At 34.6% G+C, this 64,234-nt stretch overlaps 2 long non-coding RNA genes and 2 pseudogenes across 2 annotated transcripts in view; 3 read left to right on the top strand and 1 right to left on the bottom strand.

Annotated features, from left to right (window-relative positions):
* LOC132915769 (uncharacterized) overlaps nucleotides 1-3,423 on the top strand; it is a 10,450-nt gene extending 7,027 nt beyond the window's left edge. The window contains exons 3-4 of the long non-coding RNA XR_009659952.1: nucleotides 1,892-2,714; nucleotides 2,798-3,423. This is a non-coding gene — a long non-coding RNA (uncharacterized LOC132915769). The remainder of the gene's footprint in view (nucleotides 1-1,891; nucleotides 2,715-2,797) is intronic.
* Nucleotides 3,424-6,862: 3,439 nt separating this feature from the next.
* On the top strand, nucleotides 6,863-32,283 carry LOC132915752 (uncharacterized; annotated as a pseudogene).
* Nucleotides 31,926-34,898, bottom strand: LOC132915767 (putative serine protease K12H4.7; annotated as a pseudogene).
* Nucleotides 34,899-36,529: 1,631 nt separating this feature from the next.
* On the top strand, nucleotides 36,530-38,290 carry LOC132915770 (uncharacterized). The gene is made up of 3 exons (XR_009659953.1): nucleotides 36,530-36,668; nucleotides 37,147-37,238; nucleotides 37,822-38,290. It is a non-coding gene; the product is annotated as an uncharacterized LOC132915770 (long non-coding RNA).
* Nucleotides 38,291-64,234: the final 25,944 nt, after the last annotated feature.

The raw sequence follows: 64,234 nt of genomic DNA on the forward strand, positions 1-64,234 counted from the left end.
TTTGTATTCGCGAGCTCAGCTTAGAATAATCCTTCCAGGCTTGCCTTTCCTGGGCGAGGTCCTCGTCGTCTAATTCGTCTAATTCATGTTGGCAGGATTGAAATCTCTGCCAAGCATCCTGAAGCTGGGATTGAAGTACACTCACAGGCGTGTTGTGTGATGCGGTGGGTTGATCATAATCCTTGATGCTTTCCCTTAGATGCTCGAGGGCAATTTCAAATTGCTTATCGCGCTTTTTTCTGATGTTATTGGCTTTGGCGCTGGTCGGCATTATTATTGACGTATTTCAAATCGTAACTTCTTACCTTTTGTTTTATGACGTCCAAGCGTGGAATGGCGGTGGGATCACGTGGCACTGTATGTTCACCGTTTGGAACACCTTTCGCTGGCACGTGGATCCGGCTCGAAGGACCAATGTTTGTTCGTCCAGTCGCGGGGAGACGAGTCTCCGTTAGGAGCGTCAACGGGAGTCGTAAATTCCCGTTACGATCTGATGATCGACACCACGAGCAGGGCGATCCCCTGATTTCAGTTACGACAATAGGGGTGGTTAATTGAAATAACTGTGGTCTCCAGTTATCTGTTTTTATTTATTTCGCCACTTTTCACAACACTTGGAACGTATATATAAATATGTTATAATGGATATCGGTTAACGCGATGAATCCCGATATCGTGTGAAACTATTAGACTAGCTTGCCGAATGAATGCAAGAACCGTCCGACGTATGTTGACGCGAAGAATCGAATGTCTCGTTCGCGTGAATTGAAGTTACTACTTAGTGCCTCGATGGCTAGAATTATACTTGAATGACTTGCCGAATGTTAGATTGCGACTTTGCGATACTTCTCAATGAGTTCGTTGGACCGAGCGATCGTGGTAGACGTGTTGATTGACTTGACGACGGAGATGAACTAACTTGATCGTGACGATGCTGTGTCGGAGGTGAGCTAAGGAAGGGTGTGTCTAACCCACGGAGTCATCTGATTTGTTGATGACAGTTTTTGGTTGGAGAAGTGAGGGTAATAGAAATTGTTTCTATTGGTTAGTAAGACTATCGATGGACTAGGAAGGGTATTAGACACCCTCGATGGAAAGTTGGGAGTAGGAGGCATCGCACGTGTGAACACTTAGCGTTCACGTGTTTTCCAGATGCTAACCAGAAACCTTGGAAAACGCTTTCGCGGAAAAGTCCTTGTTTGCAATTAAAGACTTTCGCCAGATTTTTCTGTGATTTATAGTCGGGCTGCGAGTGTTTTCAAGAGTACGCGATAAGGATGTGCGGACATCTGGCTGCCATCCGTCCGCGATGTGAGGTCCGGCCCAGGTAGAGAGTCGGGCGACGTAACAATTGTCTTTGTTAAAAATTTATTTCTATGCTAATGGAGATACACAGTGTGTTTCAGAATAAGTAGGAAATATTTTAGGAGTAGCTTCTGCATATATAAACAATAGAAAGACTTTATATAAATATATCTTACTTGAGTTTGTTTTCGAGTTATAGTGGATTTAATTTTTATTCTTTTATTTTGTATACTACATTATATACTGCTTTTCATAAAAGGTATTTGAGATGGTATTTTTATATTCCAATGCAAGCTTGCAGATATCTTACCAATGACTGTCTTACCATGTTTAAATATCCAGATGTAGTCTGTATTTGCTGGAAACTTGAGAAACACAATACTTGTCTACGGAAAGAAATATGAATTGCAAAAGAAAAACCGTTATAATTTGAAAAGAAAGTCAAATAGGACATATCCTCATATGAACTTTTTATGGTTTAGGTATACAGAAGCCACTCCCAAAATATTTCCTACTTATTCTGAGACACTCTGTACAATGAAAGATCAGAACACTATTAATTAAAATGACCTCTTTGGGTTAATAGGAAATGAAGGCAATGCTCTATACTGCTGGAGAAGAAGCACCGTCAGCTGAAAGTGTTGTTCGTGATATTTCGATCGATAGAAAGTTCTGATCAAACGCAAATTTTGCGTATCATGGGTGAAGAAGAAAATGGTGTACTCAATAGAGGTAAACGTAAAGTTGGTGGTAAACGACAAGCTACTAGTAAAGAAGACAAACGGGCATTGCTGAAAGAAGAAACAGTTGATATAGATATATCAAATGCCAGCTAAAAATAGTTCAATTGTTTTATTATCAGAACCTACGCAAAGCAATATTATTCCAAATTTAATGTAATTTTTATATAGGCAATAGTTTGCCAGAAAAAGTGCAGGTCGTACTTTATGAACAATTAATATTTCCTTTGTGCATCAAAATTGAAGATTGTGAGGCTGAACTGAACAAGTGCCTTGTATATATCCTGTTTATTAAACTATGAATTTAATAACTTAGTGTAAAGATATAGAAGGGATTCGGAAATTCAAATAGTTCACTTTGTTCAACACACAACAGTTATACACATATGTTATACTCTGAAGACCTCGTAAACCTACTCGCACGCTCGCTTGTTGTCAACCGACTCTTCCAGATGCTTCTTAACGACGGCTACAAGAGCTGCTTCAGGAGCTGCGGATTTTAATGCTAAAGTCTGGGATGCAATTAAAGGAGAAGAAATTCATTCGTTTCAACACAAACATATTGTAAAGTCTGTCAACTTCAGCATTGATTCTAATTATTTGTGCACAAGTTCTAATGAGAAACTTGTGCGAATTTATGATCTTAACAAACCAGATGCAGCACCACAGGTAGATATTATCGTGTATCTATAATTATATTTTATAAAGATATAATATTTAGTACTGTTTTATTTAATCATTAACATCAACAGGTATTCTCGGGTCATAAAATTGGCATCAGGCATGTTACGTTTTTCAATAATGATACTGCATTAATTACCTGTGGCGATGACAAAACATTGAGAGTTTGGGACAGAAAGAGTGGTCAAGAAGTAAGAAGGTTAGATTTTCCAGCAATTCCAAATTCTATGGAAGTGTCAAGAGATGGGAACATTATTACCACAACTCACTCCAACATAGTCACTTTTTGGAATAGCAGAGAGTATGTCCATTTCTTTCTGTTTTACCATAACGCGTACAGCATATCTTAAAATATAAAATAAATGAAGTCAGCAAAACAAGTTCAAGGTCAGTGTGTAATGTACCTGCTTGTACACCTGTTGGTACAGACACATTAATATCCTGAACATGGATTTTCTACAGAACCTCCAAGTTAACCTTGTCCCACTAGGAAGTACTTTCCAGTGTATATTTTACATTTTAATAGATTGTATATCTTTTATTCATGTTTGCTCTCCAAAATACTAGAAAAAGCAATATACGCCCGACTAAAACCAATAATAGAGAAGGAAAAACTAATACCAGACCATCAATTTGGATTCAGAAATAAACACTCCGCCATAGAAGAAATGCACAGGCTTGTCAACGAAATAATACACACAATATAAAACAAACAATATTGTACAGCCCTATTCATGGACATAGAGAAAGCATTCGACAAAATAAACCACGAAAGCCTAATTCAAACAATCAAGAAACAATTCCCGGAAAAAATATACCAAATAATAAAATCATACATAAGCAACAGAACCTTCACAGTAAAAATCAAGGACGCACACTCCGAAGCCAAAGACATCAAAGCAGGTGTTCCACAAGGAAGCGTCCTAGGACCCATACTATACACACTATACACGGCCAACATTCCAGCAACTACCAATAGCAAAATACTGACATTCGCGGACGACACAGCCGTGCTAGTCAGGCACACTAACCCTGTAACAGCAGCCACAATACTACAAGAGCACATCACAAAAATAGAAAAGTGGCTACAGGACAAACAAATCAAAGCTAACCCTGACAAATGCAACCACATTACATTCACATTGAGAAAACAGATAACACCAAACATCTTCCTGAACGGCACGCAAATAACACAAACAAGGCAAGTCAAATACCTTGGACTTCACATAGATACACACTTCACATGGAAACAGCACATCAAATCAATAATAGACAAGATACAGATAGCAAGGAGACAAATGCACTGGCTAACAAGCCGAAAATCCAAACTAAGCACAGAAAACAAACTGTAAATATACAAAATAATCATAAAGCCAATCTGGACATACGGAATTCCACTATGGGGAACAGCAGCAATGAGCCACATAAATAAAATAGAAACAATCCAAGCCAAAATCCTTAGAACAATGGTAAACGCTCCGTGGTACGTTAGAAACGAGGACATAAGGAAAGACCTCGGAATATCAACGGTCAAGGAGGAGATTACCAGATTCGTAACAAGATACAGAACAAGAATATAAACACACCCGAACCAGCTGGCAGCTGAAACGTGCAACACAACAAACATCGCAAGAAGACTAAAAAGGAAACACCCAATAGACCTCATAAAAGTATAACTTAGAAAAAACGAAGCTGGCACCCCGCTGGGGGTAGCCGCCCACATGCTATATTATTTTTTATTTATATTTTTTTTTCTTCACCAATAAGATATAACACTTTACCAAATGTCCGCAAGGACAAATTGTAAAATAACCAAAATAAAATAAAAAAAAAAAAAAGAAAAAAGACTGACTCGAGATGCTACAACGGACTGTTTTAGCGCTGGTTAGGAAGGTACTTCTACCGAGGGTCTAGTCCCTTTGGAAGGGCCTTTTTAGTTATTGTTTCAACAGACGTGGCATGCAGGGTGTTCGATCTATCTGGTTACTGAGCGAATGGTTTCCTTGAGTGTGTGACACATGCAACGTGCATGGAATGCTGTGTTCTCCTTCGCTGTTCTAAAAAAGAGATATATTTTAAATAGAGATCGCTTTATACATGTAACGCATACATGTAACACCGTTTGACTTGTATAGATCATGCGCGGTAAATATTTTTAAGAGTTTTGACTGAAACTTATTTGGATTAGATTTAAATTTATTTTTTGTTACGATACCGGAGAACGTAAGAACACTTTCTCGTAGAAACAAGGAAATATTGAGTAACATTAATTGAAAGATCTGAGAGAAAGATCTTCTAGGTATATAGGTATTATCTTTTCACCGACTTTCCCTTTTTTCATTTTTTAAGCAGATTCAGATATGTATGCAATTTAATATTATCACGTATAAGTATCAATCACCTACTAATCTATGTATCACAACTCACTAATCAATTCACTTACGAAACCTCCATACTAATAATAATTTTCTAATTATAAAACCTGCTTATTCCGCGTTTTTATAACGTTATGTCTTCTTTTTAATTATTTAATTTTTTGTGTTTGTTCCAACATTTTTTCTAATATATATAAAGCACTTTGATAACAATCTAATTTTTTTAATTTCCTGTTTTGTTTGATTGTTCAATTTATTTGATTTCCTGGAAAAAAAAGTTACACTTTTGCATTAGAAATCACTTCCTGTTAAATCTGCTACAGACTGTTTAGAACCGAAAGTTAGGAAAATAAATTAAAAGGCTAAAATTAAAGTTTTAAGTTATAGTTTTGCTTATCCAAAACTTATTATCTGCGTATATAATGCTTATAGAAATTCTATAAGTTATTAGCTCTGGAAAACGTAATAGGAAATTTTATTAACGATATTTTATTTTATCTATTAATTTCTAATTATCTGTTTATCATACAATTTTATCAGTTTTACGGATTCAGCACCTTAACGCACCCGTTTATTTTAATAAAAGTATGAGAGATCGTCCGCGAAAAAATGTTTGATACATATTTTTTTTATTAATAACATGCAAAACATCTTAAAAACCAGAAGATACAAGAATAAATTTCCTTTAAATCTCATATTGTCGAATAAGGATCCAAAAATTTTAAAAACAAAATTCTCCAAGCAATCATTTATATATGTAATTATATATGTAATATGAATTATTCAGATAATTTTTCTAAATGTTAATCCACTTTCGCATAAATTTTTGTATGTGGACGTGTATTTTTCGAATGTGCCATATTGTAGACTTTTACTGCTGTAGATAGATACTGCTCACCTGTAAAATACTTTAGTCGCAACCTGTATACAAATAAATCAGGAACAAAATAAAAATACAAGTAAAATATTTAGCAGATAATATAAATATAAATTTATATTCATAAAGTTCGAGAAAGATTTCAGAACAAATTTTCTTATTTTTATTACATTACATTTTATCTGATTCACACTAAATTCAGCAATCGTCTTCAAAAATAAGTGACATACGTGTGTAAGGACCCTAATTTCAACGCTATTTAATATACTATACAAATTAATTCAAATGATTATTAATATTAAGAATATTGTATATAATTATAAATAAATAAAAATAATTATATTATTTCATAAATACCCAATTATACTAACACATAAATAAATGAGCACATAAACATGTAAATAAATATATATTAAACAAATTCAAAGAAGCGGAAACTAAACTATCGCTGCAACGATGCATCGTTAGAAACGCGATTTTTAATATCGCAGAATGACTCGAGAAATTTCTCCGGCTGGATACTTTTTTATGTAAACAAGAAATTGTCGCCATTTCGAAGACGATTACAAGGGACAAAGCGTGGAAAGCATGTAATTGGAGTTGGTGGTGGCTATGAACTCGGCGACGACTTGACCATCTGGTCACACCTGAAATGTTTTCCAGGTCGGAAGATGTAGTCCTTACCTAGCAGCGGATTATTGCAGATGATTTTATCCGTTCAAATGCAATTGCCGCGACAGGATAGCAATTTGAGACGCCAGTGAAAGCCTAGATCGATGCGAACTGCATTCTACTAGATTGTTTCTGAAGTATCCTCTTCAGTAATGTAATATAACACATTTTATTATCTTAATATCAGGGTATTCTTCTTCCGTCTTTGATCGATGGAAGCTTGTGAGTAGAATCGAGTTTATCGATAGAAATAAAGAGGGTTATTTTCTGTATATTCGTTCTTGTCGATTCTAGTCTTTTATTTATTGTATCGTGCATTACTACAATGTAGTTGTTTCAAAACTTGAAATTTCATGAGATCATTTTCTTCCACATTTAGATAAAGGCAAATTTGTCTCGTCGGTGGAAATAATTGTTCTTCGTATTATGGAAGTTTCAATTTGAGGGCATTAGACTCTATCTAACGATTTTGCCAATTTATGATTTTAAATCACTGTAATAAAAAACTGTGTTTTAATGGAATACTAATATAGGAATACTAATATTTACAAGAAAAGGAAATCGGGCGTTTTATTTAAATTGAATTAAAATACTGATAGGATACTAATATATTAATATATAGCTATCGTCATATTTTTTGCTTCTCAAATCACTTTCTCTTTCGTTAGTAATTACAATATTCGTATTTAATTACGATTACCACACTCACAGATATTAAATTTAGGTACTTTTAATTAGCAATAATCGAGCATACAAATAAATTAATAATTTAACATTATTACCCAAGTGACTGAAAAAATACATCAATTTCTATAACAATGTTAAAAAAATTACTTAAATAACAATAAAAGTAATACATAAAATAAGTCTAAAAGTATGCAAAGTGCATTAATAAAAAAGTTCCGCTAATCTACATTTTCGAAAAAGCTGATATTTCAATGAAAAACTTAATGAAAAATATCAATAACTCACTGAAGATATTATTATACACAAATAACGGTGCTTTTAAATTGTCGAGAAATACAATTTCTGAATCACTTTCTATCACTCGAAAGATATCAAGTTCAAATTTTTCACACGTTCTATGATTGCAGGTGATGGTATACCCGGAACAATTGTTGTTCGTGTGGGAAACAATCGGCCGGACTTGGGAACGAATCCAATTTGCAATCGTTTCACCGGTCCCCTCGAAGAAGGGCAACCTCTTTTTTTACCCTGTAATCCGCCTATGCCTGGAACTTTCGTTTCCGTACACTTGGAAGCAAATACACCGGCACTAGTTCCAGTGCAACTTTCATTGTGCGAGTCCTTCGTGTACACTGATCAGGTACGATCAATTTGCTCTACCTGTTTCAAACAAATAAAATTATCCAAGTATCATAAATAGCTTTGTTGTAAGTTATATAATCTATACAATATATACAATATGCAAAAGATATACAAAAACTACGTATAATGCTTGTTATAATATTTAGCAGGTGCAACAAATCTCCACGTAAGTTCAATTTTTTAAATTGTGTTTATAAAAATATAAACTTTCACGAAACTTCCCCTTAGTTACCTTCATAAATTTTGAATCCATGAATGTGAATTATGTTTACTACAGAAGGGACTAATTAATGTGAATTTCAATTGTTAAAAATGGATAATCAAGTTTTAAAAAATATCACATTTCAAAAGACTCTTTATATATACCTTATTTATCATTTCTTATATATATTTTGATAATGTAATTCATTTTGTAGATATAATCAGTATTTTAACACTTTCTACTAATTAAAATATACCAGGGTTATTAGAAAAACTTGAGTTTTAGGGTTTTTATACTGACTTTTACACCGATTATTCTTTTCTCATGTGTATATTCTTCTTTATGTAAGGTTTTTCCTTTTTATAATTTAAAGAAACGTGATTACTTTTTTATATAGGCTCTACCCATCGAGAGGTGTCCACAATTTAGAGATCAGCCACCAGGTTCGACAGCAACCTACAATGGAAAATGTTACATATTCTACAATCGCCAACCGATGATATTCCGAGAAGCATTGGCATTCTGTCGTGCACGAGGTGGTACTTTAGTGGATGAAAGTAATCCTGCGTTACAAGGGTTTATTTCGTGGGAACTATGGAGGAGGCACAGGTACCGAATTCATTAATTGTCCACCTCTACGCTTCGCTATCTACTTTCAACTCTTTTCTGTAACATATAACTAGTTCAATTTAATCAAAATCAGACTGATCTATCTAGTTCGTTACAATAGACAATTTATTATATCTAATACTAATAGCAACTTTCATCAAACTGTTATTTTCATATTTAATAGTTAATAAAAATGCTACAGGAAAGGTACAGATATTATTCTATACGGTAGTAATAAAATTTTAAAATAAACACTTTAGCTTCAAAACAAGTCAATTTTCCTATTGTACCATTTGTACCTTGTAATTTGAAATTACTTCTATTACTACCATGAAATAAACTAAACCTACCTTCTGACGTAAATTGTTTACAGTGGCGAGTATAAAAATAGGATAACTTGTACTCATAAATACAAATAATATTAGAGTGAAAACTTTCGTTTCTATTCTTCTTCTTTTATATAGAATTCAAAAATACATCTCTTGTAAAATATTAAATAAATTTTAATCAATATGTAGCAGTTAAATACGAGCAATAACAAATACAAATAATTAGATTAGAATCTTAGATTCTGATACATAGATAATTTAATAAATTATTATAGAAATAGTTTAAGCGAAAGGTAAATTACCATAAAGAGAGTTATTATCATAAACGAAAAAATGTTCAATGTTCATTGTGTAATAAGTGTGTTTTCAACAAGCATTTCTAAAAAGATATATCTTATCTTTATTAAGGAGTGATACTTCGAGTCAATATTGGATGGGTGCAGTAAGAGATCAAAAGGATCGTACGGTTTGGAGGTGGACAGGAAGCGGCGACGAAGTTTCTGTTTCTTTCTGGAGTCTACCTCAAGGCAGCGAAGAAGACTGCGCCCGATATGATGGTAGTAGAGGATGGCTTTGGTCTGATACTCCTTGCACAGCTCGATTAAATTTCATCTGTCAACACCGTGAGTAACAAGTATTTTCTCATTACTATCGAATTACTATCGAATGTCATCTATATAAATGTCATCTTCATTACTATAGAAATATATATATATATATATACTTAATTCTTCATAGATATCTTAATACGTACATGATGACACATTGCACAAAACAATTAGAGGACCTTTTCTCATATCACTTTGTCTTTTATATTCGCTTCTTGTGTTTGTACATTGTTTTTTAATTACCATTCAAGATCAATTTTTAGAATACATCATGATATCGTACGAATAGCATGTTGATATATTAGGTTTATAGAACTTCTCCGCTTTTATTTACTTGATTGGTGCGATAATATAGTCAATCCGTTTACTTTTTTTTAGCAACGCGTAAAGAATAGAAAGATATTAAATAAAGGGTGAAAAATATTATGCGAGCCTCTCAAAAGCTAAACTGAACAACTTGGCTTATTGTTCATTTCGTAATTTTATTACACAAGTACACGATTAACGTTCAACTCTCAAGACACGAATGATTTCCTTCCATCAGTTCATTTATCGCAAAATGATGACACTAATGATAGTAAATTCTGTGATAGTAGATTTAAAAAATAATGTTTATATCATCATCAACTTGTTGTATTTTAGAATTTATGGAATTGATCAATATGGTTGCTGAAAAGCTTATGTATAAAAAATGAAGTTCTTATCTCTCTCTTCTGAAAAAGATAGATAGAAAAAGATAGAGAAAAGTAAGCAAATGTATGGAATATCATCTTGTTTTTTAAACGTTACTCATATAAAATCAGTCACATAAAATACAAGATTTTTGTAGGTATTCAATCATACATTTACACTCAATTTAAGAGCAGTCCCATATTCCTAACGTTACGAGCAATCTTTAGTATTGAACTAACATTTAAAAACGCATAAATTATATCTAATAAGAAACAGGTACTCAACTACTGGAAGCTTAACATCAGGTACAATATTTTCATGGAAAACAAACAAAGAGTATTCTTTTTATTAATTATTCTCCTTATTAATTAAGAAGCTACTTTGCTTATAAAATTTTTAAAAAATTACATACCCAAGTATCAAACTCTCGACCAATACGTTCGTCATGTGCACAATGTCCGCGCTATTTTTCTCCGTCAGAGTATCGCGAGAGAAGTTATTGGAAAAATAAACGGTGCCAAGTGAGGCAGTGAGAGAGCCTCATGACGTTTCACAGATAAGTCACCTGTCAGATTCGATTCGTACAATTTATTTATCGGATTTTTACAAATGTCTCTATTCTATATTAGATAGATACTATTCCATACTTGGTCAAACAATGTGAGACAACAAGTAAAACCAAGGAATTCTTTGTTTGCTCTTAGAACCACGAGCGTGTGGTCGACCAGAACAGCCTCCGAATTCCACGATGACGGTGACCACAACAACAGATCGGAATTCCGGAAGCGCATATGAAGTTGGCGCGACGGTGGATTACACTTGTAACGCCGGCAGCCTTCTTATAGGACCGTCGACTCGTACATGCCTCGATACTGGCTTCTACAACGAGTTTCCACCGGTGTGCAAAAGTAAGAGAGCAAGAATTAGACACAGAGGCCACTCGGTGAACCATACACGATCGTCCTATCGATGTTAAATTCAACATTCTGCTCGTTTCAGGCATCGAGTGCGGTTATCCAGCGAACATAAAACACGGAGGTTACACACTTATCAACAATACCGTTAGTTATCTCAGTCAGGTGCTTTATTCCTGCGATGAAGGATACGAGATGACTGATGTAATATCGTTTGATACCTGTGTTGAAACGCTTCGCCAACGAGCATTTTGAAGGAAATTGGTAAGAATATTAGTTGGTGTTGGATCCTGATGACATCATCTTTCTGATTGTTTATTGATCCTCTCGTTGCGGCTTGATTTTGTTCCTGATTCTAGAATCGTTTAAATTGGTTTATCATTTTTAGAGATTTATGGTAGAGATTGAAATTAATCTGATTGAAGATAAGCTTTGAATGCGTGCATGATTTTAATATGAGAATTTTTATGTTGCACAACTGACAAATTCCTGTGTCAGTTGCACTGTGTAGTGTTTATTCATGAAAATGAATAAATAGTGTAATAACGTAATGCAATGAATCTTTTCCTTTTTTTCTCCCCATGTTGCGAATCATCTACACAAGCGTTTCATGCGACCGTAAGCGATAAAAGTAAAAAGAAAATCATGGAGTACATTCAGTTTAAGCAGATATAAATATAAATATGTACGCATGTACATTTTCCAAGATACTCATCGATACATTATAATAATATATTATGATCAGATTTTTATACTTTCTCTCTAAGATTTCTAATTTGAGATTAAAACAAAATATTTTCGATTTTTATGAGACATTAAATGCTACAATATTTATTAATGAAACACCGATATAGTAGTAATAAAGCCAAAATGTTGTATAAAACAATTTTATAAAACGGTTTTATAAAAAATAATATAGAAGGATATGTATAACTTATATAAATAGACTTTTCATTTTTAGTTTAACGCTACATAGACATTGTTTACAGCTTATTAATAAATTATAATGGATTAGTAATTTGCAGAAGAAACAATTTGTTCCGATTACAGGTCGTGCAAGACTGACATGCGATATCGATGAGCGCTGGAACGGACCGCCACCACGTTGCGAGCCAATTCTGTACGATCCTCCTGCTCCTGTTCCACATAGTTATATTCAAATCGATGAAGTCGACGAGACCGAGACAGTACCATCGAAAACGAACTTCAGTCGAAGTCTTCTCGTAGGCAGTATCGTTACATACACTTGCGAGAAGGGTTATAGACTTTCTGGCTTCCGACAAATATTATGCTTGCCTACTGGCTTATATGATCATGTCGCACCCACTTGTACGGGTATGTGATTTAATTATTTTTATGGAATAAATACAAATTTAATTATTTCTTTAGAAAGAGAAGCAAGTCATTTTTCGTGATAGTGTTTGCAATCTTCAAATACGAGGATAATTTAATTTCATAATTAATTATTGAATCTTTATTAATGTAAATGATATAATATGAGAATATTCAAAGGTTGTTTTTCAATCCAATTCATGAGATATTTATTTTATACTTGGAACTTAAATTCATTTATGCATATAACTGTTATGCGCGTAGCAACTCAAAGAATTAATAAGTAATTCATAATTGTTTTAATATATACATATATAAATTTCAAAATGAATTCTGATTTACAACAGTATTGTTTTCAACCAAATTCTACTTAACTATTGTGTACCTTCTGTACCTGACTGTTATATGTGTGTGTCCGTGCGTGTGTGTGTATAAAAATAGTATAATACATATACTATTAATATAATATAAATGCTTATATATTAAAATATTATTTTAAACTAAATCACATATAATACGTATGAAATCTGTATTATAATATATCTGCAATAACTGTAGTTGAAATAATTGCAATAATTAATTTCAGTAATTTCAATAACGATATATGTAGATTATCATTTACATTTAATTTTTTGTTGAAATCGCAAACAATAATCTTTTGTCGTATTGACCTCTTAAGGACTCTTGACCTCTTACTCTACAAAATTCAATCAAAAATGTACTCAATTTTTTCGTTATCAATTTAAAACTATATTAATACGCTAATATATCATAATTAGAATTACAAAAAGGCTCTTTTCACTTAAACCAATACAGGAGGTCTAAGATAACTTGGGATAAAAGAAATTTTACATATGATTGGAAACTGGGAATCTATATATTCCTAAGGGATTATGTGAATACATAATAATAATAATCATTAAATTTTCTTTAACAGAACCTATGTGAATGATTAGAATTACAAGAGAATCAACGTCTCCAAAATTCCTTTATTACAGAAGAACCACGTACCACCGTGACTGTGTCTTCCCGAACAACCGTGCGACCAACGAAGAACCAGCAGAACCCGACACACATTCCTACCACCTCGAGTTCGAACCACAACAATCTCGACGACCACAACCACAACCACCTCTGTGCCACCACGAAGAGTGGCTAGCACCGCCGAATTACCCGCGACGGTTCGGGAAACCATAGCAAGGAAACCAAATATTGGTCTTCAGAGACCAGCACCGCCTCCGTCGCCACCTTTGAACGACGACACCAACGATCATCCTCAGGACAATGAAATTTCTGGCAGTGGAGTGGACAATGCTCAGGCTGGCATTGGAACTGGTGTTCCTGAACCTTCTGGACCTTTCAGGGTGGACAACGCCGACCAGTCGAGTAACACTCATCAAGCAAAATTAAATCTAGGCGCGGTGATCGCCTTGGGTGTCTTCGGTGGTTTCGTATTCCTTGCTGCTGTAATCACCACCGTTGTAATACTCATACGCAGGTAAAAGCAAATCACTCACCTAAATCCGCGAATCGCGTGTAGAATGATGGCATTATCGAGTTGTTGTCGGTTCTTTTGATTTCTGTGATTTGGTTGCACCAAAAGTAACGCCTGTTTTGTGATGTCAGATTATATTCATCTTTGTTTTTATTTGTTTGTTACGTTTTGCTCGTTTTCTAGCGCGTTGTTTATTCGTTTCTCATTCGTTGCTGGGAGCAATTTGAGGATTATTTTATTATGAGTAAGGATAATTAATTAAATTAATTAAATAATATTTTTCATATATTTCATAGGTAATTTCAATTCTATATTTTGAAACGAAATAATTTGCGTGTGTTTAAATGGAAATATGAATGTTTGATAGTGTTTTGTTCGTCCAGTCGCGGGGAGACGAGTCTCCGTTAGGAGCGTCAACGGGAGTCGTAAATTCCCGTTACGATCTGATGATCGACACCACGAGCAGGGCGATCCCCTGATTTCAGTTACGACAATAGGGGTGGTTTATTGAAATAACTGTAGTCTCCAGTTATCTATTTTTATTTATTTTGCCACTTTTCACAACACTTGGAACGTATACATAAATATGTTGAAATGGATATCGGTTAACGCGATGAATCCCGATATCGTATGAAATTATTTGACTAGCTTGCCGACTGATTGCAAGAACCGTCCGAATTATGTTGACGCGAAGAATCGAATGTCTCGTTCGCGTGAATTGAAGTACTGCCTCGGTGGCTATAATTGTACTTGAATGACTTGCCGATTGATGAGCAGAGACTTGACTGTCTGCTTGAATGATGAGCAGTGACTTGACTGACTGCTTGATTGTCTTCTTGATAGAAGAGCACCGAGTGACTGATTGTAGAACAGTGAACTAAACTGTTTGAGGAGTAGAAGAGCAGTGACTGACCCATCTCGTCTTGTTTAGGAGGAAAGCTCGGTGTGGGTGTATCCTTGCTGAACTAAGGACGCGGATTCGTTGTTCACACACTTAGGTAGAATAGTGAGGGTAACGATCCGCGATGCCCATTGGTTTTTAGCCAATATTAATACATATAATGCAAGGAGAAAGTCTCCTGCATATTTGGCTCATGGGTGTCCTTGTTCTTGGGAAAAACCCGCCATTAAATGGACACATCTGTTTTTTGGGAAAAACCCGCCATTTAACGGGACACATCTGCTTTCCCCGTAATTAACAAGAGAGTGCAATAAACCTAATGACTGTTCGAATGACCATCCATAAACCGAATAATATTTGTATGAATCGAAAGTAAGTTGAAAAGATTCGGTTTATGGTGGTTCCCTAGGTTACTGCAGGTCAGTTTGATGAGAGATAGGCGTCGGCGGTCAGACCGAAAGGTACGTCGCACTGACCGTCTAGCGCGCCGTAACATACTCCCCCCGTTGAGAGGGTACCGATCAAAAAGATGTGTTTTGTTTGGTGAGGTGGCTCTCGAATTAGACCGCGTTGCTGCTGATTAGGTCGGAGTCATCTGGTGTCGATCTGCTCGGTAGTGGTACCATCCGCTTGATGTTCCGATCTATGGAATTCGTTGCTGTTCGAACGGTAGCCATCCTGATGATGCCGTCTGCGCCGGGATGGACCTTGATGAGTCTGCCCAGTGGCCATTGCATTGGGGGAGCGTTATCGTCTCTGAGGAGGACGATGGTCCCTTCTCGAATGTCGTGACTCCCCTTGCTCCATTTGTTGCGTAGAAACTTGCGGTTGTGATTATCGACTCATGAAGTGTCGATATATGCCTTGATCCTGGAGGTGTCGTGCAGCACCTCGGCCCAGGAAGTGTTATGGAACACTTCTGCCCATGAAGTGTCATTAAACGTGCCGATCCTTGGATGATCGTGGAGCTGATTATTCTCTTCGTAATGCGAGAAGTGAGGGGATTGGTTTTGACGAAATACAGGATCGAATCATCAGATGAATCCCAGACCACACCTAGAGTTTTTAGAGGTTGATACTTGTCCAGAAGAAGCTTCTCGCTCATGTCCTGTTCGGGAAGTCCGTTCAGCAGTGCTCGATCATTTGAAGCCCATTTTCGAATGGTCAAACCGGCTAATTTGAGCAATTCCGTGAGATCTGTTCTCAATGATAGTGCCTCGTTTCTTGTGTCTGATCCTGTGAGAACATCGTCGACGTAGAAATCTCGTTGTAGGATCTTTGCTGCTTGTGGATATCGATGTCCCTCGTCGTCCGCTAATTGTCTGAGGCACCGAATGGCGAGATATGGAGCCGCTGTAAGAACGTATTGATGCGAATGGAACCTTAGGAGAATGTCGAACAGGTCCTCTTGTAGCTTAGGTCCCGTATGAAGTCGATCGTTTAATGAAACTCCGGTGGTGGACGGTGAAGATCCGTCAAACACGACTCTGAGCTTTGTGGTTTGACTGGACTCCTTGATAACACCGTGACGTGGGAGAAAATATCCTTCGTCAGTTGAATGATCCGTGGCGATTTTTGTCATATGTCCCAAATCCAAATATTCATTGATTACGGCGCGATAGTCGGCTTCGAATTGTTTGTCTCGTTGAAACCGGCGGCCGAGAGATGTGGGACGCTTCATCGCCAAGGCTTTTGAGGATCCAAGCGGCGGGGTCGTTTCGTTGAATGGGAGAGCGACAATGTATCGTCCTTCATTGGTGCGTTGGACGTGACTTTGGAAATGTTCTTCGCATTGTCGATCTGCCTCTGAAATATGTGAAATTGATGGTCCTTCGTCGATTTCCCAAAATCGAGCGAGGTCCGTTGTCAGTCCGCCGTGGAAGTGTGAAACGCCTGTGCTGAAGCATGCGAGGTTGGACTCCCTGATGACCCATCCGATTTGATGATCGTGGACCGTCACGGTCCTGGAAATGTAGTGGACTAGCTTGATCCAAGAGGTAGCGTTGAATGGAATTCCAATGTTGCTTGATTCGTCTGATACGACGCGGGATTTTGTAGTTGATTGGGAGGCTGGGCTCCCCCCGATGAGCCGCTCGAATCGCGTTCTCACAGTGATGATCCTTGTTAGATAACGAGCGTTGGATGTCGCGGCGTTGGGCGTCGCGACGTTGGACGTTGTGACTGTGACTTGCCTTGGATCCAAAAAGCTTGCTGCCGTAGAAATGTTGGCTGGTTCGATGATGATGTCGTCATCAGGGCGAATTCGATTGTAAGATGATGGGGTGTTTCTGGCTGCAAGGTAGTGTTGAGTGACTGAGTCGGCCTACAAATCGTAGCACCCCATCCTTGTCCAAAAAGGGATTGAGTCGCTGTAGCTTCCCTTTCAATGTGGACCTTTGATTGATTTGGAGTTGTCGAAGCGAATTCGGTAGTACTGCCGAAGGACCGTTGCGTTGAAGGTGCCTGGCCAGCCTTGGATTTGGGATCGTTGTGATCCTCGGTATTGCCAGGATCTTTGCCGTTGAAGTTCACGATCCATGAAGTGTCGTGATATAGCTCGGCCCCTGAATTATCGTGGAACACCTCGGCCCAGGAGGTGTCGTCGTACATTTCACCGTTTTCATCGCGGCAAATGCGATTGACATGTAGCTGATTTGGAGACGCTGGAAGGAGATCTACAAATGACTGGGTGGCAGGGCTCCTCCCGATGAGCCGCCCGTAGCGCGTCTTCTTGATGATATTTGATGGTTGTGCCGGCGTGGCCCCACGATCTATAAAAGACAACATAAGTGACGACTTACCGTCTTTTTGGTTCAACTCCTTCCACCTGATTGGATACAGTGAGTTTGAATGAACAGTTGCAGACATCTGTAGCCACCCTGCTTTATTGCGTTGATGATTAATCAGTTCTGTATCCTTCTGGAGTTGTCCGTTTGGCATCGTAGTATTGTGAGGTAGAGCGCCCGATGGTTCCGCATAACCCGGGATATGCCTAAATCTCAGTGTCTGAGGGCAGTGATTAGGCAGGAAATGCGATGATGCGACCTTACTGGTGAGTTCATTAGAGGTAGGCCAGATGAACCATTTTGATTGCTTTAAAGGTTTTTCGTATTCTGATGGTTTGGGCATTGGAGACCGTCCTGGTTTCGTTGGAGCCAGGGTCGACGCCCGATTGAACGTGGTGTACAAAGATTTGCCCGATGTAGCGATGTAGGCAATAAGGTAGTGATCATTCCGATTCGGATCACTCGTGCGTGTGGACTCTTTCGGCCGTGGCGAAGGCGGAGTCCTCAGGTTATTTTCTGGAGATTGAGTTTCCGGCATGATATTTGTTTCATGTGTTGCAAATGCCGTGATGCAGGATAGGTTGTTAGCCGTCGAAGTGATGATCGAGGAGAACCTGTTCCTGTATAAATCGAACGTCGTGGATTCCGGAGAGGTTGTCGTTGATTTCGACTTCGGATAGACCTCGGTGCCATTGACGGAGTTTAACATGTTGTTCTCTACTTTATGAATTGCCGTGATAGGGTATGAGACATCCTGTGACGGATTCGTAGAGATCAATGGCGGAGCCGAATTGTCGTCTGATGAGATTCTCTCTTCTTCGCGATCCCGCCGATCGTGAAGGATTATCTGATTCAATGCGTCTGGTGACGTTGAATCAGATTGTTGTGATGCTGACGATGCGAACGTGGTTGTCGTCAGGTCGCGTGTCGGTGACGCGGTGCGAGTGTCGAGCGTTGAAGTCCGTGTATCATGCAACGGACTCGTCTCTGGATTTGATACGATATTCTCCATCGGCGGAGTATGACCATAGTTGTCCTGGACGGGATTCAGTTTTTTCCGGTCCGGAAGGTCGTGAGAGGTTGTCCTCAATTCGCGTGTAGGCGACGAGTTGCGAGTATTAGAAGTTGTCTGATTCAAGGAGTTTGCTAGCGTTGAATCAGATTGTTGTGATGATGACGATGCGAACGTGGTTGTCGTCAGGTCGCGTGTCGGTGACGCGGTGCGAGTGTCGTGCGACGGAATCGGCGCTAGATTCGATACGACTTTCTCCATCGGCGGAGTATGAACATAGTTGTCCTGGACGGGATTCAGTTCCTTCTGATCCAGAGACTCGTGAGAGTTAGTCTTCAAATCGCGTGTAGGTGACGAACGACGAACGTTAGAAGTTATCTGATTCAAGGCGATCGGTAGCGTTGAATCAGATCGTTCAGATAATGATGACGCAAACTTGGTTGTCGTCAAATCGCGTGTAGGCGATGAGCTGTGGACTTGAGTAGTTGTCTGATTCAAACCGATTGATATCGTTGAATCAGATCGTTCAGGTAGCGACGATGCGAGCTTGGTTGTCAAGTCGCGTGTTGGCGAGCTGCGCGTATTATTATTATTATTATGCAATGAACTTGTCATGCGACGGAATTGGCGCTAGATTCGATACGACTTTCTCCATCGGCGGAGTATGAACATTGTTACTGTTATTATTGAAATCATTCTTACGTCTCTGGACACTGCTGGAAGTGTTGCTGCAGCGTTCCGATGGTTTTGGATTCGCCATTGTGTTGGAGGCATCCGTTGAGGAAGAATTAATTTCGTTGAGGTTGTTCAATCGTGTTACCAGCTCTATATAAACATCCCGTAAGTCCTCAGGTTCGTTGTCGTCGATCTCAAGCAATTCGTCAAAGACAATGTTGAATCGTCTCCAAATGTCGTCAACTAGTTTTCGGTAAGTTATTAAAACGTCCTTGTTGTGCTGACCGGACAGTTCGTATTGGTTGAGTAGTCTCCTTATGCTCTTGAAGTCGTCGCTTAGATCGTTCCACTCCTCATGCAAGGCGGTGATTCTTGTTTCGTTTGCCATTATACCGTCGAATGTGGGTATGTGAATTTCTGGCAGCGTAGTCGTTACCGACGTGGCGGTAGTGGATGACTTGTTATCTAATTCATGATTAGATGGCATCCGACATGTTGATTGTTGCTTTTTGCTTGCGATGTTGTGGATTCGCGAACTCAGCTCAGTATAATCCTTCCAGGCTTGCTTTTCCTGTGCGAGGTCCTCGTCATCTAAATCGTCTAATTCTTTTTGGCAGGATTGAAATCTCTGCCACGCATATTCAAGCTGGGATTGAAGTGCACTCACAGACTTGATGTGTGATGCGACGGGTTGATCGGACTCCTCGATGCTTTCCCTTAGATGCTTGATGGCAGCTTTAAACTGCTTATCGCGCCTTCTTCTGACTTTATTGGCTTTGGCGCTGATCGACATTATTATTGACTGAGTTGAAATAGAAACTCCTCAAGTTTTGTTTTATGACGTCCAAGCGTGGAATGGCTGTGGGATCACGTGGCACTGTATGTTCACCGTTTGGAACACCTTTCGTTGGCACGTGAATCCGGCTCGAAGGACCAATGTTTTGTTCGTCCAGTCGCGGGGAGACGAGTCTCCGTTAGGAGCGTCAACGGGAGTCGTAAATTCCCGTTACGATCTGATGATCGACACCACGAGCAGGGCGATCCCCTGATTTCAGTTACGACAATAGGGGTGGTTTATTGAAATAACTGTAGTCTCCAGTTATCTATTTTTATTTATTTTGCCACTTTTCACAACACTTGGAACGTATACATAAATATGTTGAAATGGATATCGGTTAACGCGATGAATCCCGATATCGTATGAAATTATTTGACTAGCTTGCCGACTGATTGCAAGAACCGTCCGAATTATGTTGACGCGAAGAATCGAATGTCTCGTTCGCGTGAATTGAAGTACTGCCTCGGTGGCTATAATTGTACTTGAATGACTTGCCGATTGATGAGCAGAGACTTGACTGTCTGCTTGAATGATGAGCAGTGACTTGACTGACTGCTTTGTATAAGAGCAAAGACTTACTTGACTGTCTGCTTGAATGATGAGCAGTGACTTGACTGACTGCTTGATTGTCTTCTTGATAGAAGAGCACCGAGTGACTGATTGTAGAACAGTGAACTAAACTGTTTGAGGAGTAGAAGAGCAGTGACTGACCCATCTCGTCTTGTTTAGGAGGAAAGCTCGGTGTGGGTGTATCCTTGCTGAACTAAGGACGCGGATTCGTTGTTCACACACTTAGGTAGAATAGTGAGGGTAACGATCCGCGATGCCCATTGGTTTTTAGCCAATATTAATACATATAATGCAAGGAGAAAGTCTCCTGCATATTTGGCTCATGGGTGTCCTTGTTCTTGGGAAAAACCCGCCATTAAATGGACACATCTGTTTTTTGGGAAAAACCCGCCATTTAACGGGACACATCTGCTTTCCCCGTAATTAACAAGAGAGTGCAATAAACCTAATGACTGTTCGAATGACCATCCATAAACCGAATAATATTTGTATGAATCGAAAGTAAGTTGAAAAGATTCGGTTTATGGTGGTTCCCTAGGTTACTGCAGGTCAGTTTGATGAGAGATAGGCGTCGGCGGTCAGACCGAAAGGTACGTCGCACTGACCGTCTAGCGCGCCGTAACAGATAGAGATTAACATTCAATTTCTAATCGTTGAATTTCAAAATTAGGAAAGAAATTTAAATATTTTTCATTGCATTAATTGGAAAATTAAATGGAAAAAAAAAGAACTTGATTTGAAACTTTTACTGATACTGATACTGAAAAAGTTTATTTCGTGGCAAAATACATTTGTTTTAATCTTTGGGATCTGTTTAATTTCGTTCAATTTCTAATATCTCTACTTTAAATTAAACTTCCTAAAATTAGAAATATCCTGATATTTTCACATACTATCAGTTATGGGAATTAAACAAATTTCGTATCACTTCAAATGAATAGAAATCTTAAGATATAAATGGTGGAAGCTAATAAAATTACTCTTATACATATACTACTTCCTTTTATCGTATTACTCTATTAGAAGGAGGAAATTTCTTACTAATTCTCTAATGGCTCGATGGCAACCTACTTATTTAAAAGACTGGTTTTCTCGTCCTTACCATTGACTGACTATCAATTACCGTAAATATTCAAATATACGTAGCGTAGATGCATGTTACATTGTTCCCATTTTGACTTTTAGATTCTTGTGTCATGAAATATGTTATATTGGTAATCATCTGGTTCTCTTGTTATCTGCAATTTAAAAATTGTATTGCTTTCGACTTCTCTAACAGGCATTATTTCTTGGACAGACTATGCATAACTATAGCTTCTATATACATACAATACATTCGCTCTTTGACCCAACGTGTGTATATTGTATCGCTTACTCTACATTTGTTTAAACTTTCTTTATTCTTTCATCTGTCTTCTTGCCTATTTTCTTCTTATCTAAACTCGCGTTTCGTAGCTCCCTCGAAATATTGTAATTTGTAATTCATTCCGGGTGTTGTAATTAGTGTAACAAAGAGTTGTTACGTAAACAGTCTTTGCAGAAGAAAACGTGTAAGAATCAATAACCTCCGAGCCCTCTTAATTTCGATTATATTTTTGTTTTTAATATTGTCGACTGGTAATATTATAAATGTTGTTTCTATGCAGCATGCTGTAAAACATTATATTTTAAGTGAAAAAATACAACGTTACTAGACCAAGATATCTTCTGGAAAATTTCCATCTATATCTAAAATACGCTTTTACGATGTGCATTGTGAATTATTTTGGATGCAGATTAAAAGTTTACAACGAACTACGCTCCAGGTTTTGGTTGATAAAAGAAATATTGTAGAATCTTTGTCATTCGAAAGATTGGAAATTTTTGAATTCATGGAAACGCAATATATTTGTTCTCTTAGTTTCATACATTTTAGAAACATAGGAATCGCAATTTCTTTTTGAATGCAGTTTTAATCCAAACGTTAGTTTTTATAGACATTGAAATCATTGAAATTTCGAATCTGCATAACATTATAATATAGAACATTATATTACCATTGAATTCGTGTAAAGTAATCTGGTTTTGAAAAAAAAAAGGAAAGAAAAAGAGCAAAAAATGCGTTATAAAAAAATTACGTACCTTATAGAATGATTTAACACGAATTCTTAACAGAAATTCAAATGAGAGGTTCTATTGCATCTTTTATCAAAACATGAATTATTTTGTTTGATTAAAAAATTGACATAAGACGTACATATGATTTTTGCGTTAGAAAATGTAGAACAAGATTTTTGTAAATTTTTGTTATAAGAGAATACAATTATAAGAAACGGCAAAATGATCGACCCTTTCGAAGGTGATTAACACTTTCTAAATTGAAAGTCCATGTTTGTTAATCAAACCATACATGTTCCTAATTATATTCATTACAATTCTTTAAAATTGATATTACTAACATGATCTATTCTTTTCAAAAAGCATAATAATTTAAAAAGTTCTCTGCATCTTTCATTACGTCGAAGATAATTTATTAATGAGATTGCGTACGATATTCTTTTTTTCTCAAGAGAACAAATTATTGTAGATTATTTTCCGTGACGAAAGGGTTAGAAATTTAAAATTAGACAAACTTGTCTACATGGGACATTCAAACTAATCCTTTCATTGCTGTTAATTACCTATTTACCTACACGATATACATATAAAAAAATTATAATTAACTATAACATCGAAAATTACAAATTTTAAAGTATAATATAACATTTACCTCAATATTTACATTGTATAATTTAAAAAGTTAACAAATCCATTTATACACTGCGTTTCATAATTATAAAACCATCCAAAAACTTTCAATTTTTATGTGTCATATTATAATTTTTATATTTCGTCATAATGTCATATTTCAATAAGCTTAATTGTTCGATTTTGAACTTTCGAATATAATTCTAATTTATTTGTATAAGAATTGAAGAGTTTAGAATGGTTTTATAGTTATGGGACGCAGTGTATATAGTGTCTAAAATACTCACTTTTCTTTAACAATATATTTGCCATGAAGATTCAATTATTACATACATTAACAGATGAAGATTTACATTTAAAAATTATCTCAGCAACGAAAGGGTTAATCCAAACAATCATAATAAAACAATCATTCAAGGGAAGAGAAAAAATATCAGCATTAACCCTTTGTGGTCGTATGTTTATTCTCAGCTACCAAAAAGAAAAAGAACCGTTCTAATTGTATAATAATATTAACTTTTCATATTGACAACATATTTCATTTCGAAGATACACCCTAATAGGATTCTGCAAATTAATACAATTAAATATTTTCTTATCTTGAATTATTTGACAAAGGATGCTCCAAAATGCTCCAAATGCAAAAAGAAAACTGAATGATATAATATATATATATATATATATATATATATATATATATATATATATATATATATATATATATATGTCGGAGATGAAAGGACACCGGGTCCCCCCCCCGTTGGAATTATTTGGAAAAGCCTCAATACTGTAGCATTTACGAAATAACCCAGACACAGTCATTCGAAACTTGAGACAATGAGTTTAGGCTCGAGGCGACAACCGGTCGCCGAGCGTAGCCACGGTCACGGGATAAACGTTCCACCTAACAGAGATATAAAGTAACATAGCTTTCCTTTAAAGAATTGGCAGTACAGACACTTGACAATAAGACATTCCAACAGCCCCGCAGCTCGCCACACACAGACCCCATTCTTTGGGCCAGATGATCGCCAGATGCCGATGCATCGTTTACAGTTTATGTTCAGATAACCTGAGGAACCGTTACAAATCTTAGAACTTAGTTAACTAAAGTCCTTCAGATTGACAAACAGTCTTTATTCTATCAGCCTGTAAATCTGTCACCTATTGCGGGAAGTTATGGGAAAGCCTGATTTGGTCACATACGACGTTGCCTGCTAGGAACTCTCTCTCTAGGGCGGCTAGCATCCTTTTCTAACCGCCAACATAGAAATTGACCAATTAACAGCAGCGCCTATTTCCCTCACCCTCCGAGTGGAGGCTTTCTTTGACGAATCCGATGATCTCGTGCCCTTAGGCACACCCCGTCATAGTTTTCCTCTGCAGCGTCGTCGCGACGGAAAGTCATTCTTTTCTGGCAATCCGATTAGCTAAGAGTCAATCAAGCGTTCCTAGTATCACGAGTAGTAAGTTGAGTCCGACTTAGACTTTGAAGCAAAGTATATTCGTTATCCCGTTGACCGTGGATTCGCTATATCGAACCTAGGGCCATTGTCATTAGCGTCCAGCTACCGCGTCCGATTGTCAATCTTGTATCATCCATACTTGTGTAATAAATATCTGTGCGACAACCATGAACAACATTGGTGAAGATTCATTAAACGCCCCTAACGTCAACCCGACATATATATACAGTAAACTGCGAATTTTTATGCAAATGCATATTTTGCATATATTTTTTACATATATCAATATAATTAAAAAGAAATAAAATCAAGACAGATATTTGTTTCATCTATTAAGTGTTATAATGAGCACAGTATTTGGATTATTTTTTATATATTTTCGCACATTATTTCGCACATTCTATAAATTTTTACGCCCTCGAATTTGCAATTTAATTACCAGTATCTGTTCAATGAAAATTAATTCCAACTAGCACGGTGCCCATATCTCGGCTGAATAAGATCGCAAAGGGTTAAAAAAGAAATAGTAACGTCCGCAAAAAAAGAAATAATTTTAAAAAGTGGAAAAAATAAAAGAAAAAAAAAAGAAAAAAAAGGAAAAGATTGATCGGAGGAAACTAGGTAACGATCAAGAAATAACAATTAACACTGAGCCCATTTGCGTTGCGGTGGCTAGCGGCAGTGGCAGCGTCAGAGGAAGGCGTCGCAGGGGGCTTGGCGGGATTGGTGCGTTGAGGGGTGGCGGTAGTGGTGGCCTTGGAAGGGGTGACACCGGGATGCCCTCGCGTTGGTATACGCTACTGGCGCTGCCCTTCCCCGACCAGCACCTGGGGCGCCGCGACTTGACGGCTCGCCGCGGCACCGATCATCCTTATTCCTTCGGCCTCTCGGCGGCCCATCGCGCTGGATACCTTTCCAACCCTGTCCTTTAAGATTATCAAACAATTACTTCCTATATAGTCTATATATATACATATATAGTCCACCATTATCGCCTTCACCCTCCACGCAACCACCGCCCACCACTACATCAACCATCACCACGTACCACTACAACCGCCATGCGCCACCCTCGCGAGTGATTACTAGTCAAGGTAAACGAGCAACGTTTATAATGAGCACCCATATATAGCGATAGCTCGTTCACCACCGCTCACCACGATTACCACGTATTTTTAAAGCTTCTCCTCTTCTTCCGGACGCACACAGGTCAATGCAGCGTTCACGCACTTTCTTCCCCCCAAGTAGCTTCATCTATGTGTACTGTTCTCTTAGCACATCGTTTAAATAGGATTGGGCACTATCCTTTTCGTTAATGGAAGAGATTCGATTTAAGGGAAGAATATACGTATAGTGAGAAGTTTAGAGTTTGATGGGATGAAGTGTTCTATGAAAAAATTTGCTCAGTTTCTGAAAATTATTTGTCTCTGAATTAAGATAACTTGCCCATCGATTAATAATGGTTCGTGATTTAAATAAATAAAGGAAAAGTAATTGCTAGATAGCTTAATAAGACGAAGTAATCGCAAATAAACGAGTAATTAGCGGAAGAAATATAATAATATTTTGTTGACTGTTAAACATAACTCAATTCGCATGAAAAGTTGTTCTAAACTGATATTCGCACTGATTTTTTATTAACTCTTTAACGTTCAAATCTTGTTGTCGAGGGACGTTATACACCATCGCTCAAAAGTCATAAAACAGTTATTATATTAGCTCAAAATTGGAAAAAATTAAATATATAATAAAGACATCAAGAAATAGTATTTGTACAGTGAAGAAATTATACACTACTAATATACATAATGATTTTATTAAAACAGGCTTGTAATTGAAAATTCATGATCTATAACAAATACCAACATTTTATTAAAAATACGAGATGTCCTAACACTTTTGAACAAGGGCGTTCAAGAGATAGTTTCGATTCGATAATATCAATGTTTAAATCAAATAAACCGGCACGTGATCAACCTATTGACTCCATTCGTCAATTATACGGACTTGAGCAAACTGGATGTTTCTACTTGTTTGCTGGTTTATGTTATAGGTTTGCACAAACTAGATATTTCCACTATATGTCAATTTATGCAATATAGAAATATATATCTTTTGTTTCCTTTTTTGTTTTTAATTTAATTTTAAATAGAATTTGTCGTTACATTTAAGTTAGATTATATATTTTGTTAGTGTATTAATACCTAATTCTAAGGTTTTAACTTTTCAACTTGAAATGTCGCTGTAATTCCATATTTTATTTCCCACTATGTTCCCTCTGTTCAATACATGTGAATTGTTTCAACAATTTAGTACTAATGCACATATTCAACTGTTTTCGAACTTTCATTTAATTATTTGTATTTCGATATTTCATTGGTCGTAAAAATACTTCCTGTTGTTATATTTGTTATAACTCTTCTATTACTTCGGGTTAAAAACGTGGAGCATCATTAAATTGTCAGATAACTTTAATTAACTGATATTTATAGGCTTAATTAATAAGAAATAATAGCATGATATAATTATGACTGAATACGATAAAACTGAATGTATAAAATTCCAACGACATTCAAAATTACCATACCCATTGAGACTGAATAACCTTTTTAAAATTGGACCAAATGATTTGGATTTTTTTTAGAAATTAGGAAGATTATTTTACTAGATCAAGTATAAAAAAATTTTTTGAAAAAACTACAACTGGTCGGAATCGCCAAGAAAGAAAGTAAACATTATATTTTCCGCAACTTCTTTGTCTGAGCTTGTAATGAAAATTGAAACGATACATTTTAGACATTTATATCAGTTACATACATGCTGAAAATTTCATCGAAATCGGTTAACGTTGCTATGAGCTGCAAACGTTTAAAGATGGTGAAAAATGGCCTGAAATTTACGTCTTTCGGTGCCTGTCGCTTGTTTTCGCGTCAACCAATTTTAATAAAATTTTCGGCATATATGTACATGTATAACTGATAGAAATGTTCGAAATGTTGTTTAAAGTTTCATTACAATTCCAAGAAAAAATTTTGGGAAATGCGATCCTTACTTTTTTTCTTGACGATTCCAACCAATTGCAATTTTTTTAGAACTTTTTTTATACGTCATCTAGTAAACCAATCCTCCTAACTTATCAAAAATATTCAAACCGTGCGGTCCTATTTTTAAGCAGTTATTCAGTTTTAAAGAGTGTTACAACAATTTTGGAAGTTACTGTAAATATAGAACTTTAAATTGACAACTAAACATATTTGTATAATCTCAACAAATTAAAATTTACTATCTCTGTATTCACAATTATATCTGTGAATATTAAAATTTATTTAATAGCATAGTTTGATAATGTTTCATAAAGTTTCTGGTTGTACAATAAGCTATGCTGAAGGAAAAATGCGATGATTACTAGAAAATGGCTCACTATATATAGTAAAATAATTTTAATAAAAATCACAAGAGATTTAAATTATAATAAACTCCTAATATATCTATATCTAACTATTTGGTGCTCCTTCCATCTTCAAATTGGTGATGGTATTGCTAATGATTTCACTACAAATTGCTTCAATTACACTTCGCTAAATTATGTTTCCCAAACAAACATACGTAATACAAAATGAAACAATCGATTTGGCTTCAGTTTCTCAACTTAAGTGTTATAATAAAAACCAGAAATATTTGAATAAGAATTTTCTATAAGGAACAATCTAAATATCTGAAAGCCAAATCGACAATACAACAAACCGCATATATATCTTGCTTACTGTATATATATGTTCCTAAGAAGAAAGAAGGAAGATCATAAATTATTAATTAGAAATACACTATGGGTCTAAAGCGAATGAAATCAGCGAGATTCTAAATTCAAAATAAAAATAACAAAATTACATCGAAGCATTTATTTTCGAAAAAATGTATATGTGTTACTTTTCAAGTACATATATATTTGCTTCATTCCCAGCTATACAGGAATAAATAATCGACAAGAGACTATTTTACGTATAAAAATGTAAAATAGAAATTTTTCGTTTGAAGCTTCCTTTTGAAGAAAATAAAGTTTGATCCTATTCGGTCAAGAAATCGCATATTCAACAAACTTTCAAATTTTATTTTCTTGAAAATTAAACTCTAAGCGAATAAATCTTATTCTATATTTTCGGGTCGAAAAAATTTAATTTATTTTCGTATGTAGAATAACATCCTGTCAATTCCTTACTCCTACCCAGTCGAAAATCAATCAAATACATGAATACCTATGTGATAAGTTTCCAAACACGATTTTCTATAAAATGAAATCTTCGACGCAATTTTATCTTTTTATTTTCGTGTTATTTTGAACTAGAGAATCTCTCCTGACTTCATTTATGCTATAAATTTAGATCCAAGGTGTATAAATTAAACACAACAATAATATTGTATTGTTTTCAAGTTAGAAAAATAAAACAGTAATATAAAATATTACTTGGCCCCTCTTGCACAATACAACTAATGTTATTAGTGAAATTTTACATATTACAAATTATAAGTTACCTTCTATACATTAGTTTTCTAGAAAACTACTTCTGTACATCAATTTAACAAATTACCATTCAATAGTCTTATTCGACTAATGTTCTATATAAAATAGAAAAATTGTACAACTTATCATTTTGTCAACCTACAGATATTACCAGTAAATCATTATGCATAAAGGTCTCGAAGTTGAAATAATAATAAATATTTGTTAAACTATTCACACAGAAATCGCGGTAGAAGCAGCAAGCATTACCGACACCGTGCATCTCCAGATTGCAATACCGTGGCCAGCTTTGGAAGCAGTTCCTCTGAGAGTCGAGGAGGACTGAATCGATATTACCGTCAAGCTTGGGAAAATCTGCATGAGACGGCCGGTCATAAGACCAATCATCCTCCTCTTCGTCGCAAGGAGACCCTGGATGAACCAGGATACCGAGAAAATTACCGTGGCAACAACACCGAGAGAGATGGTTCAGAATTAGTTGCGAGCGATGTAGCCACGTACCCGTCTAACAAGCACGCCAGCATTTCTGACAAGAAACGCCATCATCATCATCATCATCACCACGGTAACTCTACGCCCGAGTGGAGGCAGTCTCAGTCTCATCACAGATACTAAACATAAAATCGGTTACCTAGAACCGTTTATTTTTTTGAGATTTTCGGTGAATCGATTATTGTGACGAGTCGCGATTAGATCACGAGCAAGTTGTATTTTTTATGCTGTATGCATATTTTATAAATGGTGACGCACTGGAAGATGATGACTTTATGTTAGGAAATACGTACAAAATGTAAGGTAAATTTCCTTCAATATAGAGTTTTAATTTCAGCAAATGTATTTTTGATTATTTGTTGAAAGATATAATTAATTGAATGTTTATTTGGTAATATTTGGATTTAAAAATATTTGTACAGACAAATTTGTTTACATAAGTGAAATACTTCTTGTGTATGTGTATTTTTATATATAAGAACATCTCTTTTTTATTTCTTCAATACAGTAGTATGTGAATTTTATATATTGATCTGATTCTTTAAGAAAAAAATTGATGAATTCATACATTGCTTTAATTTCAATTTTAATTTCTAAATAACTTTATTTTTTATAGAAAAGCACATCTATCTCAAAATCTTTTGAGGTGGATCGTTGACATTTTCTATAATATTCTAGATCTAAATTACACATATACATTTTGAAACATGTATAAAATCTTGTGTTTAAAATTCAACTAACTGTTTCTAGTAATTCAGCTAATTCTGAGTTAGAATATCAAAAATGTATATTGTTTTCCATTTACAATTCAAAGTTTACTTAGAAGAATGTATATTTAACATGAATTATAAATCTTTGTCCCAAATTTTTTCAAGAAATATGTATATGTATATCTAATATTCTTAGAACAATATTTTGTAGTCATTTGACGAAGAAATTAGTAAAATAAAATATTACCAAATGCATATATATCATAACAAACGTTTGACAAATATTTAAAATCATTTTTTTTTAGAAATAAAGTTTCATGTGGATAAATTTTCTTATATTTCATCTTCTTTTTAGCATTAAATCACCATCCATCCATGTATTCTGCTATATCATTTATGAAATAATTTGTAACTCCATTTAAAATGGAAACTTAAAAGAACATGGTGAACAATTCAAACGTTGCGTAGGAGAATTTTTAAGCGTGATTCATAGATAGAAAAACTAATTCATCCTACATTTATTGTTCTGTTATACAGTAAATTATTTACGACTACCTTGTTACGTAATGTAAATACCGTATACTGCAGTAGCGTAAGTCAAAGATGAAAGTTGTGAATGTAGGAGGATCACGAGTTGATCGAAGGATATGCCAAAAAAATGAGAAAGTAATATATGTATATGTATAATTACTGATCAAACGAATTCTAATAATTTTTAAACGAATTCGATACAAACTATTATAAGAATGTTCGATTATAATAGGATTGACAATATTTTATGAAAATCATACGCATACTCGGTTGATCAATATCTGTAATGGGCACCTTGGCCTCGCCTTAAAGGAATCGAACAAACTCATAACGAAACGATATTCGAAGATGGTACCGTTAAGGAAAGGCCGACGCTATACATATCAGAATCAAAATTCATTTAGTTATGGTGCTCATTTTAAGACACTTTGCACTTATTCAAATTCATGTCGGATCTGTTTTTGCAGATTTTAAAACACCTTAATTAATTATTTGTGTTTAGTATTATTTTAACCAGTTGAACATCTTTTCTCATGCTTGTCAAGAATAAAACATATATAATTAATAGATATGTATTTATTCATTGACTGACGTAAGATATTCGTAGTAAGTTTGTACATGTATTTATTTAATACTTCAGTAATCTACAAAAAATTGTAATAGTGCCATTATGGGCAAACTTGTTTAATTGTATCTATACATGCATTCTAGTTGTTTAAACATAAACACAGAATGGTGAACACTCGTGTATCTTCAGTAACTTGTTATGTACGTACATAGTTAGTTTTAGTCTTAGTTATGCACGAATTGTTTCAACTAAAAATATTTATGTATCATAATTGTTTCACAGAAGTTCATAAAGGAAAATACAAATTGTTCAAAAAGTTAATAAGATAAATTTAATTCTTTTAATACATCATTTTTGTTTAAAAAAATAAAAAACTACTTATCATAAAGTAGTTAAATGTAGCACACACAGCGTTAAAAATATCATATTTAATTATGCAGCCATTCATCTATTAAATGTCCAACCTCAACTCTGGCAGCTTACAACTGAAGTGGATCATTTTTGGAAGGAGGATACATGTTGGCACAATGAGCAGTACCTATGGTCATAATAATAAATAAATTTTTTGTATTACACGAAAAATGAAAAATTTCAATTAATATGTACACACCATCAATATAAATGACAGGTATTTGCGGATTTGCTGATTTTGTAATTCCCAAAACATGCCAAGGATCAATTGATCCATGTACAAATACTACATTTGTAGTCTTTAAATCTAATCCTCCATACAGAATATTTGTTCTATTCACTGCCGAATTCAGCAAATGAATATTGTACCTGTTAGAATACGGAAATGTTATAATTTTATAGCTAATGATTTATCATAATTGAGAAATGTATTTATCGTAATTTTAAATAAACCTTGGGCCAAATATATCAATGCATTGTTGCACAAAGAAATCTACTGGGAAAGTTTCACTAAATAATTTTGGGCGTGCTGTCGAAGTTTGAAAGAATCCAAATTCTGTACACGTTTGGTACGTCCATTGACGTCCTACAAGAAATATATTTTAAAATACAATAAATAAAAATTAAAACAGCAATAGTATAAGTAAAAAAATACATTACCCCCTTCTGCTTCTTCGCTAGCCCATGTTATGTTCCGAAGATTATGAATCATTTTATTATACATATAATCCAAACACTTTTTTTCTGATGCCTGTAATATTTTAGTGCTCAAAATTGCAAGTCTGTCAATAGCAATACCCAATGTTTCGTTCGTTAATATGTCGCAGGCACTATCGATAGTTAAATTAGCCATTGCGGAATTATTACGATTGTCTTTATTGTACTGTACAATACCAGCAAAGATGCTTGCTATTGTTTCATACAAATTCGAAATATCATTACGTTTGGTATGTTCGTTGATTGGATCACATAAACTATAAGTAAAAATAATTTTTCAATAATGACATATTTGATTTGTAAATGAAGAATTTTACTTTTACTTACATAAATTTTTTAGCTATTCCTTGTTGACCGATAGGACGATGTAACATTATATGAAATTGTTTGTTTGCTTCTAGTATTGCATTTACACATGCTTCAGAATATTCTTTGAGGGCATTTTCAACAACAACAAAGTATTCTATAAAGTATAATTATTAATATAAAACACTTCTGTTTTAAATAAAATATTTTTTATATTTAAGTGTATCTTATATTTACCCTGAAAATCAATTTCTGCTAATAAAGGACCACTAGCAGAAACAGCCCCGTGTACTAAATGAGGATATTTATTACGCAACCAAGCAGCTAATGATCCAGCATATGATCCTCCAAATGCAATCCATTTAGTACCAGCTGGTAACTTGTAATTAATATTCATGAATTCTATAAAGTAAGCCAAATCTGCAAGTGCCTGTTGTGATGAAAGATACATTAAATTTTTCACGCCGAGATCCCTGCAGATAACAAAAACGTAACATTATAACTTAAAATGTATCAATTATATATTTTATAAACAATGTTACATACGAAGTAGGATGACTTTGTCCATAAAAGCGGTGTTCCACTTGAAAACATAGCGCCCCAAATTGCTTAGCATATTCGATCCATTGACCTTCTGCCATCCATTTAGCATTTGCTACAGCTTCACCACTTATCATCAAAAATACTGGACCACCTTTCTTATAGTGCTCTCCAACCTAACCCCAACCTAACGTTTACGAAATATCTCTGAAAAAATAATAAAAAGATTTATATTATAAAATAAAAATTAAGAAATATTTAATATATTCTTATTACCTGTTGCCAAACACGCGCATCAGTTGGATCAAAGTGATCTAGAAACTGTGTAAACCATTCAGCACTTGGAAGTTCATGATCTTCAGATAAAATTGGAGCACCTAGATTACCATATTTGCTTCGACCCCTCATAAAAGTCTCCCATGATATACTATTATTTATAAAATTAACGAAGAATAATAATAGTAGTAAACGGTTCATAGTATCCTAGGTTTGGATAAACTATAAAATATGCATTCTGAAAAAATAAAAACTAAATTTATTATTTATATTACACATAAAAAATTAATATATTACGAATATTATTTTATCAATTTTATTCTCTAATAAATTAAAACATAACGATAACATAGTTAATACTACCTTTTTAAAATACAAGTTGTCTTACATTTATTATTTACAGAAATGATATTTTTAAAATTAGTTCTTATAATATAGGCACTAATATTATTCTTGTACAAATTTACACGTGTTTTTTATATATGAGTACTACAATTTATTAACTTGAAACCATGCTTGGAACAAAATTCCAATCTTTCCAACATGATAAAACTAAAAGAATATAAATATAAAAAGCAGAGGAATGTACTTACAAATTTTATAGTAATGATAAGTTGTTCTTTCCTGTTTAGAGCTTCTTTTTCTTTATAGTACTTATTGAATAATTTACTTAGTTCGTTTTAATATATACAATATTTAGAGAAAACATTATAATTTGTAACCTTGATATAATGAACAATTTTGCTGCTTTGCAAAGGCACTATATGTGTATTGTTAACTTGTTGACTTGTAGCAGCTTGTAGTACGTGCAGTCTAATATATATATATATATTATATGTATAGCTGATATAGTATGTGCATTTTTTGTATAGCGCCCCCTATAAAACGGTTTATTACAATAAATATATATATATGTATATCATATACACGAGTATAAGTTAGCAAATAAAAGCGCATAAATCATTTTACGAAAATAGTTCGTGAAAAAAAGACAGATACAAAAGTTCCAGATAACATTACCAAAAATGGCTCTAAATATATGAAAACATTTTAGATTTTTATATAAATGATACATGTAGTTAAAATATTATCAATGTAAACTGTGTAGTGTTAATTGTTAACGCAACTCGTAAGTACACTTATTTGTCTTGTATTACTTTTTGTTGTACTGGATATTAATTAGATTAAATATGTTATAATGAATAAAATCCAATTTTTTTTTTCATTTGAAAAGAGTTACATTAAGAATCTTCTTCTATTATTGATTATACATACACATAATTACTTCTTAAAAGATAATTATCATACAATCTACTAAAACTATATTTTTAATGTTTTATACATTTTTCTACGCATTATACTATTTATCTTATGATACTATAATATTTTGTTTTTTATATATTTAATAATTCCGTTTATATATATTTAAGTATATATTTGTGCATGTTGCAATCTTTTACAAAGTAGTATATTTAATAAAATTTTATTATTGTTATAACATTTAAAAATGCTTGACAAAATCGAAAAAATGTTTTATTTATATTAAAAATTAAATTCAAAGTAAATGTTAATTGAGAGAATATTCTGAGGGTAATAATATAATAAAAGATTGTCTCAATATCTGATAAAAAATACAAAAATCCACATAGCCAACTTCAAATAAAAATGTTCGTAATTATTTGTGTGCTATAGTTCTACTTTCTTATATATAATCAACTATTTGATGGATATAATTCGGTTAAAAAAAATAAAAATAAAACGTTTGTACAAAAACAATATACACACACATATATATATATATATATATATATATATATGAGGATATATTTTTTACATTCAATATGCATGTATACATATGTACGTAAACATATAAACAAAATCTTTTTTTGTAAAGTAAGAATCGAAATATGAATGCTTAACATTATAAACTGCATATAACTATTATAGATTATATACATATCACATATAAGCATTTTATCTAACTGAAATAAATCTTCGAGCGATGACATTATCAAAGGTATTTAATCGGAAAATTCTCGTCAATCCTTACTATACAGATGGACACTAGAAGCTATCTATATTTGCGAAAAACGTTCTAAATTAAGTAATAAAAAGACTTGTAGCCGTCTAATGAATATCGCCTGTACGTATGAAGAAACAATGGTGCTATGTGTCGTGTAAAGCTTGACAGTTAAACATAAGAAGTAAGAATAAAGACATCCATATATATGCGTCAGGAAGATGATACAGTTACACTGTACATGCGAATGTGTGTGTTCAAGCGTCATGGCGTGTCCAGGCCTGAGTTGAGGCAAAGGACAATTGGCAGTCGTTTAGAAGCATCTGGAAGAGACGGTTGATAAGAAGCGTGCGTGCGAGTGGATTTACGAGGTCTTCGGAGTATAATACATGTGTATAACTGTTGTGTGTGAAATAAAGTGAATTATTTGAATTTCCGAATCCCTCCTATATCTTTACAATATGTAAGTAATAATAATTTATCATGAAGTAAACGAATTCAGAAAATATTGATTTAGTACTGCCGACAAAGGTTTTAAGTGCATTATATGTGTATGTGACCTCTTTCGTGGTTTAATTCCTTAAAGACGAGCGTGAAACGAAACATTTGATTAAATTGTTCATCTTTTCATTTTCTACTTTGCAATTATATTATCATAATATTTCACTTTGCTCATTTTATTATATTGTTATTTTTTTGGTATACGCTGTTCGTAATAATAAATTAATACATCGAGTAAATGTTGTTTATGAAGATATATAGACTATAGAAATAAAAAAGTTTCTTCAATTATAATATATGATTTTCTCACTTTGTACTTCACTTATATATCTCATTCTTTTATGTATGCTTTATTATATACATAATTATTTTATGGAAATTTTTAATATTATATATTTATATCGCTTTAGCAATAATTTAAACGAATTTGTTTATTGCAGATTATTGCATCAATTGAAGCAAGATGAAGTTTGCAGAACATCTGTCTGCTCACATTACGTCTGAATGGCGTAAGCAATACATAAGCTATGAGGTAAAATAAAATAGCCTTGGAAATTAAAATATTTATATTTTAATTGTCTTTGTTAAAAATTTATTTCTATGCTAATGGAGATACACAGGGTGTTTCAGAATAAGTAGGAAATATTTTAGGAGTAGCTTCTGCATATATAAACAATAGAAAGACTTTATATAAATATATCTTACTTGAGTTTGTTTTCGAGTTATAGTGGATTTAATTTTTATTCTTTTATTTTGTATACTACATTATATACTGATTTTCATAAAAGGTATTTGAGATGGTATTTTTATATTCCAATGCAAGCTTGCAGATATCTTACCAATGACTGTCTTACCATGTTTAAATATCCAGATGTAGTCTGTATTTGCTGGAAACTTGAGAAACACAATACTTGTCTACGGAAAGAAATATGAATTGCAAAAGAAAAACCGTTATAATTTGAAAAGAAAGTCAAATAGGACATATCCTCATATGAACTTTTTATGGTTTAGGTATACAGAAGCCACTCCCAAAATATTTCCTACTTATTCTGAGACACTCTGTACAATGAAAGATCAGAACACTATTAATTAAAATGACCTCTTTGGGTTAATAGGAAATGAAGGCAATGCTCTATACTGCTGGAGAAGAAGCACCGTCAGCTGAAAGTGTTGTTCGTGATATTTCGATCGATAGAAAGTTCTGATCAAACGCAAATTTTGCGTATCATGGGTGAAGAAGAAAATGGTGTACTCAATAGAGGTAAACGTAAAGTTGGTGGTAAACGACAAGCTACTAGTAAAGAAGACAAACGGGCATTGCTGAAAGAAGAAACAGTTGATATAGATATATCAAATGCCAGCTAAAAATAGTTCAATTGTTTTATTATCAGAACCTACGCAAAGCAATATTATTCCAAATTTAATGTAATTTTTATATAGGCAATAGTTTGCCAGAAAAAGTGCAGGTCGTACTTTATGAACAATTAATATTTCCTTTGTGCATCAAAATTGAAGATTGTGAGGCTGAACTGAACAAGTGCCTTGTATATATCCTGTTTATTAAACTATGAATTTAATAACTTAGTGTAAAGATATAGAAGGGATTCGGAAATTCAAATAGTTCACTTTGTTCAACACACAACAGTTATACACATATGTTATACTCTGAAGACCTCGTAAACCTACTCGCACGCTCGCTTGTTGTCAACCGACTCTTCCAGATGCTTCTTAACGACTGCTTATCGGATTTACATGATTTGTCGAATTACTTAATAGAACCTTTAAACCTTATTACTTTATTTACATTCCTCTTAGTTTACATTCATCCATGACCTAAACCTTTCAAATTTCTCTCTACACAGTGCCTTCGTAAAAATATCCGCAGTATTTTCGCCTGTACTTACTTTAATTATATTTATCTTGTTTTGTTGTTGAAGAGTGTGCTGTATTTCGCGTCCTTTATTTGTTGATAATATATACGTTCCAAGCAAGGCGGTTGAATACTCGGCATCTCGCTGTGTCGGGCGACCCACTGCTGGACCATGTCACGCATCTCGATTTCATCATTGTTTCCTACGTCGTCGATTGTCTCTATTTGGAAACAGCTGTGCACCCTCGGATACAAAGTTGAATAAAAGTGGCAGTTAAGCAGTACCAGGATGAAGTCTGCCAATACCTCACTGATGTTAAGGAGTAACACGATCCAGTTATAGCTTACAGAGTCTGTATTCTGTAAAAAGACAATAGTTCGTAGTCATTTATCAATTTATCATTTATCAATTTCTCATTTATCAATTTTGATGTAGCTTACTCTATCGGAGCCTCTTCCATTTCAATGTCTCCTTCTTCCTCCTCACCAGTCGTGATAACATGAATGGGGGCCTGGTGGTCCACCCCCATCCGGCCACGGTCACAAGCTAACGACACAGCGGAGCCCGCTTGTCCACCCACGTCTGCGCCGGTACTGGGGTATCCCTCCCCTGCACCGTAAACTTCGTTATTTATATTTTCCGACATATCATCATTATCTCCATCATAAAGGGTTTGTTTTATCGTCTTGGTGCTTTCTCGTCTTGGTGCTTTCTCGTCTTGGTGCCACTCACTCTTTCGCACCCTACCCCGGTCGGGACCGATGCAGGGTGACGGGGAGCCCCACGTGAAGGTGAGGTGAGTGGTCTTGACAGATATGGGCCCACCAACTTCTCCGAAGTTCTCCGCACCGGATCAGCGATCTGACGGGCGCCACAGCGCCGACCAGCCGCCACCCGACTATAGGTGAACATCAGATACATCGGGGTTTCTCAGGGCATGATGCTACGCACTGAGAACCCATACCCGCCTCGTGCTCCCCATGTGAAGTGTGTATCTATGTGAAGTCCAAGGTGTTTGACTTGCCTTGTTTGTGTTATTTGCGTGCCGTTCAGGAAGATGTTTGGTGTTATCTGTTTTCTCAATGTGAATGTGATGTGGTTGCATTTGTTAGGGTTAGCTTTGACAATAGTTGACATGTACAGTGATTCACGAACATGAGTTTGGATCTTATTAAATTTACTTTATAATATAACAGTATTTGAATTTATATTTATTTTTTTAAATTCTTTTTAAACAGTTTCTAGGGGTTCAATTTCGAAAAACGCCCAAACACGTGTTCGTTTATTTCTAGTGGAAAGTTTGTACGTCGAATTTCAGGTTTCTAAACTTAGTGGACATAGAGATACGGTTACCCTGTAAAAATTAGACCTCTTTTTGCCCCTTTGGGATCTGTAGTTTCCATAAATTATTCTTTATTTCATGTCTACATCATAAAAGAAGTATACTGTGCAAATTTTAGGCACACTGGTTTCTAGGCACACTGGTTTGGACTGTGCGATTGACGAGTAGGTCAATCATTTCTGTAACATAGAAAAAGGCATAGAATTTATTATTCTTTATCTTTATATTAAAATAGAATTATACTATTAAGCTTTATGGAATCTATATTAAACACATCAATAAATTAATACAGTAGAGTTGTCATATTTAATCACAAAATAAACCACCTTATAACCCTTATATACACAAGGCACTTATTGCAATTATTCATCGCAAGAATCTCGTAGGCATTCAGACCGCAACCACGAATTACGCCTGGAGCATCTTCGAGAATTGAAAGGGGAATAGAGTTCGATTATTGGACGTTAAATTTACTTAAATTTATTGGCATAGATTCTCCAAAATTCTTTTTTGGTCATTCAAACATGTTTCGATAAATTCCGATCTGGAAAATTATGGAAAATTATATCTATGGAGATGACATATTAAAATTTATATTACCTAACAATATTGGCATTAAATCAGCAGAATTAATAGCAATTCAACTTCTTATAATTGACCAATCAAAAACCACACTATTCTCACCGATAACAGGGATGCTATCACATTTATCAAGTATAGAGATCTGATGATATCGCATTTGATATATTGGAAACAAATCACTCCGTAATTAATGAAGGTGAAACAGTTATTTTTGCATAGATGAATATTCCAATGAATTGGCGGAGAAGATAGCAAAGGACGTTCCTACCTTATTTTTAACAAAAAAGTTTGAAAAATCTCCGATTCAACTGGAACAGCTATGTTTAATTTGAATCGCCAAACGAATGAAATGGACAAACTCAGCAGCCTCGAATGCAGTCGAATTAATAAATAAAGAATTTTTTAACAAGAACGTAGGTCTCAGGAATCTCGATCATCGACACGAAGTTGTATTAAACAAACTTAGAATTGGTCAGACTAAACTTGCACATACAAATCTAATTCTCAAAATCTAATTCGTCAAAACCTAACACTAACCAACGTACGATATCTGTAATTGTCAAATTACCATCAAACACATGTTCTGTAAATTGTCTTAAATACAATTACTCTCGTAACAAATACCAGATCAAAGGAGCTTTAGGTGGAAATCTCAATGGTAAAACTCAAGTTTCACGCGTCTTATCCTTCCTGAACGGCATGTCCTTATTTAGCGATATTTAACTAGAATATCCTAATAATAATAAATTCCTTTCTGCTAATATTGTTATTATTAGCTATCGCTAATAACCACGTGATGGAGTTGATGCGATGTTAAAACGTGTCTAAACTAAAGAAACTTTTCCATTTACTTTATTATCCTTTTTAGAATGTTTTTTGCACCATTATTTTTTAGAATCAACGATTTTCTATTCAAAGAATTTCTTCAATTTAAGACAATGTGGATCTTTGAGTATTTTCTATTGTCAAAAGTGTTTATTTTATAAACGAGTTGAAATATGTTTGTACCACCTTCTTATTTAATATTTACACTTTGAATAACATTTACAGAATTTACATTGCCCCTAAATTTATTAGTTTTACTGAAAATTCATATTAGTGCTGTTATACTAGTATTATCACAAAACTCTTATCGTTTAATATTAATATTGTTCATTTATTACCATATTTTGATCATTTCACTAGAAAGGATAAGTGCATTTATCTTTCAAATTACCATTTTTGAAATCAACAAAAATTTTCTTAACTTTCTTAACATAACATACTTTCGATCCATCATTAATTCTCTAATTCCTTTTAACCTTTTCACCTTTTCACCTTTCACCTGTATACATTTGTATAGATTGGAATTAAATTTAGAAGATTTATAAATCTTTTAATCCATCGTTATTTTTATAATCCTGCTTTCGTGAAAAATTTCCTAGCTTCGAGTCCTCTTATAAGGATTTATGCATCTTTAAAACGGTGTACTTTGAAGTCATCGTTACTTCGACAATCCTCTCTTCCAGTGCTGTTTAAACTCAGGTTAAATCCAAAGATTTATAAATCCTTCGATGAATTATTACTTTTGCAATGCTCTAGCTTTTTAAAAAGTTTCTCAGACTCAAATTATATTAAAAGAACTTATGAATCTTTCAGATCGTACACCTTCGATCCATCATTAATTCCGTAATCCGCTCTTTCGCGAAACTTTACATTTAGATTCTTATTACATAACAAGAATTTATGAATTCTTAAGATAGTACATCTTTGATCTCTACGAATACACACGTACATATTATTAAAGTTTAACTTTTTACGAACAAGTTTTTACAATAGAAAACTGAGTTTCACAAATAATAACAGACATTTATACAAGTATAGTAATTGAGTAGGTGAATAATTGCTGATATGTATAAATTTTCGGTAAAATTAACAAATTTAGTAACAGTGGTCGTTTTCAAAATATTACATTCAAGGTATAAATGTCGAATTGGAGAATAATATAAAACTATATAGTTCATATAAAACATGAAAAGATTCTCTAATTTTTGTTCTTCTCTTTTTTTTTTTTTTTTTTTTTTTTTTAAGAAATATTTTAGTATGAAACAGTTTAGTATGAAACAGTTAAAAGGGAATAACCTGACAGATTCAAAGATATGAATCTTTCAAAAATAGATGACAAAAACACAGTAATTTGTAAGGAACGATTAACATTATTTGTAAAATGATCTTATTAATATTTTTTAACTATCCAAGAAGCTTTAATTATCCAAGAAGTTTTAACTGTCCAAGAAGTTTTAACTACCCAAGAAGCCAAGATTTAGAAGCTCATTTAACTCGAAAATAAAATGACAGTATAATTTTCATATAGAATTGCTTGACAGCGTATTTTTAAATTACTCTTCCATAAATGATAGATAATATGGATTATCATGGTTTTCATCTCAGACCTTCATATATCATTTCAGCCAATTTAGTTGGAATTTCCTCGATATTTTTCTCATTACCATTTCTTTCCATCGTACGATTTTCTAATATTTTATGAAATTGAAATATTTTGAATCGTTGAGTTTCTATTTCAATAAGATATCGTGCTTTTTTACATATAAACTGCATCAAATTCTTAAAAGAAACAGGAAAAGATATACTGATATACACATTGGAAAATAAAAATCTATTAAATAAGAAAATATTTAAAATACGAAAATTTCACCAAGCTTCTTTACATTCCAATTACGCTATAACGATTTCTTAATCTTTAAAACATTGCAGTTCCGATCCATCGATTCCCTCCTTTAAAATTCAGGTTACTGCATCTCGAAAAATGTATCTCGAAAAATAGATCATTGAGCGGAAGAGGCGCGACGCGTTCCATCGGGGTCTAGAGGCGAAGTAATTTTGTGAAATTTCACGATGGTGTGTGCCCTGGCCGCGTTTTAGCCTTGGCATTGGAAACTTTCTCCGGCGATCGAACGGTTCCAGCGGTTTTAAGCCCTGTTCTGGTTGATTTGCGACGCCGAAACTCATCGACCCGACCGATGAATGAGAAAACGATCGGAAACGAATTTGCGCCACCGACGTTGCTTACTAATTTTTCTTTTTTTTTTTTCTTTTTTCTTTTATTTTGGTTTTTTTACAATTTGTCCTGAAGGACATTTGGTAAAGTGTTATATCTTATTGGTGAAAAAAAAATTAAAATAAAAATAAATATAGCGTGTGGGTGGCTACCCCCAGCGGGGTGCCAGCTTCGTTTCTTCCAAGTTATATCTTTTATGGCTTACTAATTAGCGTATGAATCGATCGTTGCACTACAAGCTTAAGCATGAAATATAATATAACGTTTGCTATGTTAATCGCTTTCTGTTTTCACTTTAAGAATTTTTTTATACGATCGATCAACAATTTTTCAGTACAGCTCTGAAATGACATTTTTTCTGGAATTATGCTCTTCTCGCAAATGAAATAGTGCATATGCATCAGCTAGTTAAAATTCTTCTGGTAGAGGCAATAATAACTTATTATTAGTAAGTAATAAATATTAGTACATTTTCGATAACAATTTTAGCTACTTTTTTAATATTCGTAATACTTTTTAAAAAAAACATTTAATTAATGTAATAAAGCATTGGATACTTTATCTAAGGCGAAGCTATTTTGATAGATAAATTTTAGTTTAATGAAAAAGCATTTTTAAATATATACAATTTTTATCCGGATGAAATTTAATTTAGCATTGTCCTGGCAACAATGTGAGATTTGGCTTACATGAATGTTATCTTATAATTCAAATCGTAATACAAAATATTATTATAATTGTATCATCTATAGTTCAGCACAATTATTGAAAGTTTTCAATAAAAATATGTATGTCCTCTCCAACATTTGTTTGATCGTTACTTCAATACTTGTTATTTACTATATAAATAATTGTATAGATTATTAAATAATGAAGAATTTAACTGAAGGAAAAGAAAACAAAAGTAACGTAGAAAAATAGTAATTAACATTTCAGTAGTGCAACATAGTGTTCAGCAGAGAAAAAGAAATAGGAAAGGACAGTACCGGTGAAAGTACAGACAATACGTACCGAATTAGACTTGTCACCATCCAGTGGCATCCCTACGTTTGTGGAAATACGAACGACGATCACAGATAGAGATGTAAACGAAAGGCCAAAGGCAGCGAGGTCGAATACAAGGAAAGCCATGGTAAAGCCGGAAAATCTGTTGCGCGGCGTCATCAACGCATCAACAATACCAGCAAGTCCTGTCAAACTGGCAACTCCGTCTGCGCACATCTGCAAACTCTGGCCGAGAGACTTATAGGGCGTCAGTAGAACTGTGAAGACCAAGGTAATCAAACCTGAGAAACATTAAAATCGATTTATATTATAATGTGTTTTAGCATGATAACAATTAAAATATGATTCAATTAAGTTTTAATATATAAATGTAAATCGTATATAGAGTTATATAAGTATAATAAGATTACCATTACATAAGTTTAAAATACCAATTAAAAAGCACGAAGTATATGAGATACTCTGATTTGAAAATTTTCTTTAATTTTTTAAATGTGTAAAATGTTAAAAAATATCATTTAATTGCCATACATATATATCCTAGATTTGTTTCAAATTTTACAAATATAATCATGATAAGCGAGTTTGCCATTTATAGCCAATACTAATTAAAAATCCAAAATGTTTCGTATAGCACATATAAGTACAGTAACACACATATATTCTTAAACGTGTCTATAGGTGTGCGAATATTTTTTTGAGCCTGTGTACTTCAACCTATATGAAATATGAAATAATTTTTCAAATGATTATCCATAAATGTGTCAAAAATAGACTTACCAATAAAGCTTTCGAGCAAAGCAAACATCATATTGATAGATCAATAGATGCTGTCGCTGATCCGGTTAACACACTCCGTTGAATGCCAATGATCTGTAAATTAAGCAAGCAACAACTTTGTTGATATTTATTCAACAGTATCGAAGTTGCGGTAAGAGGAACGTTCGATTTCTACCAAGGGTCACTTATGTCATGGCGTAGTATTTTATTGAAATATACTTTCAGTATAAAACAGTAAAGAACGAGATAGTGAAATCAATTTAGTTTCCATCAGCAGGAAGGAGAAATGATCTCGTATACAGAAAATTATAAGAATAAAATAAATACGTTTGTATGAAGAACATTAAAAAGAAACAAACATGGTAAATGCATTTTCATTAAATTGCTATCTAAAAAGAACTTCAATATAAAATATTAAGTTGCTGCATATGAAATATCTTTTATTTGAAGTTTGGATTTAACGAACTAATATTACCCATTAAATTTTATCCTATTGTCCGTTAACAATATATTACGGAAGAGCAAATTTGTTATATAGCACGTATATTCAATGTTAAAAACATTTATGGAAATAAAATCTCATTATTAAAATAACCAGAATATTCGGTTAATTTTCCTGTATGAGCAAGAGTATCGTGGCGGCTGCTAGAAACGTTCTTTAATTTATACAAGCAATTTTTTGATGCACAATTTATTAAAACAGCTAAAATAATTTCATTCGAAGAATTTGTTAATTCTCATAAATCTGGAATAACGAAACTAGTTATATGCGCGCACGCACGCACACACACACAAAGAAAATCTAAACAGGAAGACAGCTTTATCATACCGAATTAGATAATCGTTCGATTAATAGATTAATAATATAAATTAAGTTACTAATACTAATTTTTTTAATCTAATTTGAAATATCTAATTGTTTTACCTCTTTTTTAAAATTTAGCTTTTAAAGTATAAACTTTTCTGCGTCTTCTTTATTAGAACTTTAATACAACTTGGTTAGAACTTCAAAGATCTTTCAGATATTTCTCTTGCAATATTAACTCGCTGTTTATAAAATTAATAATTCACGTTTCAACGAAATAATTGCTGCAAACTGGATGATTCTAGAATCATATATAGTGGAGGAAAAATTCTTTTTCTCCAATATTCCAATTTTATTTTTGATACATTAGATAGATTATCTTAGTCTTTGTATTCGCTGATAATAATTAGAGCTATTTTCGTGTTAAAATAACTTATTATTACGAAATCTTGTCTTTTAAACTCGATAAAGATCTTTCCTCGTTTTAAGAAGCTTTCCTCGATTAGCAAACCTGCTATATCTCGAATAACTCACGCGATCTTGTTACTTGGCTTAAACATTTATTAATTATCTACGGTTGTGTTATCTCTACCCTTGAAAATTTTGAAGGTAAATTATTTTCATAAAAATTCACGACAAACTTGTTCCAAATAATATAATAAATGCCTCTTATTCTTCAAAGTTAAACGTATCTGAAAATTGAAATCTTATAGGATTTCTCGATCAAATAAAATCTTTTGATCGCAACGATATCCCTGTTTAATTTTCTAAAGATTCAATTGTACATTTTCCTTCTTCGTACGGTTCATTGAAAATTTCTAATATTAGATCGCAAGAAACATTTTATGAATATGGATTTCTAATTCGAAAAATATTCTTTTCCTATCTAATTTATTATATCGCAAAATCAAATCTTGCAGTACAGAATAACAACTTGTTCAGATCACTTCAAACATGCAATACTTTCTATGTCGGCTTACAAACGTTTTCTACTGTGAATTTATCCCGCTGTCAAAATTAATATACTCTACAGGGTATTATTATTACTTAACAAAAAATTAAAATTATTTTACAAAACTCAATCTAAACTAATTATTAGTGACCAATTAAAATTTCCTTGCAACGATTTCCGTCAGTAATTTTTATATTTCATATAATAACAGCTAAACTAAACCTTCTTATAGTAGTTCACTTAAACAAGAATTTGTCAATTATTAACAACAACTTCATTAACTTCTCAAACCTGTAAATTTCTAGTTTCACAATTCACTAAAAAAATAAATATCATATTTATAACCGAAAAAACTTCGTGCCTGTTGAAATTAACATTTCACAGGGCGACTATTATCTGATTTAACAAAACCTTTCTACCGATAAACCTTTTTTTCAATATAATTCACTAGATTATAATAAGCCAACATCTTTTTCTTTCTTATTCAACAGTGTACATAGTTGTTAAAATCAAAATTATAAAAGAAAATCTCTTATCGTTAAACAACCTACAAGTTAGAAGCAAAATTTGACGTGATTTAATTTTTTGGCTTAAAACGTTCCCAACGATCAGAAATCTCTTCTGCTAAAAAAATTTTCTCTTTCAAAACGAGCGACCATTCTACTTGATTTTCTCTGTCAGAACGATCATCCGCCAATCAAATATCATTCGTCGGCAAATTAACTATCGCACGATTCCGTCACCTTCGAACTCAGCCTCGAATAAAATCGCCCGATCTTCACAAACGAATCATTTCTTCGTCAGAAAAATCTCTCACTATCTGAACGACTCGTCGAACGATTCATCGAAAGATGGCAGCGTCAGAAACATTGAAACTGTCACGGCGCTTGGAAGTTTCGGATTGTCAACTGATAGAAAAAAATCTTTCTTTTTCGAATGTTGGAAAATTGGAAAATTGAATTTTAGCAACGAAATATCGCATTTTAAAACATCGCGCGCTTGTAGGTTGCAGATAAAGTTGCGAAAGGCTCGTGAATATACGTACCAGATAGATGTAGCTGTTCGAAGTTGCTGGTTGATAGGGCCGCAAGGAATCGTAACACGCCTCACTGGTCGAAAGTCACGCATATAATTGCATATAAATGCAAATAAATGCGTATAGATGCGTATAGATGTTGCGGATGCGCCTGGTCCAGATCACAGTCAGATGCTGAGACCGTGAAGCCAAGGGATGCTTGTGCAAAGTGAGAGCTCGACTGGTGGTGATGTTCTTCTATGACCGCCTTCTTCAACACCCAATCGCTGACTGAAGTCGGAGCGTTGTTGGCTCGAAGAGGACAACTCGCAACTGCTGTCTTCTCGCTCGGGATAGCTCGTGACTACAACACTCCACGCACCTTTCTGCGCCCTTTTATACTTTTCCATCAAGGTATAACCCCTGGTGATTGCCCCCCACTATTCCGACCCCCTCTCCGTACAACAGCCGTCGTTCTTTCCACCATAGAACACCCCTAAAATTGCTCAACGACCGATCAGAAATCCTTGCGCGATACGTGGTTCGCTGGCAGCGTGCGCGCGTGTCGAGGGCGGGAACTAAAGGTTTGCGCCTGCTTGCTTTCCATTTTAATTACGCTTGCAAATTAGGCTAAGCATGTCTGTGAGTTCTTTATGTAACTTAAAAACGGAACGCCCTACGCATAACATATATAAATATGTAAAATATTTTTCGTAGAGTACTTGAGATATTTAAACGAAATAAATCGCTATTTTCGTTTCATTTTTTTAATCGAGTACACAAAGATAGGAAATTGCACAAAAATCCGTTTATCCTAATTATTATATATCAAAGCGTGTAGTTTGAGATTAAACGGACATTATTCGGCTCGTTCGATGCGAAACTGATTGATTTGATTCTGTGCTGAAAATTCGCGGCAATTCCTTGGTTTTTAGCGATCTATAAGTAAAAATAGAGAAATTGCTTTTTTTTTAGTTTCTTTTTTAAAGTTTCTTAAAAGTTGCTTGCTCAGGTCAGAGGAGAACGCGTACAAATAATATTATACAATTTGAGCGAAAGGGGAAATAGCGACGGAAAAAATACTATGCAAATCCTTCAAATTTCCTTTCGTAATCACAATGTTGCGAAACGGAATTGAATGATATAAATATTAAAACAATTTTATATACCGCTCAATATTAACAATAAGTTTATTGCTTTGATAATCGAAAGTTTCTGAACTTTTTTCTAAGCTTTTTCTTAAATATGATAACTTTTTACCTCTGATTTTACCTTTATCTCTATCTGCAAGTATGAAACCGAAATTGGCCAATAGATGGCCCTAGCTGTTCGTCTCACGAACATTTTCCGCTTACACCAATTCAAGTTTCATAGAACAGCATAGTTCGTAATAGCGTTGAATATGTCGAATTTTATGCCTGGAAACTACGATTTGCGAACAGCATTGATTTTCTGTTCACATTTGAAGGAAACTGCTGCAAAATCGTATCGAATGCTTGTCGAAGCTTACCGGTCAGGTAAATTATCTTGGTAAATCACATTGCTGTGAGTGCTTTAAAAAATTCAAAAGTGACAATTTTGTCGCTAGGAACGAATGACGTGGAAGATCACGGAAAAAGTTTTAAAACAGCGAATTTCAAGCATCGTCGGACGAGGATAACGCTCAAACGCGACAACGACTCGCTGATCGATTGAACGTGACACGAGAAGCATACGTTTGAAAGCCAGCAGGAAAACGGAAGAACCACTTGCGAAATGCTGCTCGCTGGATACAGAAGAAAATCGTTTCTCCACCGAATTGTGACTGGCGATGAAAAGTCGATATATTTTGAGAATCCTAAGCGTGAAAGATGACGAGCAGCTGCAGAACACCAGAACCATCAACATCGACTACAAGACCAAATTCGTTTGGTGGGATAAGAAGGGTGTGATATATTACTAGCTGTTAAAACCTGACGAAACCGTTAATACCGAGCGCTGCCGGCAACAAACGATCGATTTGAATCAAGCTTTGCGCGAAAAACGAGCAGAATATGAAAAAAGGCAACACAATACTTCGAATAAAATATTTTTAATCATTTTCATACAATAAACGTGTATTTTCTATATAAAAATTCCGGTTTCATGTTTGCATACCTGGTAGAATACATTTTTTAAACTTTAAATGTGCGTTTTTAAACTGCGATATATGAAATCTTTTCAATTGAGAATCAGTTTTCTAAAACTGTTTTATTCAGACCGTTTTCTATCTTTTTAAACTGTTTCTATCCAATTATTTAAATTCCTATCTAATCGTCTAATTATTTACGATACCTAATTCTTTCACAAGACTTCTTTGACCAATGCAATTGTTTTTACCTTTCTTTTGTGGTTGAATAAGAAAGTTTTTAAAGCATAACTGATAATAGATACGACCTGTGCTTTCCAATTCAGATGAAAGTTGTTAATAGTATTAATTTTCTTATAAAGAAAATTTTTCTATCTTTAAATTTCTTATATAAATGAATATAAGCGTCTACAGTGTAGTTATCAAATTCCCATTGTTTAGCACACAATTTGTAATTTTGTTCTGATTGCCCTAAAGCAGTATCCATCCATAAGCACGTATTGATTTCTAGGGCTTGCCCTTCGTGCGCATGTGATATTTCAGGCAAATACACGTGCTTATCTTCATGATCGCGTTATTAGTGAGCAGTCGTATTATAATTTACCAGCCACGCATTATACATATTCCTTAATTTTGAAAAAAGTTTAAATCTACACGTTTATATCTCGATCGCTACAGCAAATATTTTTCTGTTATCGGTTCATTATCATTTACGCTTTCTAAGAAAATATATTTTCTTAGAAACGTTGTTTAACTTGCGTCATGCGTCCTTCATTCGCACGATCCATTAGGAGCGTTTCAATAAGGATTATTCCTAAATTCCAAACATTCCCTCTTCCTCTAGAATGTGCGCTCTTTTTGCGTGGAACACGCTATCTCTCGTGTGTATCACGATATCATGCGCATCTTCCGCATTTGCCTGAGCGAACTCTCACAATTGATGGATCTGTTTTACGAACGTCAATCTGCCACACTGGGTGAAACTAAAACCTCATAATTCTAACAGGTCAGATTATTGTTAACCTTTCACCTTACCGGTCTTCGTAAATTTATTTTGCAACTTTACCCTCTCTGCTGTTATATTTTACTATTTTACTGAACAGCAAAAAACTCTGACTAGGTAATAAAAAACTGAAAAAGGTAATACAAATACTAGGGTTATAATATCAGTATGAAATATATTTCTCTACTGCTTTTTAAAACATCAATCTGATCTATAATATATGCAGACCTCATAACGTAAACTTTCCTTAATATCGTATTATACCTAATATACCTGTTGTGTCATTTCAAATTTCTACAGTAGCGATTTGTAATTTCATCTATTTATGTTTGAAAAACAATAACTTTACAAGTTGAGAGAACAATGTATCTGTAATTGTAACGAAAAGCGTTCAAAGTAATGTGCGAAATAATTTCATCATGAAATCAAAGGAAAGTTCTTTGTGCAGCTCAACTCTGTGTTATTTAATTAAATTAAAATAACATACATCGTGGAATAATATCTATAAAAGCTGTAGTATACTTGCTAATATCTTCAAAACAGCATTCAATCAGCTGTTCCTGTTTCATTTCATATATTTAAGTAAATCTGTATTTCAATTAACACGATAAAAGAACCAAATACAAAAAAAAAAAAAAAAAAAAAAAAAAATATTATACCTCGTATCTTTTATACTATCTTTGCATACGTTGCTAAAGGTGTATTCTTTACATTTTTGTATGTTTAGCTTTTTCATAAACGTATAAAAACCAACCAACGTTATTGTTTTATTCGCGGAATAGAACAATGCTACGCAGTTCTCGCTTACGATACGTCTAGCAACAAAAAATTTCACTTCAATATTTTACGCGCACGAAACATTTTTGGAATCAGACAATCGAGATCGCTCATTCACAATAAAGCCCTTCCTCCTGACAGGAGATCGTTACGTTACGTGTTGCACGCTCTGCTTATGGTATTAAACTCGGCTCGCTTATGCCTCCCTTCATGTTTATGTATCAAAGTGATCCGTAGGCAGTTTACGCACGAATGTATAATTCATTCTATGTGTATACATTGCTTGGAGTTAGTCGTTCTCTTGCGAAACCTTCTTCCGAGACAATCTCGAGGGCGTGAACATTGGCCAAAATCGCTTCGTGAACGCGATGGGCCAATCAAAAATCAATTTTGCTCGAGAAACATGCCTGAACGATTTGCAATAAAGTTGTTTATTAATTTTTCGTGTTTTACGCGATCGTCGAAGACATTTTTTTTATATTTAGTTTTATTTTATATTGTTTATTACCAATGAGATATAACACCAAATTACCAAATGTCCTTCGGGACAAATTGTAAAAACCAAAATAAACTAAAAAAAAAAAAAAAAAAAAGAAAAGAAGATATCAGATAATTCGCAATCTTCGGTACAGCTTTAATATGCGTAGGAATTGCGTGGGGGATTTATTAAGCTTTTCTTTGAATTCAATAGGCAGCTTATATTGTTTGACAGACTTCCCCTTTGTTGAGTTACTGGATACTGATACATTTAGCGAATGCCTATAAATTTTGTATAAATATCCACGGTGTAGGTGTTTACGATGATGATATCAGTGAATGATAATACGATAATGTGATATTGTTTTGTTTGATTCTGGGAACTGTAAGTGGGGAAAATATTGGGCAAACTGAGAACATTATCGTAGCAGTTCAAACGAAATTTTATTTCTGTTTTAAAAATTAACGATGGCGATAGAAGTTTATATGAATTAATATTGGAGAAATACTGGCAATGCCGGTTTATAGTGAATATTGTATGTTGATGTTTATATTAAAAATATGAACGTTCACATAATGGTATTTAAATATAATATAATAATATAATATAAATATAAGTATTGAATACAAGCATCGTTAGAAATTAATTAACGGAGGAATGTTAAATATTATGTTCCGTAAAAATTAAATTAATTGTAATTCGGGATTTAAAATAAAATAAAATGAATTAATTCATTTACTGTTTATAAATTTCATTTTTCTTCTACATAGAAAAGAATATACTTCTATAGTTATGCACTAACATTTTAAGAGGCACCATATCTATATGCGTTTCAATCCTTTCAATCATTTCCGTAATATCATGGAATATATCATGTCGGAAATGAAAGAGCACCCGGGCTTCTCCTTTGGAACTCTTTAGAAAATCCTCAATACTTTAATCTCTATAAGTTAACCCGATTATAATTATCTGAGATCTGTGCTAATGAGGTTGGGGGCTCGAGGCGACAACTAGTCGTCCAATGTAGCCGCGGAGTACTCGCTATAAATCTTAGGGACTTAGTTAACTAAGGTCCTTTAAACGGGCAAACAGTCTTTATTCTAACAGTCCTTAAATCCACCACCCACTACAAGAAGGTACGGGAAATCTGCTTGTCTTATTAATGAAGCTTCCCGCCAGTAATTTTCTCTCGAGGGTGACTAGCATCTTTCTCTAACCACCAACTAGAAATTAACCAATTAATATAGGAACGTCCATTTCCCTGACTTTCCGAGCGAAGGTTTTCCTCGACGAATCTGATAATCTCGCGCTCTTAAACACACCCCATTATAATTTTCCTTTGCAGTATCACCGCGACGGAACACGATCTCTCTCTTGCAATCTCATCAGCAAAAAAAACGGCGTCTTTACGATCAGTGAATATTGTCACACGTTTTATTTTAACCAAGACTCAGACTCAGACTTTGGAGAACCGTATCTTTACTATCCCGTTGACCGCAGGTTCGTTATCGAACACCTAAGACCATTAGGCGTCTATATAATCACCTCGGTTGCTTGTCGATGTTGGGATACACTTGTGTTAGGTTAATCAATACCACCTCGATTTGTATAACACGATGACCACCTCCAGTGAAGATTCATTACACACGCCCCTTTTTTTTTTATTTTTTTTATTTGCGTGTGGAGGGGAAAATGTTGTGCCTGGGCGTTGCTTAATTAAATTTTCACGATCGGACGGGTACGAGTGCACTTAACGCGATTTGAGCGTCGGCCCCGTTACACACCCCTGCCCCTTAATCATAATTTCGACCCAATATGTAGAAAAATTAGTCTCTATACTGTATGTATACGTATCAGTAATGAAATTTTTGACACTGCCGCAAAATTCATTTTCATGTATGTACCTAGTATGCATGTAGAAAGGATGCGTAATAATTAATAATATGTATACCAATAGTAAGGAATTTAAAATGATATACGATTGCACGAAGCTGTGCAACGTTCGACTTTCCTGCAACGATAAGCTATTGACATAATAGCAAATTGACGGTAATAAGCAAATGATAATCGTGACTTGAATGAAAATCGACGATCTCTCTACGATTAACGGATACACGATTATTCGAATGATCGCTTATTCAACGAACCGTTTGATTAATTAGAACGTAACTAGCGCGAGGAAATTTCTTTCGCTTCTTATCACTTCCGATATTTACGATCAGATTTCTTTTTATGATACTTCACTTGCATATTATATTTTTATTCCATTTATTAATTAATCGTGATAATATGTTTACTAATGAATTACAGTAATGTTTACTAATATTATTACATTATTATATTTTAATCAAGAAACCAATTAATTAATAGTAAATTACTTCATTTGATTGTTTCTTCTCATATTGTACGTATCGATCTTAATTAAACGTTTTTATCCTACAATATAGAAAAAGAAATAAATGTGTTTTTGATTAATTACATTTAATTCATATATTCCCGAGTCTTTTGTCATATTTTTGAAAATAATGTCACATTTTTATTACTTGGTATCCGATTACAATTTATTATCCAAGTCCTTTTAGTATATTTACAAGAATCACTTAGTTTACAAGAATATACGAATCATTTGAGAAGACGTTGAGCTGTGTCAATAGTGCTGCAGGAATCCTCCAGGAATCGAAATAAATTTACGAAAATAAACAAAATAAATAAACAAAATTATGCTTTCGAAGAAACGATGTTGCATTCCTGGGGTAACAGTTATAATGCTTCTCTTATCGCGTCTTTCTAAATAATCGATATTTATTAGCAAAGTTTCCTCAAAACTGAAAGAATTGGAAATTTCTATTCCTTTGGTGAATTTAATTGTTAATTTCTTCGATTTATTCTTTTACATAGTGATAGTTTTATTCTTTCATCGTTATAAATTTATAAACTTTTAGGCCACCACCAAACTACAGATTTTTATGCATCATTATAAGAAATTTGAAGCAAATAACGTTTTAAAATATACGTAGATGTGTGTTCAAATCACGACGGTGTCACTAATTGTGGAGAATCGTTGCTCCTGTTCAACTCACCACTGGGTTACCAGTGTAGGATTGTAAGCGATCGATAGAATAGCGAGAGCTTGCTGTTGCAACCCGTCAAATATATTTAAAATAATTAAATAAATAAATATAAATGGTGTCGTCGAGACGCTCGTACAGCGTATAAGTCGCAAAATAAGATCGCTGATAAATACTCGATAAATGCTCGATAGATACTGCTCGATAGCTCTAGATAATTAACTCGCTCGTAATCGCATCCGTCGGGGGAAAGACGATTGCACGTAATGGCGACGTTGTTTTGCCCGGAGTTTATTTATTATTATGCTGCGTGTTTCCTAACGATATTAATACTTCGAGGCAAAACAATATGACTTGAATTGTCCTCTGACTCATGTGCTGCTACATATATTAGGTATTTCATATTTTTTAATTTATAGATATAAAAATATGAATTTGCATAGATATCGGTAGTCTAACGAATAAAATTTCAGAGATTTTTGATATTTTTACATTATGCCAGTTATATTAAAAAACGAGTATTCTCCTATTGGAAAATGCTGCGTTTATGGTACAAGAACACATTTGCTAACATTTTCATAATAAGTGAAATCCAATGAAATGTAAACGTTGAGCTGGAAAACAGACGAAAACACTTTAAAACGGATATAAAATTACGATCAGATTACAGTCTGATGAACTTTAATTAAATTACGTTGATGCGATTGTTTGTTTCTTTCCCCTTATTCAGGGTTCGAGGGTTGGATTACGGAACATTCCACAGGATTAATCATCGATTGATTAATATCGGCTGAAATAACAGTGAGGTCCGTTGCAATGAAAAATGGTAATTAAGTGTTCGCTCTTACAGGAAGAATCTAGTTGAACGATATACATACGTGTGTAGGTATGTGTATGTATCTTCAATGAAACGGTATAAAACAGCAAGATGTTTCCGCGGCCTGGAAAAATCACAAGCGCATATCACTCGTAATTAAGAAATCTAACTTCCGGGTGTATAAATGCAGTATTTAAGTAAAACCTCGTTGTATACGATATTTTACTACAAGACTTTAATTTAATTTACTTCTAAACACTGCATAATTACAACACTTGATAAGCGAAATACGAATCGTAAAAACAGAATCGATCTGTTAGGATCTTTTTAATAGTTATTTCCTACCACCGAAATTCATATAGATAGAATACATATAGACGATCAATCAATATTTCAGAAAAATCTCGCCGACAGCTTTAATACAGCATGAAAAGTAAAAAAATATACGTACTGACATAACGTTGTGATTCCTGCACTCAAAATCAAACGGATACGATCGTTCGATAGAACTTTTAAAACTCTGAACTTATTTGGCCTGCAACATTTTTGGCAAAAATGTTTGAAACAGTTTTAACATTCTGTGTAATAATACGATACATAATACATAAGAATAATTGATTTGGGAACACGTAAAATCACGTAATTAGTTATTCGATCGTCATTTGCGGTCTTATCAAAAATTATTCGATTCACTCGGAGTGCCAGTAGGAAATGAGATGAGACGAATCACAGATAACGTCGCGTTTCGCACGAAAAGTTCGACAATCCTGACGCTGGCTGACCAAACTTATTTACGATATTTTTCTAATTGACATTCAAGACAGTTTCTTTTAAGAAAAATATTTCCTTAATGTTTCATAATATTTTGTTAATACCTTTTAATGCTTATCTAAACAAAACTCAATAAATCGTTGAATTCAACAAAAAAAGTACTTTAGAAGGTTTTTAACGTTTAGAAACCAGAATCCGAAATAGAATGCGAAAACTGTTCTGAATCAGATGATTTCTTATCTTCATCGTGGCTTACGGTTCCATCGTAATGAGTTTCTGATGGCACAGGTATTTCTATGATTTCTTTTAAAAACGGTTTACTTTCTTTCGTCGGTATCTGTCTCACGCCAATCAAAAGTGGATCTGATGTAAAAAATTATCCGTCAATGACGTCCAGGTCACATGTTTCTGTGGAAAAGTTCGTGCAATAATTTTGCCAGCGCGATCAAAAACGCTTACTCTACGGCTTCAACCGCTTCTTTCGCTAACTGACTGATAGGAAATAAAACGTTCTGTATTTCAATGGAATTTTCTACGTGATTGATACAAATCTATCGATATAATTTGCCAGTGGCCAATGTCCGTTTTGCAAATTTCTACGTATTTATTTTATGGCCAGCACCAGAGATTACTTAGATCCATGTCCATTATTTTTACTTTTGTAAAATTGTTGTAAAATTGGAACATTTTCTTGTAAAATGAAGCGATAGTATTATATATTTTACCATCAACGATAATTAATATCGGAGATGCGCTGGTTAGGATTTTGATTGGCAGCTGATCATCCGATCAAGAAGCCGTCTCCGCCGAAGATTTTCAAACACCGTCAACGAACAAGACGCGTCAAATTTAAAGTTATTTAATATTACAAACTCAAAAAGAAAATTCGTTAGCATCGTTCGCCATGTTTACTTTTTTCATTGCATCTTATTTCTTTTAAAGACATTTCTCTTTTGGAAAGTTTCTTGTTATGGTCAAATTAAGAAATAATTACGGATATAATTTTACGGATTCTAATAAACTTATTGTACGTAACGAAAAAGATATTGAAAAAATTGGAATTCAATTTCATAAACGCGCTGTAAATTTAATAAAATGGAATAATATTAATCGACTAAAAAGAAATTACGAGTTATATGTTGTTATTAAATCAATATTAGATCCGTGCAGTTTCTACAGTCGAATATTCAGCAAATACGTTCAGCAAATACGTTGAACAAATAGTTGGAAAATTTTGCGCGAAAGTTCCGATTGAAAGTCCGAAAATATAGGAATCGTAGAAAGGTCTGGAAAGTCCAATAACTCCAAATTAACTCTGAAGTCCAAAGTCTGGACGATTTACTCTTGCAATTGTAGAACCTATTACATTTCTAATTCAAAGTGCCAATGTCCTAATTCTTTAAATGACGCGTTAACGTAACTTTAGTCCTTAACGAGTTAATATCGCGAACATTCGGCTGGAAATATTCGCCAGAAAATATTCGAGGTGAAATACTGAAAAATTACGCGAACGAAATCGACGTGCACCGGTAGCTCTGGAAAATCTTCAACGAACGAGTGTTCGTACACGGCCTTCCAGACGTTTTTCCCTCCGACCTTCCTCAAGCGACCTCGAGAGAAATGCACCACCGACGAGAAGCCGGAATCCTCCTTTTAATCCGACCAAGTCAGATCTTTTAATATTTTCACGATTTCTTCCCTCGACTTTTTAAACCATTGTTAGTTGATCTATAATACGTGAGATTTTAATATGAACTCTTTCCAGAGGAGATTACAGGAGAAAAACATGACAAATACACACGTTTGTTGATGTTTCCGATTTTATGATAGAATAGGATGTTCGTGATTAAATAAAAAGGATTTCAATACGAACAAACTTGCCAGAGAAGTAAATCTGAAAAATAATTTATAAGTTGGTGAAGTTTTGCGAAAGATAAATATTCAAATATACGTACGAGATAAGTATTTTTTGAATTTTTTTGTTTTATCGACACCGTTTCAATTATGCATGAATAGATTAAATTGCAGTGGCGATTTGTAACAACAGACCCTATTCATTTTTGGAGAACTGTGATAATCTTCGTTGATATTTAATACATATGATACGTAATGAAAAACAAAATGTGACTACGACGAATGAGAATAAAGTTTCGAAATTTGTTTGCTTTTCCATCTCCAATTCAGTCATACATGTTTCATAATGCATAACGTAAAAGAAAGATCTCGATATGAAATATAATGTCATACGATATTTCTGTTACAATGCATAATATTCTGTGACGTAGATGCGCGCGCTGCGTCGCTTTGATGAACAAATAAAACGTAGCGAAGAATCGAAAGCGAGGTCGGCACGTGCGGCGCAATTTATTGCGTATTTCGAAAGAGACTCGCGAAGCTTTTGTGCTTTTTTAAAATAAAATTGAAATAAAATGAAATTGTGGAGGTCTTACAGCGTTATTGAAATACTATTTATCAAAGTAAAATACTGCTATATGAATATTACTAAAATATTAGTTATTAAATATAATATAGGAAATTTATAACATTTAAGAAAATATAATATAAAACACAATAAATTTGCATGAAAAAAAATGGTATAAAAACGTAGAATAAAGTAATACCAATCATTAAATTATAGTAAGTTAGTGAAGATAAAGATCGAGAGAAGAAAAAGAAACATCTTTCTTAAAGTCTTTTGTAGACGAGCATAATTTATTAATACATAATAATGCATGATTTTGATATTACTTTTTTTTTATATATATATTTAACATTACTTTGATAATGCTGATCGTTAGCAACGCAGGACAATTGACAGTCGCATAATTTCAGACACAATTTTGTAGATCTCAGAAATTAAAGAAGACTCGGCAGATTTTCACTAGAATCCAACAATTCGGTTATTTTGTTAAGCAGTTTAGCGATTTTTCTCTCGTGTCACCAATTCAGAGGGAACATTTTGATATAAATGTATCGTACGTATGGAAATTTCCACGCAATAAATGACAAAAATAAAGCTGCAGAAACGAGCGATGAATTTGTAAAACATGATAAAAGGACGTCATCACTAATTATGACAGTTAAACTCTCTGAAATGCAAGAGGAAAGTGGAAACATAAAATCAACGTAATTAAAACTTCTTTCGGAGAAATTCGAAATAAATATGAATATTTTACGCAGCCAGAGTAATTTAAAAAAATATTCAAATTAAAAACATAATATAATGTTTCATCGCTTCGTTTGAATTTTATTGTCTTCTACTTATATGGTTATCATTCTAGGAGTACGCTTCTAAAATAAATGAACGTAGAGAAGGCATGTTTTGAGCAACGTTTTATACGTGAGCAAAATAACATATACGTATAACGATCAGAATTAGGCGAAGTTTTAAATATTTAATAGAAAGGTGAAAATCAAATAATATTATTTTATATTATAGACAACCGTTATATGGACACGTCACACATCAGGACCCGAAGAATGTCAAATTTTTTAAACAAATCTCAAATACTTCGGACAATGATCAGTATACCTAATTCAATTGGTATACTTAATTTTCAATAATAAATACTTTTCTTCGCTATATAATTCACTTAAATACTTTACCCCGAAGTAGAATAAACAAGACTAAAATGTAGATCTAACAGTTTAAACGTTTTAATTATTTCGCACCTCTACAATTAATTTGGGAGAAGAGAAATTAAGAGCAAGAAAAATTAATTGCAGCTTTTTCTTGCTCTTTACAAGGAATTGTCCTTTTATTCGCGGTTCGCAAGTTGCTCGACATTCTGTTTACCGAGGAAGAAATTGGAAGATGCTACACTGGCGAAAGTTCCATGTCGTGTCTCTGTTTAATCCTTTATTTGACGAAGGTCAAAGAAAGTAGTCGTTCAAATCGCCAAGCAATCTAATTCATTATTCCTGTCTGTTTGTCTGCTGCATCTTCGGAGATTCACTTTTGACGCGGCTTTTTCCACCTTCTGCAGCCGATTGTATCAAAAGATAAAATTATATTCGCGAAAGTTTCACAAGTATAAAAATTCATATTTTTAGGAACAACATTGAAGAAATGAAACTTGAGTAGAAATTTGCTTCGTATAAATACTAAATACGTATTATTATAATTGATATTCTCCTTTCATATTTATATAATGTTATATAAATATTTTTTATATTCTCATATATGGTGTGTCTACTCCTCTATGGCAAGTATCGAAATACTTTCGCAATTCGCTGTATACATAATACATTGTATTTTTCATTTAATATTATTTCATAATATTTCAATTAAATAATATCTCCAAAGATAAATTTAACGAATTCCCTCAGACTTCATTTTCACAATATCGTTTACGACGTTGCGTCCTATTATCCAACCGATATTAAATCGATACCTCTTTCCTTAACGAGCACTACCAGGAAAGTTTAAAATTATACTTCAGATTCTGGATCTATGTCGGCATAAGTTATTCATTAAAGGATGATTTATGCACAGATTACGAGGGCATGGGCGAAAATTCTACGCGTCTGACTTTTTTCCTTTTCTGTCGCGTCCATTTCTTGAAAATTCATCTTAGCTGAATACCGATGAAAGTTAAAAAACGCCGTTCGTGGAAAATCACGAGGACGTTTAACGTATAGAAATCGCAATAGAACACTACAGCGACTATGCATATAAAAGAGCAGATTATCTTTTCTATTACAAACATAACGATGTGCATTTTATATGCATATACGTGCGAAGAGCTCACAGGAAAAATGGGGAAATGTCAAGTTTTAGGATTTCTCAGGAAATAGAAATTTATTTTTAAATATACAGAGTGCCCCGATTTAACTTTGACAGCGAAATATCTCGAAAACCGAATTTTAACGAAAACAATGTTTTAAAGAAAAGCTGTAGAGTTCTGAGGGACACGTTCGATATCAATCTTGTCTCAAAAATCAAATAAAAGAATTAAATACTTTTTATTCTCATTGGCTTTTTTCAATTTGACTTTTCTGTTTTCTAGATACTTAATTTGAAGATTAACCTTCGCACGGCGAGTAAAGAATAGAAACTATGGAAATGACTGATAAAACTTATAACGTTTACGGTGCAGGGGAGGGATACCCCAGTACCGGCGCAGCCACGGGTTGTAAAGCGGGCCCCATTGCGTGGTCATTGAGCAACCGTGGCAGTCCGGGGGTGGACCATCAGGCCCCCGGACGCGCTCAAGCGTCTGGTGAAGAAGTCAAGCGACCAGTGAGGTCCCGGGGCCGAGGAAGCAGCGACCAGTGAGGTCCCGGGGCCCGGCAAGCGGCGACCGAGGAGAGAGGTCCGACGACGGTATGGCGTCGTGCACCTCCTCTTCGACGATCAAGAGCGCGCCTGGTAGGCGTGCAAGTAGGAGAACTATTGGGCAGGCAGACCGCGGAAGGATGATTGGGAGGGCGGTGCACCGTGGCGTCTCGCAGGTACTGGGCCCGTTGCTGTGGAACATCGCGTACGACACGTTACTTCGGACGCCGATGCCCCCGAACTCGGCGCTGACGTGCTACGCCGACGACACGTTGGTGCTAGTATGGGAATCGATATGGGGCAGGATCGTCCGTCTGGCGGAACTGGCGGTGGCCGGCGCGGTGGACGCGATCAAAGGGCTGGGGCTGGATGTATCCCCCGAGAAGTTCGAGGAGATGTGGTTTTGCCGGAGGGCCGATTACGGGACGCCTCCGGCGGACTATCGCCTGAGGTTGGCGGGGGCAGAGATCCGGGTCGGGACCAGTATGAGATACTTGGGCCTGACTCTCGACAGTCACTGGACGTTCGGCGCCCACTTCGAGCGTCTTATACCGTCTTATATCGAGGCGACGGCGAACGCCCTGGGACGTCTGCTATCTCGGCTGGGCCGGTCCGGTGTCGAAGTGCGTAGGCTGTACACCGGCGTGGTGCGAGCAAAGCTCCTCTACGGAGCTCCGATATGGCCAGGGATCGGGAGGCTGCATAGGTGGGTGATGCTTGCACCGTTTCAGCGGCGGCAGCTGCGACAGTGACCTTGCTCGTTGACCTTCCGCTGTTCGAGCTGCCGGGTTCTCCCGGGCAGAGTTGCAGCGAGCAACGCGGATGCGGAGGCGTGAGCTCGGCGAGTACTGCTCAACAGATAGGCACGCTGGCCTTGACACAAGAGCTGGCGCGCCAGGGGTTGAGAGGGGTTGAGAGGGGTTGAGAGCCCTCGGGCGCGCTCCCCTGACCTATAGAGTGACGCAAGTTCTCCCGGGGCATGGAAGCTAGGCGCTGAACTTTCCAGCGCCCGGGAGGCACCAAACAGCTCGGTTGGGGATCCGGACTCGTGTCGCCGCAACGGTTCCCGGGCTCCCCTCGACACAGTAGAGAGACAGTCTTCGTGGAGATTTTAGTCAGTTGGAATCCGACACTACCACACCGCCCTCCCCCCTAGAAGCGGCGGGTGACCGTGCGGATTTCCTCGAAAACATAAAAAAAAAAAAAAAAGAAACGTCCATCTACGTATCTACAGATCGTTCACGATCCAGGGCTAATCAGAACGATTATCTGTATTGGTAAAGTCTGAGAATTCGACTTTTCGATTTTCGAAGAATTCGATTTTTTTTCTTTTTTTTTCTTTTTTTTTTCTATTTTATTTTATTTTATTTTGGTTTTTACAATTTGTCCTGAAGGACATTTGATAAAATGTTATATCTCGTTGGTAAATAAAAAAAAATAAAATAAAATAAAAATAAATATAGCATGTGCCAGTTTCGTGTTTTCTAAGTTATATCTTTTATGAGGTCTATTGGGTGTTTCCTTTTTAGTCTTCTTGCAATGTTCGTTGTGTTGCACGTTTCAGGGAAAAGAACGTGTATGAACGAAATAACGATACTCGACATAGTAGCATGTGGACTGCAGTAAGACGATGTAACTTAATACGACACGCTTGAAGCTCAAGCCAAGACTTTATTTCCAAGAATTGGTGGAGATATGGACGTAAGCTAGACTGGATAAAAATCCGGACGCTAAAGTGGACTGAACAGATACTTCCGTATCTCATCCTTTCAGCGCACAGACATTGTCTTATTGCTCTACGGTTGAAGCAGACATGTAG

The sequence above is a fragment of the Bombus pascuorum genome, unplaced genomic scaffold (assembly GCF_905332965.1).
Source record: "Bombus pascuorum unplaced genomic scaffold, iyBomPasc1.1, whole genome shotgun sequence".
NCBI classification, from domain to species: Eukaryota; Metazoa; Arthropoda; class Insecta; order Hymenoptera; family Apidae; genus Bombus; species Bombus pascuorum.